This window comes from Aegilops tauschii, chromosome 6 (genome assembly GCF_002575655.3).
Source record: "Aegilops tauschii subsp. strangulata cultivar AL8/78 chromosome 6, Aet v6.0, whole genome shotgun sequence".
Lineage (NCBI taxonomy): Eukaryota > Viridiplantae > Streptophyta > Magnoliopsida > Poales > Poaceae > Aegilops > Aegilops tauschii.
This window is the reverse complement of record NC_053040.3, coordinates 89,069,192-89,140,648: the sequence shown is the minus strand read 5'-3', so window position 1 is coordinate 89,140,648 and position 71,457 is coordinate 89,069,192. Positions and strand designations below refer to the sequence as shown.

Genomic DNA, 71,457 nt, shown 5'->3' with positions numbered 1-71,457 from the left:
TACCTTAATACTTTTGTTGTAGTTGCGGACGCTTGCAATAGAGGTTAATCATAAGTGGGATGTTTGTTCAAGTAAGAACAGCACCCAAGCACCGGTCCACCCACATATCAAATTATCAAAGTACCGAATGCGAATCATATGAACGTGATGAAAACTAGCTTGATGATATTCCCAATGTGTCCTCGGGAGCGCTTTTCCTATTATAAGAGTTTGTCCAGGCTTGTCCTTTGCTACAAAAAGGATTGGGCCACCTTGCTGCACTTTATTTACTTTTGTTACTTGTTGCTCGTTACAAATTATCTTATCACAAAACTATCTGTTACCACTTATTTCAGTACTTGCAGAGAATACCTTGCTGAAAACCGCTTATCATTTCCTTCTGCTCCTCGTTGGGTTCGACACTCTTACTTATCGAAAGGACTATGATAGATCCCCTATACTTGTGGGTCATGACATGCCACATCATCAACAGAGTATATCTTCACAAATTCTTCAAGAAGACTGCTTATGAACTCCTCACTGACAAGAAACCCAATGTGAGTTATTTCAAAGTCTTCAGTACTAAATGTTGGATTAGAGATCCTCATCACAACTCTAAATTTGCACCGAAAGCACATGAAGGTTTTATGCTTGGTTACGGAAAGGACTCGCACACCTACAGAGTCTTCAACAACGTTCTTCACAAAGTTGTTGAAACTATAGATGTGCGGTTCGATGAAACTAATGGCTCGCAAAGAGAGCACCTACCTTCTGTGTTAGATGAACAGTCACCTGAGGAAACTATCGAGTTCAAGGCTACTGAGGATGCCATTCCTACTGAAGAATCTGTTGAAGAAACCATTCCGGAACGTGAAGAACATCATGCTGATGCACCTGAAGAAAATGGTGCTGAAGAAAATGCTGATCAAATTCCTCGACGACAACCCGCTCATCCTCGCGTTGCCAACGAAGTGCATATTGAGAAAATCATCAGCGACATCAACATTCCAGGTCCTCTCACAAGCTCAAAAGCTTCACATTTGTCTAACTTTTGTGGGCACTTTGCTTTCGTCTCTATCACAGAGCCCACTAAGGTAGATGAAGCATTTTTGGAGCCTGAGTGGATTCAAGCTATGCAAGAAGAATTACATCAGTTCGAGCTCAACAACGTCTGGGAACTAGTTAATCGCCCAGATCCTCGCAAGCACAATATCATTGGCACAAAGTGGATCTACCGCAACAAGCAAGATGAAAATGGCCTTGTGGTGAGGAATAAGGCACGGCTTATTGCTAGACTTGAGGCTATTCGCATATTACTTGCTTATGCTAACCATCATGATATCACTCTATATCAAATGGATGTGAAAAGTTCATTCCTCAATGGTAAGCTTGAGGAAGAAGTATATGTTGCTCAACCCCCAGGTTTTGAAGATCCAAAGCATCCTGACAAAGTCTTCAGACTCAATAAGGCCCTGTATGGCCTCAAGCGGGCCCCTCGGGTGTGGTATGATACTTTAAAGGAATTCCTCATGAAGAAAGGCTTCAAACCCGGTTCACTTGACCCAACTCTTTTCACTAAATCTTATGATGGTGAATTGTTTGTGTGCCAAATTTATGTTGATGGTATTATCTTTGGCTGTACTGACCAACGTTACAGTGATGAATTTGTCTATATGATGAGTGAAGAATGTCAAATGTCTATGATGGGAGAATTTAAATTCTTCTTAGGTCTTCAAATTCGTCAACAGCACAATGGCATATTCATATCTCAGGAGAAATACCTCAAGGACGTATTGAGGAAATTCGGCATGCAAGATTGCAAAGGGGTCAAAATTCCAATGCCCACAAATGGCCATCTATGCACTAATGAAAATGGTATTGACTTCGATCAAAAGGTATACCACTCCATGATTGGCTCTTTATTGTATTTATGTGCATCTAGGCCAGATATTATGCTTAGTGTTTTCATGTGTGCCCGATTTCAAGCTACACCGAAGGAATCACACCATAAGGCTGTGAAGCATATTCTTCGATATCTAGCTCACAAACCAACACTTGGATTATGGTACCCCAAGGGCTCGGCTTTTGATCTCATTGGATATTCAGACTCTGACTACGCTGGTGATCGTGTGGACCGCAAGTCAACATCAGGCACATGCCATTTCCTCGGACGATCTTTGGTCTGTTGGTCCTCGAAGAAACAGAACAGCGTATCACTGTCTACTGCTGAAGCTGAGTACATTGCTGCTGGTTCTTGCTGTGCTCAATTGCTTTGGATGAACCAAACTCTCAAGGACTACGGCGTCAACATGAAGAATGTGTCTCTCTACTATGACAATGAGAGTGCAATCAAGATTGCTCACAACCCAGTTCAGCACTCGAAGACTAAGCGCATTCAAATTCGTCATCATTTTCTTCGTGATCATGTGTGGAAGGGCGACATCTCTATTGAGCATGTACGGACTGAAGAATAGCTAGCTGATATCTTCACAAAGCCCTTGGATGAGAAGAGATTTAGCAAGTTGAGGTGTGAGCTAAATATTCTAGAATCTTCGAATGTTCTTTGAAAAGGACACTCATCCTAACACATGCAAAATTGATGACTTAGATGTGCAACATGCGAAGAAACGTTTTTTTTCAATCAATGAAGACTAACACTCTAAGTGTGAAGAAATTAACGAAGAATTTGATTCTCAGAACCCTACGACAATTGTACGCGGTGTCTGAAACATCATTCTTATACGGTGGGTCACGCCACCACCAAAAGTTGAAAATCTTCAATTTGAGTTTTTTCTCAGTTTTTGAAATTCCTCAGTTGTTCATTTTCTTCAACTTTGCATTATCTTCACTGTTTCTGTCGTTTTTCTTCATTGGCCATTTATATATATAGAGTTTATGTCCTCTACAGCATTCACTTATTGCTAATTCTTCAAGTTGTTTTTTCTGCTAAGTGAATGTGATCGGACCCTTCCCCCTCTATGCTAAACTGAACCCAGTCTATTCACAAATTCTTCATGTGCGTTCTATTTGAAACTCATTCAAAATCTTCACTGTGTCCTTGTCAGCTGAAGAATTTGCGAACGGAACTTTAAACTTATCTTATCTAAATTTTCGGCTTTGCCGCTCAAACCGTTCCGCATTCTGTGAAATGTTTATCTATTCACCCACGATCTCTCACGATCGCCACCTCTCAGTACGTGGGTGACACATGTCAAGCGAATGAGAAGGATCAGGGGCACGTTCGTCTAATTTCTTCGGGCGAACAGTTTTTCACTCCGACTATAAATACCCCTCCCCTTCCTCACTTCGTTTTTACTCCGCTTGACCTCTCCCTCGCTCGAGCTTCCCAAAACCTAGCGCCGCCGCCACTTCATCATCGCCGGTGAGGAAGAGCTTCATTGCCTCGACCTCGTCGCCATCGTACTCGCGCCGGCTGTGGATTTCTTCACTCCGCCGCCGCCGTAGCTGTCTTCCTTTGTCGAGTTAGGGCGTGGAAGATCTGAACTGAAGAACTTCACATCTACACTTCCCAGTTCGCCGTGTTCTTCATCAAGGGTAATTAAAAGTTACTTTTACTGCCCTCTTTGATTCGAATGTTTTCTACAAAATCTTCAAAAGGTGGTTATTCTTCAAATCTTCACACACTGAACACCTCACAAAACATCTGTTCTTGATATGTTTCTCTAAGCAACATTTTTTCTTCAAGATTCCTCAATTGTGTGGATTTTCAATCTGTACAACTCTGGAACCTAAGACAAAGAATGCTTAGTGAAATTCTTCAAGACTCACCTGGTCAAATTCCTCAAACTTGTTCGTTTTGCAAAACCTTCTGAGAACGCATATGACCTCTCCAAATTCCTCGCAACTATACTCTGTTCACAGGTACACATGTCCGCTGCTGAATCACTAGGTTCTCATCAACTTAACTCATTTGCAGCGTTCCTCGAAGAAAAGTTGCACACCTCTTTATAAAATTCAGTAGTTCATATTCCTCAGCTGAAGAAAATGGCTGACGGTAAGAAGCCACAGAAAGGAGGAAAAAGGCCAGAGGTCAACACATCGTTTGAGATCCTTGATGACATCTATGCTGGGTACTGCACACCCCCTGAGGAGGATAAAAATCAGCGCAAGGTTCGCATTCAAAAGATTGAGAGGAGATGGGCACGAGAATGGATGGAGTACAGATATGTTACTCTCAAGTACATGAAGAAATTCGCTCTCAACCCTCCATGCTCAAGACCTCCATTGGCACCTGGCCAAGAAGCAGATCCCACCAGCCTCAAGCACGGTGAGGACTATCCTAATGAATGGGCCAAGCGCCAGGCTAAACTGGCCAAACAGGCAAAAGAAGTAGTGAGGAAATTTAATGAAGACTCTGCTGTTGCTGCTGCCACTGCTGAGGCCTCTGCAATCAAGCCAAAGAAGGCCATGGCAAAGAAGCCTGCTCATAAGCCAAGTGCTTCACCCTCAATGCCCTCACGGCCAAGTTCCTCAGCAATGCCCTCACGGCCAACTCCTCAAGCTGCTGCAGCTCCTCCAAAGTCCTCAGCTCCTCCGACAAAATCCTCAGCACCTGTGCATCTTGCCACGTGCCAAAGGACACAAGGCATCTCAATTGCCTCAGGAGCTTCTGCTAGTTCTTCAGCTGCACCAAATTCCTCAACAGGCCCCTCTCTGCTGAAGAAAAAGGCCACTGCTGGACGAGGCTCTCGACCAAGTCCTCACAAGAAGCAGGTCGCTTTTCAAGTACCGTCCGAAGATGACGAAGCTAATGATGAGGAACTTGCCGAAATCATCAGAGATAGGCAGGTCAAGGCCGCTAGAGCCAAAGGCAGCAATGTGCCGATGATACTGGATTCAAAGTTGATCCTAGACTTCATCGACCTATGGCACATGGACCCCAACACACCTTTGCCGGAGATGAATCTCACTCCTGGTCAAAGTCATGTTTTGACTGCCTTCATTGAAGAAGAAAAATGAAAATTTGAACAAGGAAGGAGAGTGAAGAAAGCGCAGTACAAGAAAGAGCGCTTTCTGAAGCAAAACGTTGTGAAGCTTTCACCTGAAGAACTTGTTGCTCTTCAATCTGAGATCAAGCAACTAACTGATGAATTTGATCGCTACTATGCTGACTGGCTTGGAGCCAAGGTCAGATTTGTAAAGATAACTGAGAAGTTCACTTCCAATGTTGCAGCCCCAACGCAACAGGAAAATCCTCAGGCTAAGGCATCTGCTCAGCCTACTGAAGATCATGCCAGCACCGCTGATGAAAATCAGGCTGCTGATGAAACTCAGAGTACCAGGGCTGATGACTGCATTCCAGATGCTGAAGAAATTGCCAGGGCAACCACTAGTATTGCGCCTGAAGAAAATGAAGAAATCAGGGCAACTGCATCAATTGTGCCTGAAGTAATTAAACCAAATTCCTCTGCCCCTCCTACACCTACACCAACTATGATCCTTCCATCTGCATCAGATGTGAAGAAGACCAAGGCTACAGAGCGTGCAGCAGTAAAGAAAAGGAAATCATCAACTTCATCAGATTCTTCAGCTCCGAAGAAGATGAAGCCGCTGACTAGCTCTTTTGACAACCCAATTGATGTTGTTCCTGTATCCTCCATGCCATCGAAGGACCTTGTTCCTTTCGATGAAGAATATGAGATCCCAAGTGGATCTGATGATGACATTCCCTCTGCTGCTTCTTCAGAGCAGTTGGATGAACAAATTGAAGCGGATGTAATCCCTTCAACCCCAATAGTCTCATCGCCCATGCCTCAGTTCGCTGCTGAAGAGGCCGGCGTTGAAGAAAAGAGTGAAGATGAAGATGTGGACATCGGATGTACAACTCCTGTGCTGAATGATGATTTTTGGGAAAGTCAGCACCCCAACTCACCTCTGTTCACACCTCTGCAACAAATTCCTCAGTCCCCTGTGACTACAGTACAAATGGGATCTGAAGAACCTCGTGCAATCCCGTCTGTCCATGAAGAGATTCCAGCCACTAGTGCTGAAGAAAATGTTAATGAAGAATTGAAGACCCAAGCTGTCACTGAAGAAGAACCTGAAATTCCTCAGCATGTGGATCCTGAGATTGCGATTCCTGAGGTGGTGATGCAATTGACCGATACCCCTCACCCCAAGCCAAAGGATCCCTTCTCAAAGAAGCAGAAATTCAAGGCTGATGACTTCTTCGGCGAGCATGTTTTCTTCACTGACTACAACCCATATGACTCTGCTCGTCTTAGAAGCAAGCGGTTCTGGACTGCCAGCCAAGCAAATTTTTATTCTTCACTGCTCTTCAACAAGGACAAAGTCTTCGACCACGAGCATATTCCTCACATCGACATGGAATCAATGCCTTGTTTTACTCCGGTCCTCAGTGTGCTTCATGATGCAGGACTGCTCAACTTTTGCACGGATATTTGTGATTAGAATGAAGAGCTCATTCTTCAATTCTATGCAACCCTGCACATCACAGGCGATGCTGATGATATCAACTCTTGGGTTGGACTGGATGACCGAAAACATTCATTATAAGGCACCGACCTCTGAATTACTTCACGTCCTGCCCATCAGTCCACCCCTTGAAGGAGCTCGCTGCCTCTACCAAGAGCCTGAACTCACTGCTCATTACATGCAAGTGCTAATGAAGCCTCTGAAGCACGGTCAAGCCCCAAGGACCAAATTCCTCGTGAAGGAATTGCTATATGTGCCAAGAATAGTCTATCGCATTCTGACGAAGACTATGAGTCCAATCAAAGGCCAGGACTCATCTGATGAGGAAATTGTTGGCATCATGAAGAATCCGCTATTCAACATCATTCATGGCATTCCTGTCAATTATCACGATTTCTTCATGAGGACTCTGGCAAATGTTGCACTCTCTCCGTTTGAGTTGAAGCCTTATGCCCCTTGGATTATGAGATTCCTCAGAACAAGGTCTTCACTCAACTATAAGGCTGATTTTCAAAATCACCTCAGCTACTTGCCCCTATTGAAGTCCTCAAGCGGACGTTTTCCTCAGCTGATGAAAAGGGCAAGGCCGCTGCTGTTATTGATGAAGGCATTCGTCCATTGGATGGTCAGTTTCGCAAAGCTGCATCTTATTCCACCAATGATGACTCTGCCACTCATGATTCTGCTGCCAATGCATCCAAGCCAAATCCTCAAGCCACAACTCTAAGAGTGATGACTGGCCATGAGCTTCTTCTTTGTCTTCACCAGAAGGTGGATCGAAACCATAAATGGTTTAAGCGTCAGTTTGGTTCTATTCTTCACAACATGACTGCTACACACAATATAGTGAAGAAAAACCATTTCTACCTCCATGAAGTCTTCGGTCGCACCTGGGCTATTCCGTCACATCTATATGGTGAAGAAGATCTGAAGCAAATGGGTCTCAAGGAAGATTTTGACGGGTCTGCTCCTCCACCGAAGATATTCAAGAAGGTCAAGGTTCCTTCCTTGGTGGCCAGCTCATATTCTTCATCACGTGACACCGACGAACATGAAGACTTGGACGACACTGCGGCAGGCCCTACAACAACAAATGACCCCAACAACGCTGGCGCTCCTCCATCAACTTGATATTCTTCAGGGGCGTTAGTCCTCATTTTCGATCCTTTTGGTCATTCGATGACAAAGGGGGAGAAATTTGAGTTAGTCTTCAAGCGGGTCTACATATATGGGAGTTTTTTTGCTAAGTTACAACTCTCGTTCTTTTGATGACTTTATTGGATCGAGTTGTAAACTTAAACCCGATGGTGGTATGATACTTTTGATGTTTTCTTCTGCATGCTTATTCCTCATATATGTTAATGCACGCATGCTGAATTACATCAGTCACCATATTTCATCATGCATTTTAAATCCTTCATACTATATGTCAAATGCGTGTATGAATTACAAGATATAGGGGGAGATTTCCATGATTCTACTCTTCAAGTGTGCATTGCTTCAAAAGCAAATTCCTCACTATGCACATCTTCAGGGGGAGTTCTTCTATATCTTGCAATCAAATTCCTCAGTATCAGTTTTTACACTTCATATGATTATCCCCATTGAAAACTTAACCTATATTGTCATCAATCACCAAAAAGGGGGAGATTGTAAGTGCATCTAGTGCCCCTAAGTGATTTGGTGTATTCAAGACTGATAGGTTAAGGGACTGATGCGTTTGTGAGTGTACACAGGTCTATTAGTCTATGAGGAGTTTGATATTTACAGAGAAAGTAGACCCCTAAAATGAATATCTTCGACTGAAGACTTTGACTTTCTGAAGACTTTGAAAGTGAAGAAATTGGTGTGACCTTGAAGACTTGGCATTCATTCAAGGAACATGAAGCGTGATGACTTTTGTTTTCATAGTTTCATTTTCTCTTTCTTGTGTCATAGGAAACACCGTACTGTTAAAGGGGGTCGAGGAAATACTAAGGAAAAATTTCCATGTGATGCTCAACTCAAAATCCTACACCTACCAATCCCTTCGAGTGAAGCCATTGGAAATCTCATACAATTCAGTCAATTTCTTCAGTGATAGAGACGAAGTTCTTCTGGTTGCTGAGGAATTTGTTCTGACTGAGGAGTTAGGAATTCGCCAATGCGGATTGCCTACATAGTGAGGAACATGATAGCCCTGAGGAAATTGAGCCTCAAATATCCGACCGTTGCTGTGCTACGCGCCAGCTGTCCCAAAATATCTACCCCACTAACGGTCATATCATTGAAGGGCATTTATGTCTTATCATGTCGGGCTGCTCCCTAGGCTATAAATAGCCGCCCCCTACAACCACTAGCTGGTTGGCTGCTCCGAGAGAAACCGACACTTGTCATTTGAGAGCATCCCATCCTCCGAGGACTTTGAGCGAAAATTATCAAGTGAGGAAACCCAAACCCAAACACCTACAAACCCAAAGTGATTGAGCATCACTGAAGAGATTGATCCTGCGTGGATCCAACGCTTGTTACCTTTGAAGACTGTGCATCTTCCAGACAGTTAGACGTCATGGTCTAGAGCATCCAAGAGGAAATTGTGGATCGCCGAGTGACCGAGTTTGTGAAGGTTTGGAAATCACCTGAAGACTTACCACGAGTGATTGGGCGAGGTCTGTGTGACCTTAGCTCAAGGAGAATACGGTGAGGACTGTGTGTCCTCGGGTTTAAATACCTAGCCGCTCCAACCAGACGTACAACTGTCACAACAGTTGGAACTGGTCTACCAAATCATTGTCTTCACCAAGCCTACTGGTTCTATTTCCTCAACTCTTTCATTTCCTCATTACAGTTGTTGTGTGCTTGTTCATATCTGTTTTGAAGACTTTGACTGAAGGCTTTCTCAATTTTCTCAGTTTAATTTCTTCAGTCTGTTTGTCTTCATCCTGTGTTTACGCTTTCTGTACTCCGTGTTTGCTTTCATTTCATCATGATGATAATGTTTATGTCCTAGCATGTATGCATCTGAGTACTTATTCCGCTGCAAGTAGTTCTTCGCTTAGGAATTTCCTCACCCTGAAATTCCTCAGTGAAGAATTCATAAAAATCGCCTATTCACCCCCCTCTAGGCGATATAACACACTTTCACCCTTCGCTTCTTCTCTCACGACAACGTCATCTAGTCCCATCCAGGAGATCCAGATGTTGTAGTGTATCCTCAACCTCAAGGGACACCTCTCCCCTCAGTCCCCCGGAGGAGGAGCTATCCGACGCCATCCCGAAGTTATTCTCCTGCAGATCGCTGAAGAACTCATATGGTGGAAATGATTAGAAACCCTCACGCTGACGGTGATCGCCTTTGAAGTACAAACGAGAGGGTAACTTCGTGGGGATTTTTCCCCTTTGTCCACAAGTTTTTTGTTGTTGAAAAAACCCTTTGTCAACAAGTTCACAACAATATGAAGAGAATCCCCGCGTGGCCCAGAAACCCCAGAAAACCTCGCAGCCCATTTGGTACGCAGGGATTAGACAACCTAGCCTGGCGATCCGCGTGAATCCTTTCCAATCCACGCGACTCACAACCATCGAGGAGGGTGGCTCCTATTTCCCGCGTAGGTCGGGGAATACCCTACAAATGCGCACCCCCTAGCTGCGCAGATATGGGCCGACCCATATTCAGGTTTTCACATGCCTTTCTCTCGGCGTTTTTATCTTTCTATGCGTTTTTCCTTTCATTTTTTCTTCTATTTCCTTTATCATTTAAAATTTGTTTTTTTATATTGGGGAATAATTTTGGAATTCAATTTTTTTTAATTATGTTTTTTTAAATTTTGGGAGAAAATTTATGAATTTTTGGATATACATGAATATATTTTTAATTGACGAATTTTTTTGAGATTTAGGGGAAAATTTGAAATTTGTCAGCATTTTCTAAAATTGGTGAACAGTTTTTGAATTGACAAACATTCTTTGAAATATGGGAACAATGTTTCGAAATTCACGAACATTTTCTCAATTCGTGAATATTTTTTAATCAGAGAACATTTTTTGATATACATGAAACAATTTTTAATTCATGAATATTTTTGAACTGTGAACAATTTTTGAAATTCGGACAATTTTCAATGTTTTTGAAATCCGGGAGCATATTTCAAATTCTTGTACATTTTTTGAAACCTGTTTTTTTCTTAAAAAATTTGTGAAATTTTCCGAAATTTGGAACATTATGTTGAAATATATGACATTTTACCTAAGTTCGTGATTTTTTTTTGCAATCCCGGAATTTTTTTAAAAAGCAAAAAATAAAAGCAGAAAAAAACAAGAAGGAATGAAAAAAAAACAGGGGCACCCCAGCTCGCACATGGGCTTGGCCCAAATCGCGTGCGGGAGGAGCGGGGGGTGCGCGTTTAGGAGGCCCCGTCGAGGAAGGGCTCGGGGAAGCAAGAGACGGAGCAAGAACGCGCCGCCGCCACCCGCCGCCTCCTCGACGCCGGCGTGCTCCTACGGCTGCCTGCCGTTCTCCCCCAGGCGATTCTTCCCCTCCCCTCCCATCCCCTCCTTTCTCCTCCTCTATGCCTATCTCGTCATCCCGGCGGTGGCGTCCCACACAAAGCATGTCCTGCCATGGATCTACCATCATACCGGATCTTTTCTGCCATGGCTTGGAGGCGTATCGAAGCTTTGCCAGCCGCTGCCGTAATGAAGTCTCAACGACGGCCAGATCTTTCTTCTTAACTGGATTTCTTCTTCCATTGTAATCGAGTGGCTGGCCGGCCGACACCAAGTCAAACTTGCTACCCCTGGTTTTTTTCTCTCTATTTTTTGGGTAAGATTGTTCGGATCTCGCTCCCCTCGTTCCTTAACATTTATTCAAGACTAATCACCTCCAAGTTTGATCTCTTTTTTCTCACCCTCAGATTTGATGTCGGTGCCTGCTAGATGTGCTCGTGACCGGCTGTATACACTGTTTCTGATTCAACCTTGTTGTTCATGTGCACTATGTGGTGTAAATTGTGCAGACACGGGTCGATTTGATCTGATAACGAACTGCTTATGTCCGGTGAGTCCAGATATGATTGCAACTTTTTTTGTCACACACACAAAGGTGTTTACATGTTTTTTCACTGTAGCTGTGGTTTCTAAATGTCTGATTAGATCACTACCGTATCCTTTTTCGTCTGAAATGGTATTGGTTCTGAGTCTTATATATACTTGAAGTAAAACGGACGCACCCGAAAATCCCGTTTTTTATTGGGAACGGGACGGGAAGTCTGAAACGAAAGCGCCCTATATCTCTCGCATGTGTTTTCCATCCTCGTATCCGCTCTGGCTCTCTGCATATCAAGTGAGAATTACTTATGCCTGACTGCTCGTCCTTTTTCGTACTTTGTAGATCAATTCAACCCTATCTGCAGCCATGGATCTCATGGTGCAGTTGTCGTTCGAGTCTGATAGACTGCTGGTTGTGTGATGAATTTTCTAGTGGATTGTCTTCGCCTCAATCCCATCCGATTTCTGGCTGCAAGGTAGTCCTCCGTATGATAACAATCGACTCTACATGGACAAAACACATGATAACAAATAATTTTACTCGCAGAGAACGTGCGTCTTAACAGTGTACTACGTGTATGCATATCGAGAAGTTCGGGTTGTGCGGTGACGACGGCGGTGGAGCCCCGTCCTTAGGTTGCCGGATATGCTGCTTGATGTCCTTGATCGCTTCTAGGCCCGCGCAGGCATGGCCTCCTCATGTAATGGTCTTCTACTCTATACCCCATTCCATTATTTCATTTGCTCTTGGTATGATTTGCGTTCTGAACTTCACTTTGTGAGCCTGTTCATACTGCTATGTGGAACAAAATGACACTTTTTTTTAATTCTGGATTCTAGATCTCAATCGACTGAGAAATAACTATTTCTCAATTGAGAAATCACTATAGGAAAGACCTTGTATCTCGAGTATCGGGAATACTTGGCGAAGGCCAAAATGACCTCAACAAAGGCTTTGTCAAGTCGGCAAAGCCTACTCGGCGTACGCCCTACTTTGCCGAGCGTCATCCGTCGGGCACTCGGCAAAGCCTTTCCCGAGTGTCAAGGGGCGCTACTCGGCATAATAGAAGCATCTGACGGTGCCACAAGAGGAGGCGTCGACAGGGTCGTAGGGGAGGTAGCTGCTCGCTGGGAAGGTGCGGCCATGGGATCTCGTCGGTCTCGTTTCCACTCGGTCGCATGGGGGTAGCTGCTCGCCTGGATGTTGCTGAGGAAGGAATGTGAACTGCCATTGTGTGACAAGAAAATGACTATTTGACCTTGTAGCTTACTACTCCCTCCGTCCTATAATGTAAGACGTTTTTTGACACCAAAAAACGTCTTACATTATAGGACGGAGGGAGTAGTTAACTTTATAGCACTGGGTTTAGAAACTTCAAACTGAGCTTTAGCAAATAATACGATACATCAGATCAACATCAGTTTCGTCAGAGCCGTGAGATGTAACATCACAAAACTTCAGCATCTCCTAAACCACATGAAGATGAACTATTGTGCTCCTTGCCCCATCTCTTTCCATGGATACAATACTATCCTTTTCCCTCCTATAAGCCTTGAGTGTAGCCAGCTTGTCATCTGCGGGTTGATGCGCTTTTAGTGATTCCTTCTCCTCTTAATGATATCTGGGGGAAAATTGATTGACATGTCGATCAGATGAGGAGAAACTAGGTCGATGATTGTATGTCAATGCATTCATCTCTAGGCCAGTCTCCGTCGCTCCTTTTGAGGTGTCTGGCTCCATCTCGGACCCATTGTTGCGCGAAGCTCGTTGATGTGTTTGCACAGATCCATTTCGACGTCATCCGGAGTGTGCATGTTACTTGAGATGAATTCCAGCAAAATCATCACACGGTCTATCTTTTGAAATTTCCTTAACCACTAGTTTCATCTCTTTGCTCCACATAACTCTTATGTTGTAATTTTTTATTTCAATGCTTGTAGACAAAGTATGAAGGTGTTATGACCGGCATATTAGGGGTTTAGCCCAGTGGGTTGTGGCCCAAGTTATCTTATCATTATTAGGGGCTTAGCCCAATTATCTTATCGTTTTTAGGATCGTTTGCTTAGGAGTCAAGTAAACCTCTCTATATAAGGAGAGGAGATGTATCAATCTAATCAGGCAAGAAGCAGTCATTATTTGCTCGCCTTCCCTTAGGGAGCCGGGAGACCTAAACCCTAGCCGCCTCCTGCCTTCGCCGCCGTTGCTCTCGTCGCAAGGACGGCGCCACGCCGCCGGCCGCCGCGCACCAGCCCTCGCCCTCCTCCCTCCTTCCCCTACAGACTACGCCCGAGACCAGGTAGAACCCTAGCTCCTACCAATTTGGTATCTAGAGACTCGGGTTCGATCATGTCTTCATGAACACCCACGCCGCCGCAGCCCATTGTCACCACCGTCCCGATGACCACCGCTGGGGCCCCACGCTGCCGGTCACCACTGCAGGTTCCCCAACGCCGCCGGCCCCGGTCACCTCCGCTGCGTCGACACCCGCCGTTTCCACGCCGGAAGAAGTCACCAACATCTTGCGGGATCTCGTGACGGCCGTCCAGGGCATCCATCTGTACCTGGCCGGACCGCACGCACCTCCGCCGACTGCGACTACCGCCGCCTACGGCCACCCCGCGCTGCCGTGGCCGTCCCAGGGCGCGCCTGCAACTGGCGGGCCACCGCTATTGCCGTTCCAGGCGGTGCACCCCAGCGGGCCGCCTCCGCCGCTGCTACACCTGCAGCCGCCCCCAGCCGCGGCCCCCCTCTGGCCGCAGTGGCCATCGACTGCCACCGCGGCTACCGCCGCGCCCGCCCACTCTCCACAGCAGCCGCTGCAGCTCCAGGCGCCACCTCTGCTTAGCTCCGGACTGCCGTCATCCGCACCGGCCGGCCTGCCGATACACCAAGTCCGGTTTCTGCCCTCCCCGTCGCCACTACCAGCTTGGGCGGCCGGGTCTTCGCCACCACCGGTCTACACCACGGCTCCGGAACAGCTGACTCCGTCCCTGCAGTTCGGCGGGCCATCCGGCTCCGCGGGCCCTTACCCGGGGTACTCCGACCAGGCGTCGCCCGCCTCGCTGCTCCGCACCTCCGAGCCAGTCAGACACGGCGCTCCGACCCAGACACCGCCGCGGTTCGCCAAAATTGACTTCGCCACTTATGACGGCACGGAGGACCCCCTCAACTGGCTCAACCAGTGCGACCAGTTCTTTCGCGGGCAGCACACCCTCGCCTCGGAGCGTACCTGGCTCGCCTCTTACCACCTCCGCCGCGCGGCACAGACCTGGTACTACGCCCTCGAGCAGGACGAGGGCAGCATGCCCCCTTGGGAGCGCTTCCGCGAGCTCTGCCTCCTTCGTTTTGGGCCCGCGACCCGCAGGAGCCGCCTAGCAGAGCTAGGCCGCCTTCCCTTCACCTCCACGGTTCAGGACTTCGCCGACCGTTTCCAGGCCTTGGCATGCCACGCATCGGGCGTGACGGCGCAGCAGCGGGCCGACCTTTTTGTCGGTGGACTTCCGGATCACATCCGCGTGGACGTGGAGCTTCGGGAACCCCAGGATCTCCAGACGGCCATGTACTACGCCCGCGCGTTCGAGCGCCGCGCAGTGGCCATCCAGCACGAATCACCGTCCCGGGCCGCTGGGTCGCTACCCTGGCCAGATCCCGCGCAGGGTCGGCCTGCGCAGGCTTCCGCGGCACCCCTCGCCGCGACCGCGGCGCGCCCGTTCCGCCTGCTCACCTCCGCCGAGCTACTCGAGCGTCGCCGCCAAGGGTTGTGCTTCAACTGTGATGAGCCCTACACGCCCGACCACGCCTGCCCGCGACTCTTCTACCTGGAGGTTGCAGACTACATTCCGGAGGACGCCTTCGCCGCCGACCTGGCCGCCCCAGCTGCCGCGAAGGTGTTTGACACTGGTTGATCACCTCGATGAGTTCAGCAAGCGCTTCCCCACCTTACAGCTCGAGGACGTGCTGTTTGTGCAGGCGGGGAGAAGTGTTATGACCGGCATATTAGGGGTTTAGCCCAGTGGGTTGTGGCCCAAGTTATCTTATCATTATTAGGGGCTTAGCCCAATTATCTTATCGTTATTAGGATCGTTTTCTTAGGAGTCAAGTAAACCTCTTTATATAAGGAGAGGAGATGTATCAATCTAATCAGGCAAGAAGCAATCATTATTTGCTCGGCTTCCCTTAGGGAGTCGGGACACCTAAACCCTAGCCGCCTCCTGCCTTCGTCGCCGCTGCTCTCGTCGCAAGGACGGCGCCACGCCGCCAGCCGACGCACCAGCCCTCGCCCTCCTCCCTCCTTCCCCTACAGACTACGCCCGAGACCGGGTAGAACCCTAGCTCCTACCAGAAAGTGAGTTGTGCATAAAGCAAGTTCACCATGTGAACAAGAGGTGAAATTAATCATCGGCGCACATGTAACTAAATAGACAAACTTGCATCTTGAGAGCGGAGATATGCAACCCAAATAACACTATTTGTTTCTACTCAGCCAGGCTTGGGGGGGGGCAAACTCGGTACAAAATAGGTTTATCTACTCAGCCAGGGTTTGCTCCGCTATAGATGCAAGAAGGCCAAAATTCATGTAGGTAACCAAACATTTCCAAAGAGATTGCTCGAAACAATCGGGAATTTGAATTGAACAAGCGAGGATGCATGTTCTACTGTTACAAGCGTCCCTATTTAACGAAGAGTCATGACCCAGTCGTAGGTAGCGCATTGGTTGGACGGCTTGCGAGTCCTCCTTGCGGGGCTATCGTCGGCGACAACTCTTGGTTGGATGTGGTCGATGTTGTCCTGGCCCATGTCCAACTCATCGCAAGGTGTGGTGCTAGACTAGTATTATACATACACTATTGCAGGAATGACCAACATTGGTGGGCGCTAAATCTCCTTCTGTGGTGGGCGAGGCTCTCAGGGGCGTCTGCCACTGCTAACATGTTTGTCGCTTTTGTGGCAGCATTTTAATCATGAGGTTGCATCATTTTGCACTAGATCATGACATTGCCTTACATATATAAAATGTTGTCTCAACATTCAAACGTTCATCCAGATGCATACAACACATTACAATGTCGACACAATAATTAAGAGTAATAGTGAGGAAACATAGTAAGAAGTGTAGGGCAACAAACATGTCTCATTACATAATTAACAGTTTTACAAGTTGTTTTAAATGAGTTTTATCTACCGACCGACTCGGGATGTCTGCAGTCGACGAGAACAAGTCATCACGTCCTTCAAATGTAGTCAGGTTTGTCGTATAGGGGGGTTTGGGGAACGCTATGCTCTTAGCTGTAGGTCTCACAGGTCACACATACATATACATGACAAGAACGAATAATAATTGCACTTTTTAAGCTCGTAAATCTCATAAACCAGCCAGCCATCCGCTCAGGTGTATAGGAGGGCACCCGACTGTAGATGCTCTTAGCTGTAAGTCTCACCGGTCACACATACATATACTCTAAACGAAGAAGTAGTGACTAAACACTCTTATATTTTTTTACGGATGGAGTACATGAATATTTGCACTTGATTTAAGCAGGATCATTCTCAATTCAGAAGTACGATCATGAAAGAAGCACCTATCACTACACAAGTACAAAGATAGCAACCCAAATGCACTCACAACACACTAACCATTACTGTGATAAGTACCAAAATTGGATTACTACATAGTAGTAAGTAGTATCTGTGAGCAGTACACAAGTACCTAGTGACATAGATACACCCTCAGCACACTAATCATTACTGAGATAAGTACAAAGATTAAATTACTACATAAGTAGTATCTGCCATCAATACAAAGTACCCAGATAGTGACATATATAAGTACAAGATTATATCACTAGTAAGGGTATAAGTTGGTACGCGGTTCTGCCCCCAGCTCCTCGTCAGATTTCACTGTAACATTGACGACCTCTCTCGTGCACGACACTCTTATGGGGAATGAGATGCTCCTATTGATGCCCAAAGCCCCACTGCCTCTGGCTATCAACAGGAAATTGCCGTTTGAGCACTTGGCCAGCCAAACTTGTCGGCCACCAGGATCGACTGCTCCATAACCAACAACATCAATTGAATGTGCAATTTTCCTGTCATAAATTTCAGACAGGGAGAAGTTGGGCCCTTCCAAGACACGCACGCCATCCTAACATATGATAATTCAGGCATGTGAGAAAAGAAAATGTACAAACGTGGAATTCTAATCTTTCAGAGAGGAAAATACCTCTACATCTGCATAGAACTCGACATCTGCCCCGATTGTTGCACAGACAGGCTACTGAGCCACCTGCCACTTCAGAACATGTTCTGAAATGCTTGTGTAGTTCGCAGCGTCATCTATCATCAAGCCAGGCGCCTAAATAAAATAACAGAATTCAGGTTAGATCTAGTTGAACAAAAATAAAATCAGAATTGGAATTCAGAGTATTATAGGATTTGGCGTACAGTCAATTTCTTGGGAACACACTGCTTTCCTATGTATGGGTAGTGCTCTGAAAACACAATCCCTCCATTCCTTTTGATGTAGAGCAGGGCCTCATATGCTGTACCACCTTCACATCCACGATTCCGTAGATGGCTGCCATCTATGCTGTTCCGAGAGTTTGAATAGTTGTCCTGTTTCAATGAAGTGGAGGCCTTCCAGTGAAGCAGCAGCTGAAAAGCTGAAACAACTACCTAAGACATTTTCAAAGCATGTCGATTAGAACACTTAAATTAGAATCAGAACTGCAGTGCTAGTGGAATGAATAAAATCATGGTAAACTTGATAGTACAAGGCTGATTGCAGAATGAACAGCCATATGATCATTTTAGAAAATATTAAGAGAAAGTCAAACTTTCTTATAGATGCAATCTGCAATGTAACAGAACCCAACCGGATAACATAACTCTGCAATGTAATAAAACCCAACTAGATAACATATATTCAATTAAATGTAATAAACCCCAATCAGACTGCATACATCATGCACAAAGGATTGTTGAGCTTGCAATTACAAACAGATTTATCTATACAGCAGTTCAGCTTGCAAGGCAAAAAGCCCCATTTTAGAACAAAGGATTGTTGAGCAAGGCAAGAGTCAAGACGGTTGGAACAATCTAAGCAGTATATTATCTGCAAGACCTTCCAAGCTGATATTAGACTAGCAGAGTCAAGATCAAAAGTGCAAATTACCACATTCGCCCTGGTTTTGCAGGGGTGTGACAGCGCCAAATTTCACCCAATCCACATATGTCGGTAGCCCATCAGAACCAATTGGACCGATAGCACCCGTCGGATAGTCCCCCCAATGTTGGGGCCAGTTGCAGCAGGCGATTCCTTCGCTCCAATTTTGGGGTCGACTGGGGCAGACTCATCTCCTGTAATTTCAGGATGATCCCAAGGTCAACCAAACGAGAATTGCCGACGGACTAATGCGTGCAACTAACCTCGAGGGATGCAATTAACAACGAGCAAAGTGGTATACGAATAACCTCACCTGATGAGGACGAAAACGCGACCACGTGCCGAGGAATGCCCTGCGACGGCGTAGATCGGGACAGAGAGATGACCCTGCCAGCCTTAGCGAGCCTCATAAGTAGAGCCATCGTTGCCGAGGGTCACTGGTGACGGCGGCGAGGGTCACTGGTGGTTAGCGAGCCTCATAAGTAGAGCCCTCAACCAAGATCCATGATGATCCACTAGTCTCCAATTCAAATATTTCAAATTGTGCTTGCTGCAAGTTTGGACCATAATTGCCAAATTTGATGAAATTCATTTGTTTTCTCCTCCTAAAAATCTGAGAAAATTCAGGCAGCCTCTGGATGCATTGAGAGGTCACCTCACCAAGTCCCAGCTCCAGAAATTTTTTTCTTCATGCCAAATCATTTCGTCGAACACCTGAAGGACACTGTTACTGTCAAGTTCAAAAGTTCAGAGATACAGTTTCAGTGAGCCGTCACCAGTGACCCTCGCCGCCGTCACCAGTGACCCTCGGCAATGATGGCTCTACTTATGAGGCTCGCTAAGGCTGGTAGGGTCATCTCTCTGTCTCGATCTACGCCGTCGCAGGGCATTCCTCGGCACGTGGTCGCGTTTTCGTCCTCATCAGCTGAGGTTATTCGTATACCACTTTGCTCGTTGTTAATTGCATCCCTCAAGGTTAGTTGCACGCATTAGTCCGTCGGCAATTCTCGTTTGGTTGACCTTGGGATCATCCTGAAATTACAGGAGATGAGTCTGCCCCAGTCGACCCCAAAATTGGAGCGAAGGAATCGCCTGCTGCAACTGGCCCCAACATTGGGGGGGACTATCCGACGGGTGCTATCGGTCCAATTGGTTCTGATGGGCTACCGACATATGTGGATTGGGTGAAATTTGGCGCTGTCACACCCCTGCAAAACCAGGGCGAATGTGGTAATTTGCACTTTTGATCTTGACTCTGCTACTCTAATATCAGCTTGGAAGGTCTTGCAGATAATATACTGCTTAGATTGTTCCAACCGTCTTGACTCTTGCCTTGCTCAACAATCCTTTGTTCTAAAATGGGGCTTTTTGCCTTGCAAGCTGAACTGCTGTATAGATAAATCTGTTTGTAATTGCAAGCTCAACAATCCTTTGTGCATGATGTATGCAGTCTGATTGGGGTTTATTACATTTAATTGAATATATGTTATCTAGTTGGGTTTTATTACATTGCAGAGTTATGTTATCCGGTTGGGTTCTGTTACATTGCAGATTGCATCTATAAGAAAGTTTGACTTTCTCTTAATATTTTCTAAAATGATCATATGGCTGTTCATTCTGCAATCAGCCTTGTACTATCAAGTTTACCATGATTTTATTCATTCCACTAGCACTGCAGTTCTGATTCTAATTTAAGTGTTCTAATCGACATGCTTTGAAAATGTCTTAGGTAGTTGTTTCAGCTTTTCAGCTGCTGCTTCACTGGAAGGCCTCCACTTCATTGAAACAGGACAACTATTCAAACTCTCGGAACAGCATAGATGGCAGCCATCTACGGAATCGTGGATGTGAAGGTGGTACAGCATATGAGGCCCTGCTCTACATCAAAAGGAATGGAGGGATTGTGTTTTCAGAGCACTACCCATACATAGGAAAGCAGTGTGTTCCCAAGAAATTGACTGTACGCCAAATCCTATAATACTCTGAATTCCAATTCTGATTTTATTTTTGTTCAACTAGATCTAACCTGAATTCTGTTATTTTATTTAGGCGCCTGGCTTGATGATAGATGACGCTGCGAACTACACAAGCATTTCAGAACATGTTCTGAAGTGGCAGGTGGCTCAGTAGCCTGTCTGTGCAACAATCGGGGTAGATGTCGAGTTCTATGCAGATGTAGAGGTATTTTCCTCTCTGAAAGATTAGAATTCCACGTTTGTACATTTTCTTTTCTCACATGCCTGAATTATCATATGTTAGTATGGCATGCGTGTCTTGGAAGGGCCCAACTTCTCCCTGTCTGAAATTTATGACAGGAAAATTGCACATTTAATTGCTGTTGTTGGTTATGGAGCAGTCGATCCTTGTGGCCGACAAGTTTGGCTGGCCAAGTGCTCAAACGGCAATTTCCTGTTGATAGCCAGAGGCAGTGGGGCTTTGGGCATCAATAGGAGCATCTCATTCCCCATAAGAGTGTCGTGCACGAGAGAGGTCGTCAATGTTACAGTGAAATCTGACGAGGAGCTGGGGGCAGAACCGCGTACCAACTTATACCCTTACTAGTGATATAATCTTGTACTTATATATGTCACTATCTGGGTACTTTGTATTGATGGCAGATACTACTTATGTAGTAATTTAATCTTTGTACTTATCTCAGTAATGATTAGTGTGCTGAGGGTGTATCTATGTCACTAGGTACTTGTGTACTGCTCACAGATACTACTTACTACTATGTAGTAATCCAATGTTGGTACTTATCACAGTAATGGTTAGTGTGTTGTGAGTGCATTTGGGTTGCTATCTTTGTACTTGTGTAGTGATAGGTGCTTCTTTCATGATCGTACTTCTGAATTGAGAATGATCCTGCTTAAATCAAGTGCAAATATTCATGTACTCCATCCGTAAAAAAATATAAGAGTGTTTAGTCACTACTTCTTCGTTTAGAGTATATGTATGTGTGACCGGTGAGACTTACAGCTAAGAGCATCTACAGTCGGGTGCCCTCCTATACACCTGAGCGGATGGCTGGCTGGTTTATGAGATTTACGAGCTTAAAAAGTGCAATTATTATTCGTTCTTGTCATGTATATGTATGTGTGACCTGTGAGACCTACAGCTAAGAGCATAGCGTTCCCCAAACCCCCCTATACGACAAACCTGACTACATTTGAAGGACGTGATGACTTGTTCTCGTCGACTGTAGACATCCCGAGTCGGTCGGTAGATAAAACTCCTTTAAAACAACTTGTAAAACTGTTAATTATGTAATGAGACATGTTTGTTGCCCTACACTTCTTACTATGTTTCCTCACTATTACTCTTAATTATTGTGTCGACATTGTAATGTGTTGTATGCATCTGGATGAACGTTTGAATGTTGAGACAACATTTTATATATGTAAGGCAATGTCATGATCTAGTGCAAAATGATGCAACTGCATGATTAAAATGCTGCCACAAAAGCGACAAACATGTTAGCAGTGGCAGGCGCCCCTGAGAGCCTCGCCCACCACAGAAGGAGATTTAGCGCCCACCAATGTTGGTCATTCCTGCAATAGTGTATGCATAATACTAGTCTAGCACCACACCTTGCGATGAGTTGGACATGGGCCAGGACAACATCGACCACATCCAACCAAGAGTTGCCGCCGACGATAGCCCCGCAAGGAGGACTTGCAAGCCGTCCAACCAATGCGCTACCTACGACTGGGTCATGACTCTTCGTTAAATAGGGACGCTTGTAACAGTAGAACATGCATCCTCGCTTGTTCAATTCAAATTCCCGATTGTTTCGAGCAATCTCTTTGGAAATGTTTGGTTACCTACATGAATTTTGGCCTTCTTGCATCTATAGCGGAGCAAACCCTGGCTGAGTAGATAAACCTATTTTGTACCGAGTTTGCCCACCCCCCCCAAGCCTGGCTGAGTAGAAACAAATAGTGTTATTTGGGTTGCATATCTCCGCTCTCAAGATGCAAGTTTGTCTATTTAGTTACATGTGCGCCGATGATTAATTTCACCTCTTGTTCACATGGTGAACTTGCTTTATGCACAACTCACTTTCTGGTAGGAGCTAGGGTTCTACCCGGTCTCGGGCGTAGTCTGTAGGGGAAGGAGGGAGGAGGGCGAGGGCTGGTGCGTCGGCTGGCGGCGTGGCGCCGTCCTTGCGACGAGAGCAGCGGCGACGAAGGCAGGAGGCGGCTAGGGTTTAGGTCTCCCGACTCCCTAAGGGAAGCCGAGCAAATAATGATTGCTTCTTGCCTAATTAGATTGATACATCTCCTCTCCTAATATAGAGAGGTTTACTTGACTCCTAAGAAAACGATCCTAATAACGATAAGATAATTGGGCTAAGCCCCTAATAATGATAAGATAACTTGGGCCACAACCCACTGGGCTAAACCCCTAATATGCCGGTCATAACACTTCTCCCCGCCTGCACAAACAACGCGTCCTCGAGCTGTAAGGTGGGGAAGCGCTTGCTGAACTCCTCGAGGTGATCAACCAGTGTCAAACACCTTCGCGGTAGCTGGGGCGGCCAGGTCGGCGGCGACGGCGTCCTCCGAAATGTAGTCTGCAACCTCCAGGTAGAAGAGTCGCGGGCAGGCGTGGCCGGGCGTGTAGGGCTCGTCACAGTTGAAGCACAACCCTTGGCGGCGACGCTCGAGTAGCTCGGCGGAGGTGAGCAGGCGGAACGGGCGCGCCGCGGTCGCGGCGAGGGGTGCCGCGGAAGCCTGCGCAGGCCGACCCTACGCGGGATCCGGCCAGGGTAGCGACCCAGCGGCCCGGGACGGTGATTCCTGCTGGATGGCCATTGCGCGGCGCTCGAACGCGCGGGCGTAGTACATGGCCGTCTGGAGATCCTGGGTTCCCGAAGCTCCACGTCCACGCGGATGTGATCCGGAAGTCCACCGACAAAGAGGTCGGCCCGCTGCTGCGCCGTCACGCCCGACGCGTGGCATGCCAAGGCCTGGAAACGGTCGGCGAAGTCTTGAACCGTGGAGGTGAAGGGAAGGCGGCCTAGCTCTGCTAGGCGGCTCCTGCGGGTCGCGGGCCCAAAACAAAGGAAGCAGAGCTCGCGGAAGCGCTCCCAAGGGGGCATGCTGCCCTCGTCCTGCTCGAGGGCGTAGTACCAGGTCTGTGCCGCGCGGCGGAGGTGGTAAGAGGCGAGCCAGGTACGCTCCGAGGCGAGGGTGTGCTGCCCGCGAAAGAACTGGTCGCACTGGTTGAGCCAGTTGAGGGGGTCCTCCGTGCCGTCATAAGTGGCGAAGTCAATTTTGGCGAACCGCGGCGGTGTCTGGGTCGGAGCGCCGTGTCTGACTGGCTCGGAGGTGCGGAGCAGCGAGGCGGGCGACGCCTGGTCGGAGTACCCCGGGTAAGGGCCCGCGGAGCCGGATGGCCCGCCGAACTGCAGGGACGGAGTCAGCTGTTCCGGAGCCGTGGTGTAGACCGGTGGTGGCGAAGACCCGGCCGCCCAAGCTGGTAGTGGCGACGGGGAGGGCAGAAACCGGACTTGGCGTATCGGCAGGCCAGCCGGTGCGGATGACGGCAGTTCAGAGCTGAGCAGAGGTGGCGCCTGGAGCTGCAGCGGCTGCTGTGGAGAGTGGGCGGGCGCGGCGGTAGCCGCGGTGGCAGTCGATGGCCACTGCGGCCAGAGGGGGGCCGCGGCTGGGGCGGCTGCAGGTGCAGCGGCGGAGGCGGCCCGCTGGGGTGCACCGCCTGGAACGGCAATAGCGGTGGCCCGCCAGTTGCAGGCACGCCCTGAGACGGCCACGGCAGCGCGGGGTGGCCGTAGGCGGCGGTAGTCGCAGTCGGCGGAGGTGCGTGCGGTCCGCCCAGGTATAGATGGATGCCCTGGACGGCCGTCACGAGATCCCGCAAGATGCTGGTGACTTCTTCCAGCGTGAAAACGGCGGGTGTCGGCGCAGCGGAGGTGACCGGGGCCGGCGGCGTTGGGGAACCTGCAGTGGTGACCGGCAGCGTGGGGCCCCGGCGGTGGTCATCGGGGCGGTGGTGATGATGGGCAGGGGCGGCGTGGGTGTTGATGAAGACATGATCGAACCCGAGTCTCTGGATACCAAATTGGTAGGAGCTAGGGTTCTACCTGGTCTCGGGCGTAGTCTGTAGGGGAAGGAGGGAGGAGGGCGAGGGCTGGTGCGCGGCGGCCGGCGGCGTGGCGCCGTCCTTGCGACGAGAGCAGCGGCGGCGAAGGCAGGAGGCGGCTAGGGTTTAGGTCTCCCGGCTCCCTAAGGGAAGGCGAGCAAATAATGACTGCTTCTTGCCTGATTAGATTGATACATCTCCTCTCCTTATATAGAGAGGTTTACTTAACTCCTAAGCAAACGATCCTAATAACGATAAGATAATTGGGCTAAGCCCCTAATAATGATAAGATAACTTGGGCCACAACCCACTGGGCTAAACCCCTAATATGCCGGTCATAACACCTTCATACTTTGTCTACAAGCATTGAAATAAAAAAAATTACAACATAAGAGTTATGTGGAGCAAAGAGATGAAACTAGTGGTTAAGGAAAATTCAAAAGATAGACCGTGTGATGATTTTGCTGGAATTCATCTCAACTAACATGCACACTCCGGATGACGTCGAAATGGATCTGTGCAAACACATCAATGAGCTTCGCGCAACAATGGGTCTCACCTCCCAATTCGGTGGACTCGGAGACATGCCCGAGCCAGACACCTCAAAAGGAGCGACGGAGACTGGCCTAGAGATGAATGCATTGACATACAATCATCGACCTAGTTTCTCCTCATCTGATCGACATGTCAATCAATTTTTCCCCAGATATCATTAAGAGGAGAAGGAATCACTAAAAGCGCATCAACCCGCAGATGACAAGCTGGCTACACTCAAGGCTTATAGGAGGGAAAAGGATAGTATTGTATCCATGGAAAGAGATGGGGCAAGGAGCACAATAGTTCATCTTCATGTGGTTTAGGAGATGCTGAAGTTTTGTGATGTTACATCTCACGACTCTGACGAAAATGATGTTGATCTGATGTATCGTATTATTTGCTAAAGCTCAGTTTGAAGTTTCTAAACCCAGTGCTATAAAGTTAACTACTCCCTCCGTCCCATAATGTAAGACGTTTTTTGGTGTCAAAAAACGTCTTACATTATAGGACGGAGGGAGTAGTAAGCTACAAGGTCAAATAGTCGTTTTCTTGTCACACAATGGCAGTTCACATTTGAAAGGATCGATACGGTCGACTAGAGGGGGGGGGTGAATAGGAGACTACAAATTTTACCCTTTCTTGTCAATTTTAAGGCTTAGCGGATAAAAAGGGTTCACTAGATATGCAACTAGGTGAACACAACCTATATGAAAAGCAAGTTCTAAGCTAAGTATGCTAGGCAACAAACTAATTAGCAAGCCAACAAGCATACAAGGCTAAGTAAAGTGCGGGAAAGGATTAACCACAAATGAGACGAGGACGCGGATTTTATCCCGAAGTTCACTCTTCCTTGGGGAAGAGCTACTCTCCGTTTGGAGCGGTGCCGGAGCCAAAGCTTGCGGAACGCCACCGAAGGCTCACCGTAATCTCCTTCGAGTCACCCCCAACGGATGAGCCTCGAATCACTCGGGGTTGGTCTTGAAGGCGACCACCACACCTTTACAAACTTCTCCGGAGCACACCACAAGCAAGGAAGCTTCCGGAGGAACCTCTAACCGCCTAGGAGCCCAAGCTCCAAGAGTAACAAGTCATGGTGGATGAATGTTGCGGGGAATGCGATTTGGTTTGGTCAAAGTGTAGATCGGGTCTTGCTCTCCCAATCCCCAAAGTTTCAACAAGATTGGGTGGAGGGATTGAGAGTAGTGAGCAAAATGGGGTGTAGCAATGGAGGAGCTCAACAAGACATTAGGGTTAAGGGATGGAGGAGGAAGAAGGGGGCTTTTATAGTGTTCTTGGCCGGGAGAGGATTTCTGCCCGTTGGACCCCGTGCGCACGGGCCAAGTCAGCCCCGTGCGCAGGGGGTGTCCAGTGAGTTTCGAGGTACCCCGTGCGCACGGGCCAAGTCAGCCCCGTGCGCATGGGGTGTCCAGAAATATTCTGACTACCCCGTGCGCACGGGGCTCAGAGACCCCGTGCACACGGGGTGTCCAGAAGATTTCTGATGAAAACATCACAGGACACCACGGCAAAGCACACAACAAGTGAAATATCTGAGGAGGTGTAGGAGGGCTGGTGTATCTGTCTTGGAGGCATTCCCACACGACACTAATTCCACGAAGACCCCTCTTGATAGTGCGGTTTTACCTACGACTCAAATCGAACCAAAACGAAAAACCTTCGAGTCGCCGATAACCACGCCTTTGATCTTTTTGGACTGGGGGGTCGCACACCTCCATCAATGGACACCTTGGAACCAATGTCCTGAGATAAACTTTAGCAACCAACATTAGTTCCACTAACCACATTGTCATCACACCAAAATATAATCTAAGTGATACTTGCACTTTCAATCTCCCCCTTTTTGGTGCATTGATGACAACATGGTTAGGACATGGCATATAGGATACAATTTAAGTAAACAGCCATGCGACAATAGTTGATCAAAGGAGCTCCCCCTATATATGTGCAAGAAAAAAAATGCTTGATTATGCATCAAGCACACACACATATGAGGCTCCCCCTAGATCCACATTGTCAAGGCATGTGATCAACATAATAAAACCCAACACGGTGCCTAGATCACATGCAAGTGTGGTGAGCAGAAAACGTGAGACTAACATATAGAAGCTTGATCATACTCCACAAGATATATCAACATAAGCATAGATAAATTCCATAAAGTAGATAGTCTCTCACATAGACTAGTTAGCTCACGACCACACCACGAAAGAAGTAAATAAGAGTATCTCAAGCCAAATAAACACAACCAAAACAAACGAGAAACGAGGCCTGGAGATCTCACCCAACTGAAACCAACTGCAAACGCCCCTAATAGAACACTTCTCCCCCTTTGTCATCAAGACAACAAAAAGGGAAAAGGCGATGCTAACGAGACTCTAGACAAGAGGAGGTGCGCTCGAAGCATCATCATCATCATCAAAGTGCCATCCCCCCAAGGGAAAAGAACGAGCTGTGGCCACACTGTCGATGTCCTCGGACCCTGGACCAACCTCCTCACCAGCTGCAGCACGCTCAGCCTTCTCCTGACGCCTCACCAGCTTGCCCTTGTTGATCTCCTTGACCTGACGGCGCTGAATGGACTGACACATTTTGAACATGTTGCTCACGGTCTTCAGAAGAGACTTCTTCTCCTCTCTGGTGAAACTGGCATCAGTAGCAACTTGCTTCCCTTTGCTACGCGGAATCCGCACATAGGATGAACATCCCTCAGTGTAGGTAGCACGATCCTCAGGCCTGGGGTTGCGCCCCTTCTTGGGAGGCACATATGGTGGAGGAGCAGCCGGAAGCCAGTTGGAATCACGCTTCGGAAAGGAGGTGCGGTACTTGGCAATGTACCTGGCGGGACAGACGGACTCAATCAAAGCTTGGATGAACGGAGCATAGATGCATGACTTGTTCTCCTGAACACACTGCCTGATCTCAAAGAACATGAAGTCCAGAACATCCACTTTCTTCTTGTTATGAAGGTAGACAAAGATATCCAACATGGAGCTCCTCAGATTGTGAGAGTCCCCGGTCTTAGGATTAAGCGTGTACCTAAGAATGTGACGCATAGTATCATAGGTTGGCTTCAAATGTTTGATAGAACCGGTGGTGAAGGCCTTGTCTGGCTTGTAAGCAAAAGCAATCTCATCCTTGTCTCTACCTGTCTCACGAACACGGCCATACTCAGGATGCTCCTCAGCAAAGAACCGATACGGAATGATGTCAGAGAACTTGGCCATGGAGGCCTCACACTCATATGTGCCAGACATCCAAGTCATAGTGCGAGCCTCATCACTGTGGAAGTATACGGTGGCAAAGAACTGCATCACAAGATCTTCACTGAACGGATGGTGGAAGGCGACGAACGGGATCAAGCCAAGCCTCCCAAGAGCACTATACACACCGGGATAGGTATGATCATTGTCCCGAAGAGCCTCCACATTGATTTGCTTGTGGGGGGCAAACTTGTTTTTCTTGGTCATGATCAGCTCAGAGAACACCCGGTGTTGAAAATTATTCTTGAATCTTGGGTCAACCCCTGCATCAGTGTTTGGCACATAGGGGAAATCCTGCCTGCAAGCCCAAAGCTCTGGTTTGGTCCACTTAGAGAGAGGTAGATTCTTGACATTCCGACCCCCTGGGAGCACATATTCCTCTCCTTCCTCCTCATCAACATCATCAGCAGAATCATCCTCATCTTCTATCTCTGCATCTGCGGGGTTCTCATAGGGAGCATCTTCCTGCGAATCATACTCCTCTTCTGAATCCTCGGAGGCTTCAATCACTGGCTACTTGGAGGCGGTACAGCGAACACGGCCCATCTCAGAGCCCTGACCACTTCCTTCGGACGGCTGACGAGGAGCCAAAGAGAATTCCCTGGAACCTGCCTTGGTGCGCTTGCGACGGAGCTCGGACCTCTTGTCAGCAGAGTCTGAAACACAACAGCAACAAAGCACAACAAACACGAGAGACACACATAAGTACAAGTGCTCGAGAAGCTAGCGAGGAATGGAAGACAGACAAGAAGGAGGACTGGCACCACTGTGTACCCCGTGCACACGGGGGTCTGACCACCGTGGACACGGGGTCCCGTGCGCACGGTACAAGGCCCGTGGACACGGGGGCCCCGTGCGCACGGTACAAGGCCCGTGGACACGGGGTTCGCCCAGCGGCAACCACTTCCAGATCGAAATCCGGGAGTGACTGCGGCAGGGAGAACTGCCACAGTAATGCCCATCCGCCCCTAGTCTACCACACGGGAATGACTGGCCTAGACTAGTAGAGGAGGAAACCTAGACTAAAACGGATCCAAAGGAGGAAAAAGAAGAACAAGGGGAGGGAGATACCAGAGGAGGACCCCATCCCGGAAGATCTCCACGGAGCAGCGAAGTCCCACGGCGCACGGAGGAGCACCGGCGACAAGGAGGCGACGACGGCGGCCTGGAGGCGATCTGGGGCGTGGAGGGGGCGACTGGGTGGGAAAGAACCCAAACCCCCCACGTCCCACCTCTTCAGGGCCAGAAATCGCAGACCCCGTGTGCACGGGCTAAAGGCCCCGTGCGCACGGGGGCCCGTGCGCACGGTACAAGGGCCGTGGGCACGGGGTATCCAGAGGATTTTGACAGGAGGAAGCTTGTTGGGTTATGGCTGAATGCAAATTCTTACCAAGACCCCAAAGAGCATTCCCGCCTCACTTCTGAACACGTCGCAGAGGAAATCCAACACTACTAGAAAGGAGTATGTGTAGCACTTGCACTGGAAGAGACTCAAGAAAACACACACTCACGGAAACACGAACACAAGGACAAGAAGAACCACACAAACAAAAGACAAAAACGATCCAACCTCCAACGGAGGGCGGTGGCCGAAGCCACCATGTTTGAGTTTGTTTGGTATGGCACCGCGAAGATATGAACCTTGGGTCCAAGACCAATACTCATCTTTGAAGCACAAATGCCATCTTCAAATGGCTAATGTGAAAGATTTTGATCAGTTTATGCACTAGTAGGATAAGATAGCTCATTAGTTGAGCTAGCTCCCCCTACTTAGGTGCCTACATCTAAAACAAGATACTAGTAGAGTATGTGTGTGTATGCAAGAACCTCAATCCAAGTTACTTATATCCACGATATTCAGCTCATGCCTTAACTCGCGGAATCTTGCTTCATCAAGTGGCTTGGTAAAAGTGTCGGCAAGTTGCTTCTCGGTGTTGACATGGAATAAATCAATGTCTCCCTTGGCCACATGATCTCGAATGAAGTGATGACGAATCTCGATATGTTTGGTTCGGCTATGTTGCACTGGATTGTCGGCGATCTTGATTGCACTTTCATTGTCACAAAATAGAGGCACTTTGTCACATTTGACACCATAATCCATCAAAGTTTGCCTCATCCATAATAATTGTGCACAACAACTTCCTGCAGCAATGTACTCGGCCTCGGCGGTTGAAAGGGACACACAATTCTGCTTCTTTGAAGACCAACTTACCAATGACCTCCCTAGGAATTGACAAGACCCGGAAATGGACTTGCGGTCTACCTTGTCTCCGGCCCAATCCGAATCCGAATATCCTAATAGCTTGAAAGTTGCTCCTTTGGGGTACCAAAGGCCCAAGTTTGGGGTATGAACCAAATATCGAAGGATTCTTTTCACTGCCAAAAAATGGCTCTCCTTGGGAGCGGATTGAAATCTTGCACACATACACACACTCAACATAATATCCGGCCTAGATGCACAAAGGTAAAGCAAAGAACCGATCATAGAGCGATATACCTTTTGATCCACATCTTTACCATTGGGATCAAGATTAAGTTGGCCATTTGTGGGCATGGGTGTCTTCATGGGCTTGACATCTTGCATTTTGAACCTCTTGAGCATGTCTTGAATATAAAGTGCTTGGTTGATGAAGGTTCCTCCTCTCAATTGCTTCACTTGAAATCCGAGGAAAAACTTCAACTCTCCCATCATGCTCATGGCAAATTCCTTGGTCATAAAATTCTCAAACTCAACGTTAATAGCATGGTTAGTGGAACCAAAAATAATATCATCAACATATATTTGGCACACAAACAATTCTCCTTTTACCCTCTTCGTGAAGAGAGTGGAATCTATTAACCCGATCTGGAACCCCTTCTCGCTTAAGAACGCCGTAAGGTGATCATACCAAGCACGAGGTGCTTGTTTAAGTCCATAGAGCGCCTTATGGAGTTCATAAACGTGAGAGGGGTGATCGGGGTCTTCGAAACCGGGAGGTTGTTTGACATACACCAACTCCTTAAGAGGACCATTAAGAAATGCACTCTTCACATCCATTTGATACAATTTGAAATCATGATGTGAAGCATATGCAAGCAAGATACGAATGGACTCAAGACGGGCAACGGGGGCAAAGGTTTCACCGAAGTCCAAACCTTCAACTTGGGTGAACCCTTGTGCCACTAACCTTGCCTTGTTTCTAGTGACTTGTCCATGCTCATCTTGTTTGTTCTTAAAGATCCACTTTGTTCCAATGACATTATGATGTTCTTTGGGTCTCTTCACAAGAGTCCATACTTTGTTGCGGGTGAAGTTGTTGAGTTCTTCATGCATGGCATTTACCCAATCCGAGTCGTCAAGTGCATCTTCAACCTTAAGGGGCTCAACACAAGAGACAAACGAGTGATGTTCACAAAAGTTTGCCAAACGTCTACGAGTAGTTACCCCTTTGTTGATGCTTCCATAAATGTTGTCGGTGAGATGTTGAAGATGCTTGAACTTGGCGGCCGCTTTTTACACTTTGAGGGTAAGCTCTTCTTCACTTGGTTTTGGACTTGTGGAAGAAGCTTGGCCTTGAGAATGCTTTAGCCTTGGAGACACCCTTCTCTTCACAACCTCTAGTTCTTGATCACTTGGATGTGATGATGTGGAAGACACTTGAGGTTGGGATTGATCTTGATCTTGATCTTGATCAAGAGCTTGACCTTGGGCCTCACGGATTGGTTCTTTGTCATTTGATTGGGCTTGCCCTTGATCTTGCTCGGGAACATGAGGGACTTGATCTTGTTCTTGGATAGGTTCACGATTTTCCATAGCATCTTGACCTTGTGGTGGCGGTGATGACTTCCCTTGTGGAGAATCCACAAGAGGGGCTCTTACTCCTTCTTCTACTTGGACTTGGGGTGTTTCTTGTGGACGAATGTGGCCTATCCCCATAGTCCTTATAGCTTGTGAAGGAGCCTCATCACCTACAACACTAGGAACAATTTGCTCCGCACGGGAACCATTATCTTCATCAAACTCCACATTTACCGTTTCCTCAATACATCCGGTGGATTTGTTGAGAACACGGTAAGCATGCGAGTTTGATGCATATCCAACAAATATGCCCTCATAAGTTTTAGGCGCAAACTTAGCTAAACGGGATTTCTTATTTAGAATGAAACACTTACAACTGAATACTCGAAAGTATTTGACGTTAGGCTTTCTCCCGATTAGGAGTTCGTAGGGAGTCTTGTTCTTGAGCTTACGAAGATAAAGCCGATTTGTAGCATGGCACGCGGTGTTGATGGCTTCGGCCCAAAGCTTGTATGGAGACTTGTACTCGTCAAGCATGGTCCTTGCCATCTCAATGAGAGTCCGGTTCTTCCTTTCCGCAACACCATTTTGTTCGGGAGTGTATGGCGCGGCATATTGATGCTTGATCCCCTCATCGCTCAAGAACTCGTTCATAGTGTAATTTTTGAACTCGGTGCCGTTGTCACTTCGAATTGCCTTGATCTCACAATTATGTTGACGTTGAGCTTCTTTGGCAAAGTTGATGAAGGTGTCTTGAGTTTCATCTTTAGTCTTGAGGAAGAACACCCATGTATATCTTGTATAGTCATCGACAATGACAAGGCAATACCTCCTCCCTCCCAAACTATCATAAGATGGAGGCCCAAAGAGATCCAAGTGAATGAGCTCGAGAGGCCTCAAAGTGGTAATGATAGTTGACACCTTATGAGCTTTTTCATGAAGTTTTCCGGCAATGCACGCACTACAAGGACGATCTTTGGCAAAAGACACATGGGTTAGTCCAAGGATGTGCTCCCCCTTTAAGAGAGCTTGTAAATTTCTCATGCCAACATGCGCTAGCCGGCGATGCCAAAGCCACCCCACGTCGGCCTTGGCCATTAGACATGTTGCAAGATAAGTTTTCTCATTTGAGAAATCAACCACGTAAAGGTTGTCTTCAACATGCCCAACAAAGACCACTTTGAGATTGCTTCTCTTAAAGACGGTCACATGAAATTCACCGAAATGAGAATCATAACCGGCACGAGCCAATTGAATCGTAGAAAGTAAATTGTAGTGAAGAGATTGAACAAGCATGACATTCTTAAGTGATGCATCACTAGAGATTACCACCTTGCCCAAACCCAATACCTTGCCCTTGCTATTGTCACCAAAAGAGATGTTTGAAGTGGCCTTGACCGAATCAATGAACTCCACAAGCATATCCCTCTCTCCGGTCATATGATTGGTGCAACCACTATCGATCACCCATTGTGTTCCACCGGAGGTATAGTCCTACAAGAATCAAGCTTTGATTTTAGGTCCCCATTTTGCAATGGGTCCTAGAGAGTTAGCAATAAGGGTCTTAGGAACCCAAATACTCCAAGCATAATCATCATAGTTAGTGCCAACAAATTTAGCAAAGGTATGACCATCATTTCCTCTCATGAGGACATAAGATGGGTTGTTCTTGCCGGCAAACTCTTTGGGAATGGCCTTGTCCCTAGTGACCTTGCCATCCCCGACATTCCCTTTTTCCTTCTCCTTCTCCTTGTGTCCTTCATGAACAAATGCTATCTTTTGTTGGGGAGGAGAAGTAGGACCGATCTTCTTCTTGTTGCTCTTCTTCTTGGTCTTCTTCTTCTTAGAAGAGGGGTCAAACCCAATTCCCTCCTTGGCAACACACTCCTTTTGGTTGCTCAAGAGGTCATTGAGGTTTTTCTCCCCTTGAATGCACGACACAAGCCCTTTCTCAATTTGGGCTTTTAACTTCTTATTCTCCTCTTGGAGAGAGGTGCAATCATGAGCAAAGTTAGCCGTACAAGATTCATCATTTAAATCAATATGAGGGACGGAAGTAAGAGCCTTAATGGTTGTAGCTTTAAGTTGAGCATACGACTCGGTGAGGGCAATGAGGTCACCTTTGACAACCTTGGAACTAGTCACAAGGAGCTCATGTTCCTCAACAAGTCTCGTGTGATCAATTAGAAGCTTTTCAACCCTTACTTTAAGGGCATCGTTGTTCTCAAGAGCAAGTTGCAACACATCATCGGTTTTAACGAAGTCAATTTTATGAGAAGACAAGGCTTCCTCAAGTGATGCTCTCATGACACTCTCTTCATATAGCTCGTGCTCGAGGAGTTCGACTCTCTCTTTTTCCTCTATGAGGAGGTTTTCGACGTTCTCAATAAAATCATCGCGTCCGGCGAGTGATTTAAGGAGATCACTAAAACGAGCACGAGCTTCACCATGAAGAGTGTTCATGAAAGCCATCAAGGATTCCTCATCATTATCCACACCATCATCACACTCATCCTCCACTATCTCACATGAAACATTGGGAGTGTGGATGAAGGGTTTTTGAGAGTTGGACTTTGTTTTTACCTCTTTGGCCATGAGGCAATGATGAGTGAACGGCTTGTCCTCGTTGGGAGAGTCGAAGAGGCCGGTGGTGGAGGAGGAGGTAGTGGCATGCATGGCAATGGCGGCCGTGCCCACATAATCATCATCACCGTCATCTTCATCTCCGGACATGTACTCCTCATGAACAAGAGCCTTGTCATCTTTCCTCTTGGAAAACTTGGTGAACTTCTTGTTCTTGAGCACAAGCTTCTCGGACTTGTCTTCACGTCTCTCATAAGGACAATCATGCACAAAATGTCTTGGGCTATCACAATTGTAGCATTTTCTTCGTCCAAACGATCTTCCTTGCAGATTCTTCCCTTTGTTTGCCATGGTCCCAGAAAATTTCTTGACCAAGAGAGCCAAGTCTTCCGCAAAGTCATTTGCCGGGCATGAGGTGTCAACATCTTCCTCACAAGTCTCTTCAACAACTTCTTCATCCCTTGAGGGTTGGGCAACTACTTTCTTGGCCTTTAATGCAAGATTTGAGTTCTTGGTGGCTTGAGCTATGGCAAAGGTCTTCTTGGACTTGGTCTCCAAAAGAACATGAGTTGAGAAGGTGGATACAACTTGTGTCGCGGTCAACTTTTGATAGTCCGGGCGTTGATGTATCATCATCACCATGGTATGTTCCGTGAGAACCATAGCATCAATGAACTTGTCCTTAATGAAATCGTCATTCGCCCAAGTGACTTCAACCTTCGATATACCTCTTCCGCGGACTCACCCTCATTTCTCACAAATAGGTTGACTTCTTGCTTGAGCAAAGCCAACCGAGATCTTCGAATTGCTTCATCACCTTCGAGGGCCTCCTCAAGGCAATCCCAAATTTCCTTGGCGGTCTTGAGGAGAGCAATGGAGTCACTATAGTCATCGGTCACCGCGGTGCGCAACATGTGGTGGGCGGTAGCATTGAGTTGATCATCAACTGCTTCTCTTGGAGTGAGATTCATGGGATCCTTGGGGTTGAAACCATTGACCACAATCCACCATAGTTGTGTAGATGCACTGCGAATATGAGACTCCATATCTAGCTTCCACTTAGCAAACGCGTTAGCTTTCAAAGGGGGCGGAGGCCCCACAGGATTAATGCGAGGGTGCTGCAAGGGTTGTGGTGAGTAAAATGGTTCCACAACATTGTACTTGGGAACTTGAGTGCGAGCCGGGGATGCAAGAGGTTCTCTCGAATCATCCGCATCATGAACCACATTTGGATCAAATGAGTTTGAGGCGGATGTCGAGGGCTTTAAGCGAGCATCAATTTCCTCCTTGACCGAGGAGTGAACTTCTTTCAACATAGAAGTTTTGAGGTCCGCAAACATTGAAAGAATATCGGCCGCAGTCAACGGGGCACCTGGGTTAATGGGGGCGACGGGAGCAACGGCCGGAGCAACAAGTGCGTCGGCCGCGGCGGGGGGTAGGTTTTGACCATCCTCCGCAAGTGGTGCGACACCTCCCTCATTCCCTAGATCGGCCATATCCTCTAAGGTTGTAAAACCTTATATTAGAGCACGAGGCTCTGATACCAATTGAAAGGATCGATACGGTCGACTAGGGGGGGTGAATAGGAGACTACAAATTTTACTCTTTCTTGTCAATTTTAAGGCTTAGCGGATAAAAAGGGTTCACTAGATATGCAACTAGGTGAACACAACCTATATGACAAGCAAGTTCTAAGCTAAGTATGCTAGGCAACAAACTAATTAGCAAGCCAACAAGCATACAAGGCTAAGTAAAGTGCGGGAAAGGATTAACCACAAATGAGACGAGGACGCGGATTTTATCCCGAAGTTCACTCTTCCTTGGGGAAGAGCTACTCTCCGTTTGGAGCGGTGCCGGAGCCAAAGCTTGCGGAACGCCACCGAAGGCTCACCGTAATCTCCTTCGAGTCACCCCCAACGGATGAGCCTCGAATCACTCGGGGTTGGTCTTGAAGGCGACCACCACACCTTTACAAACTTCTCCGGAGCACACCACAAGCAAGGAAGCTTCCGGAGGAACCTCTAACCGCCTAGGAGCCCAAGCTCCAAGAGTAACAAGTCATGGTGGATGAATGTTGCGGGGAATGCGATTTGGTTTGGTCAAAGTGTAGATCGGGTCTTGCTCTCCCAATCCCCAAAGTTTCAACAAGATTGGGTGGAGGGATTGAGAGTAGTGAGCAAAATGGGGTGTAGCAATGGAGGAGCTCAACAAGACATTAGGGTTAAGGGATGGAGGAGGAAGAAGGGGACTTTTATAGTGTTCTTGGCCGGGAGGGGATTTCTGCCCGTTGGACCCCGTGCGCACGGGCCAAGTCAGCCCCGTGCGCACGGGGTGTCCAGTGAGTTTCGAGGTACCCCGTGCGCACGGGCCAAGTCAGCCCCGTGCGCACGGGGTGTCCAGAAATATTCTGACTACCCCGTGCGCACGGGGGTCAGAGACCCCGTGCACACGGGGTGTCCAGAAGATTTCTGATGAAAACATCACAGGACACCACGGCAAAGCACACAACAAGTGAAATATCTGAGGAGGTGTAGGAGGGCTGGTGTATCTGTCTTGGAGGCATTCCCACACGACACTAATTCCACGAAGACCCCTCTTGATAGTGCGGTTTTACCTACGACTCAAATCGAACCAAAACGAAAAACCTTCGAGTCGCCGGTAACCACGCCTTTGATCTTTTTGGACTGGGGGGTCGCACACCTCCATCAATGGACACCTTGGAACCAATGTCCTGAGATAAACTTTAGCAACCAACATTAGTTCCACTAACCACATTGTCATCACACCAAAATATAATCTAAGTGATACTTGCACTTTCAACATTCCTTCCTCAGCAACATCCAGGCGAGCAGCTACCCCCATGCGACCGAGTGGAAACGAGACCGACGAGATCCCATGGCCGCACCTTCCCAGCGAGCAGCTACCTCCCCTACGACCCTGTCGACGCCTCCTCTTGTGGCACCGTCAGATGCTTCTATTACGCTGAGTTGCGCCCCTTGACACTCGGGAAAGGCTTTGCCGAGTGCCCGACGGATGACGCTCGGCAAAGTAGGGCGTACGCCGAGTAGGCTTTGCCGACTTGACAAAGCCTTTGTTGAGGTCATTTTGGCCTTCGCCAAGTATTCCCGATACTCGAGATACAAGGTCTTTCCTATAGTGATTTCTCAATTGAGAAATAGTTATTTCTCAGTCGATTGAGATCTAGAATCCAGAATTAAAAAAAAGTGTCATTTTGTTCCACATAGCAGTATGAACAGGCTCACAAAGTGAAGTTCAGAACGCAAATCATACCAAGAGCAAATGAAATAATGGAAGGGGGTATAGAGTAGAAGACCATTACATGAGGAGGCCATGCCTGCGCGGGCCTAGAAGCGATCAAGGACATCAAGCAGCATATCCGGCAACCTAAGGACGGGGCTCCACCGCCGTCGTCGCCGCACAACCCGAACTTCTCGATATGCATACACGTAGTACACTGTTAAGACGCACGTTCTCTGCGAGTAAAATTATTTGTTATCATGTGTTTCGTCCATGTAGAGTCGATTGTTATCATACGGAGGACTACCTTGCAGCCAGAAATCGGATGGGATTGAGGCGAAGACAATCCACTAGAAAATTCATCACACAACCAGCAGTCTATCAGACTCGAACGACAACTGCACCGTGAGATCCATGGCTGCAGATAGGGTTGAATTGATCTACAAAGTACGAAAAAGGACGAGCAGTCAGGCATAAGTAATTCTCACTTGATATGCAGAGAGCCAGAGCGGATACGAGGATGGAAAACACATGCGAGAGATACAGGGCGCTTTCGTTTCAGACTTCCCGTCCCGTTCCCAATAAAAAACGGGATTTTCGGGTGCGTCCGTTTTACTTCAAGTATATATAAGACTCAGAACCAATACCGTTTCAGACGAAAAAGGATACGGTAGTGATCTAATCAGACATTTAGAAACCACAGCTACAGTGAAAAAACATGTAAACACCTTTGTGTGTGTGACAAAAAAAGTTGCAATCATATCTGGACTCACCGGACATAAGCAGTTCGTTATCAGATCAAATCGACCCGTGTCTGCACAATTTACACCACATAGTGCACATGAACAACAAGGTTGAATCAGAAACAGTGTATACAGCCGGTCACGAGCACATCCAGCAGGCACCGACATCAAATCTGAGGGTGAGAAAAAAGAGATCAAACTTGGAGGTGATTAGTCTTGAATAAATGTTAAGGAACGAGGGGAGCGAGATCCGAACAATCTTACCCAAAAAATAGAGAGAAAAAAACCAGGGGTAGCAAGTTTGACTTGGTGTCGGCCGGCCAGCCACTCGATTACAATGGAAGAAGAAATCCAGTTAAGAAGAAAGATCTGGCCGTCGTTGAGACTTCATTACGGCAGCGGCTGGCAAAGCTTCGATACGCCTCCAAGCCATGGCAGAAAAGATCCGGTATGATGGTAGATCCATGGCAGGACATGCTTTGTGTGGGACGCCACCGCCGGGATGACGAGATAGGCATAGAGGAGGAGAAAGGAGGGGATGGGAGGGGAGGGGAAGAACCGACGAGCTCCTGGGCTCCTCCCAAGTTCTATCCTCCCGACCTCAGCTTCTACCCCTGCTCCTCCTCCCTTCGTCGCTGCATCTAGGCTGCCGCTGCAATCTTTCTTTTTGATACTAACGTCCTGCAAGAAAAACTACTCCTAGGCAGCCAATCTTTCTTTTTGATGGTTTCTTCAACTGCAAGTTCATTGAATTTACAATGTGATACACTGGTGGCTGTCAATGTGTAGGTTTTGCAGTTGTGCTGATTTTAAAATTGTGTGCTCACATGAATCCAGTGGTCAGTCCTTTGACTTGTGTTGAACCTCATTACTTCATTAAAAGTTTAGTCTGTTTCGACATTGAATTTTGTGCTCAGTCCTCTGTACACTGAACTGTCCATGGTAGATAACCTAGCGATCGATATGCAGCAACTGTCTATTATTGATAGAAGGTACCATGTTCTAATATTAACCTGTGGTGCAAATAAGAGTTGCTGTTCTGTTCCATCTTTATGTGCCATAATTGAATTAGTTCTAGATATTGGAGGATAGGGTACTTTGTTCAATTTTTTTGTCCTTCAAAAGCTAAATATGTATGGTACACTCGTACCAGTGTCTCTTTAGAAAGATTGTTTGCTGTTGTTGACACTACAGTTATTTTATTTAAGAAGCTTTCAATTTATTGACTGTTCTGTCAAATATCAGGCAGATTCAATTATATTCCCGCTCAAACAACTTTGAACATGTTGTTAATATGCCTAGAACGAAACTAACACTCACTACTTTCAGTTCATGCTAAAGATGTGCTATTTTTTCACTAATGACTTTGTTTTAGTTGCTACTACTAGTTCTGTTGCAGAGAGCATGCAACAGCAGCCTAAACTCATTCTCTCTCAGTTTCTATGGTATAGAAGTTAAGAGGTTGATGGGTTGTGCATCAAACAGGCTGTGCCCTTTGACGGCCCTGAAGTGTGCCTCTTTTGCCTGTACTAATGTGCTCTCAAGGAAGTAGCTAACTAGAATTTGTTTCTTGTTTCTGTTAAAAAAACATCAATGTCTAGTCTGTTTGATATATCTTAGTAGCAGTAGTGCATGCCAAGGTAAAGTATATACTACCACATGTCCTTTGTTGAGGTGAAGTTTATATCCTGGCCAGCTTTCCTTTGTAGCCTCTGTTCTTGTATTATCTTGGTTACAAAGCTGTTACTTGTAATAATGGATGGTATAAATAAAAGTTTGCAAATGTTGATGGTAGTTGCATAGAAAACGTATTTTTACCTTGTGTGTACAGTTGGAGGGAGTACTCAAAAGAAGCAAGCATTTTACATTGATTCATGCCCAAGCTTAATTTTGGTGAAAGAAACTTTTCTGCTTTGGAGTTTGGGATGTGTTACCATCTCTTCCAAGTTTTGTATATTAAATGTCTAATTCTCAGATTGATATTAAACATCTTGTTCATTAAACTGCACCGAGCATGTTGAATAGTGGCAGCTTAAGGCATGGTACACGAAACTGAAAGAACCATGTTAACTCGTCCTCACCTCGGAACTCTCTAGCATAGTATCTGCTGTGACATAACTGCATATTTTTGCTGTATCTTTACCTTCTTTCATGTTTTCAGATTGCTACCAGAGTAAAATCTAGTGTCATGTTTTACTTTGTCGAACTTCTGAGGATTGGGAGTGTGCTTTTTGTTCTGTGCGAATGGAAGTCTTAGATGGATATATTTTCTTTCTCTTTGGTAAGCCTAAAAGGCCCGGATGGCCAGGTAGATTTGGGCATGTTCAGGTGCTACATTCAGGGAAGAGAAGTTCAGGTCATCCCTTCCCTGAACCATGCAGAGCGGCTTGCAGATTCTGAATCTCTTGTGCCCTGCAGAATCTAAGTTTCTGCACTTGAGATTTTCTTTGGCGCTGCAGAATCTATGCAAAATTGTCTTGATGGAGTACTATCTTGTTAGCAAATTGGTTTAGATAACCAGTCCCATTTCTTCAGGCTTGCTCGCCTCGCAGAACCCTGACAAAACCCTAGCCGGTCTCTGCCGGGTGCCGCCACGTCCACCATGGCCGCTGCCGCACGTGGAGGAGGAGGAGGAGGAGGAGAATTTATGAACTACGCCGACATCGAGGAGCAGTTCAACAACATGGCACTGGAGGGTCCGTCTGCGCAGGACGGCATGGACTGCATCGTCTCCCTGATCATCTCCTGCCTCCCCCCACCCTTGGTCCCCGCACCCGAGGCCGACGACTCCTCCGACTCCGATGATGACCACTTCTCCCTCACCGCCTCCGACTCGGAGGATGCCGACGCCGACGGGCCCGCGCAGGATGGTGACGGCCAGGACCACTTCAGCCGCCTCCCGCGCAACCTGCTCTCCAACATCATGTCCCGCCTCCCCACCAAGGAAGCCGCACGCACCATGGTCCTCTCCACCCGCTGGCGCTGCGTGTGGGCGGCAACCCCGCTCCTTGTCGACGACGCCCACTTCAGGGCCGTCGAAGGGCACAGCGTCTTCGATGCCGTGCGCGGCATCTCGCTCTGTGTGGCCGCTCACCCTGGCCCCATCTGAGCCGTGCGTGTCACCCGCACCTCCTTCTACGAGCAGGAGTACGCGCTCCAGCGCCTGGTCGCCAGCCTCGCCGCCAAGAAGATCCAGGACCTCATCCTCTTCAATCGCCCATGGCCGATCAACATGCCGCTCCCCAAAGACATCCTCAGATGTGCCTCCCTCACCCGCCTCTACATAGGCGTCTGGAACTTCCCGGACATTCCCACCGCTCACCGGCCCGCCTTCCCAAACCTCCACGAGCTCGGCCTTTTCCACTCCATGGTCGAAGACAAGAAGTTCAACGCCTTGCTCGCACACTGCCCTGAATTGAAGATCCTCTCCTTTGCCCTCTCGTACAACTACCCTTCATGCCTCCGCATCAAGTCCCGCAGCCTCCGTGTGGTATTGGAATGGGTATGCACCTTTGATAAAATCATTGTTGACGATGCCCCCTGCCTGGAGCGCCTGCTCTTCGAAAGCTTTTCCGAGCAGAGGAGGCCCGTCAAGATTGTCCATGCGTCCAGGCTGGAGGTGCTCGGGTTCTTGGACTTCCAGCTCCACACGCTCGAGATTGGCGGCACCGTCATCAGGGTAACTGCGTCTTGCAACTTTCGTGATCTGCACCTAAATCCGTTACGTGATTGTGCAACCAAATCATTTTCTGATGTTTAATTTGCCTCAATGGCAGGCTGGGATGACTATGAAAGATGGCGCCTTGCTGCCAAGTTTGAAGATACTGGCTGTCAAGGTGCGGTTTTCGCATGACAAGGAGGTCAAGATGCTGCACACTCTGCTCAGATGCTTTCCTTGCCTCGAGACGCTCCACATCATGGTAGTATCCGCGTCATACCTGTTCATCTATTGTGGTTCAAGATAATAATATGGATGTCAGCTTATTCGAGTACTTGCTGTTTATTGCTATACATTCCAGATTGATAATATAGGTATCTGTTCTAGCATTTTTAATTGTACTTGGCTGCATATAGAGGATTGATATGCTAGACACTGATATTATTATTACTCAATTCCAGTCCATTCCATCCTGGTCTGCTGATAGGGGTGATTGTGCCGAGACCTGGAATTCCATGGGCTCTTCCAACTGCCTCTCTCATCTGAAGACATTCGTCCTCCACGGGTTCCGAGGCCTGGACCGTGAGCAGTTGTTCGACAGTTACATACTGGAGAAGGGGATAAAGACGCTGGGCATTGTCTGTGGTGACAGTGATGGTGTGCTACTGAAGGGCAATGCACCATCAGGTGGAAGCAGTGGTAGTGGTATTTCTGTTTGCCCCGCCTCCAGTTGCTGGAGCTTTCAGCACGCCATCGACTTGTCAGTGGAGGACCCGTTCTGCGTGTTGAGGCGTGACAAGGCCCGCATCGCTTCTTTTGCTGAGGCAATGAGACTTTGCGCTAGTTTGGGTTGTTGATGATGGCACTTATGCTGCCGTGTTTTCACACCGACAGGCTTACTTTACTGTGCCAAGGATGTCTTAGCTACCTGTTCATAATTTTGCGATGAAGTGAGAAGGTGAAGGTCTGGGAAGCTACTTCATAATGTTGCACTCTTGAGTTCTCTATGGGGGTGACTATTAGGTTTCTGAGAGTGGGAGTACCTTGGTTGTATGTTGTTTTGGGCCTCTTCGGCTGGTAAAAGTACCTATTGGCATGCACATTATATCTCTTGCTGATATCCTGATGTTATTTCACGTTTGTTCTTTTGCTGATATCCTGATGTTACTGGAATGCAATCTGCTTCACTGATCCTTGTCCACGGGGCAGTATTGTTCGGCTGGGTGGCAAACACAAATTTAGCCCCATGCACAACCTAGCCGTCTTTCGGTTTGTAGACACTGCTAACCCTTTTGCAGCTAATTTTCCTCTTAAGGCAAGAAGGGTTATGGTTGATTCTTTTCTGAAGAAACTTGTGGTATCCTTGTGTAGTGCAATGGCTGATCTTGCTGTCTGATAACAAGTCAGGTTTGAGGTACCGAAACTACATAGTTTGTACTTCAGTTCAATCCAAATCAAGTGACGGAACACTCACGGACTCACCGGCAATGGAGGGGGACGTTGGCTGCCTGGAGCGACCACTGCGACCGATAATTAATCAGTTCAGCCTGATTGGAGCCTTGGATCATGTTATGTGATGTGATGTTATTATGACAAAAAATGTTACGTTTGTATAAGTTGTGATGCACGCACACCATATCATTTTGATCCTTGGAGAGCAGACAGACTCATCAACCTCCTAACTTCCACTCTGTATGAATGAACTGTGCTTCAGCTTCTGCCCGTGAGGCTTAATAGGAGGCGGGAATGGGAGCGGGCGGCGGTTTATAGGGTGTAGGGGAGGCGGGAAGCATGTGGGAATGCACAGCGGCGCACGAGGAGGGCGCGGGGCGACTTGTTTCGTCGAGTAAATAGCATAAAACTACTGGTTACAGGCTAGGGTTCCAAAAAACTACTAAATTTTAATTTTTCTCACAAAGCTACCAGTCGCGCGGTCGGCTGTTTCAAAAAAACCCAAACCCGCGGTGACTAGCGTTTGAACCGTTTTCCTGACCGCGGACCCACATGTCAGGCCACCTGGCCACGCGCGCTCACGGCGCGGCCGTTAGGCAGGCCGGTCCGGTCGGAACGAAAGGAGCCGGTCGGGCGGCACTCTCTCAGTCTCCCCCTCCTCTCCCCCGCAGTGACCTAGGTGGGCGATGGCGGCGGCGCAGCCAAATGCCGTCGGCGGCGAGCTATTGAGCCAAGGCGTCACCGGCGAGGAGGGCGGTGGACATCTAGAGGTGGACCCAGGGCTAGGCAGCTCGAGCTTCCCGGCGCAGCGGTTGCAGCAGCCATCACCGCCCGCGGCTGTGGTCGATCCGGCGTGCTCAGATCCGGCAGTCCGCGCGGCTAGGGCAGTGGCGAAGTCCATCCAGGTGGATCCAGATGGCGGCCACACTTGGGCTTCGTCCTTTGGTGGAGTGAGGTAAGAAAATTCTGGGCCCTTCATACTTTTAGTTCAAATTACAAATTTCTGGGTCTTTTAGTTCAATTTAGAACTACGGTTAGTAATAGTTTGTTCTTGGCATGGTACTTTATTTTATTGGTTAAGTGACTGTAGAAGAAAGTGCATTTGGTTAGTTCATTTGGTCAGTGCATTCACTGTAATTAGAAGAAAGTTTAGTTTCTTCAGATATTAGTTATTGTTTTCAGTTATAGTGACTTAAAAATTGATTGTTTGTCAATTTAATCATACAGCTTAGATGATGAGATTTGGGTCATGAGCCTACATTTTCAAGGAACAGATAACATGGAGAGAAAGTATTCAGTTTCTTCAGATATTAGTTATCTCACCATATTAGCATTGGCTGAGTTGGAGGGTTATGGAATGGATGCTTGTCTGACTTAAAGGAAGAGGGAAAGGGCTTGGAGGGGGTGGAGGTCCTGGATAGTGAGGAGGCATTAGAGGAAATGCTTGACTTGTTTGTTGATAAGAAGATCCTGAACATCACTGTCAGAAAGCCTACTGATCCAAGCCCAGCAGATGTTAACATGGATCACATCATGCTTGAGGAACAGATCCCCATTGATCATGTTGGTGAACCTGTTGTTTATAGTGTCTCCCAACAAGGTGTCCTGTATCCACTGGAGAATGCAACTTTGGCACCAGCAATCCCTGAGGAGCCCTATCTTAACACACAACATAGTTGTAATTTCAACAAGGGGAAAAATGTTGTGGAAGAAGAAGATCTAGAAGCAGAGCATGATGAAGATGAAGATGAAGATGAAGATGAGATGGACAAATCCTCTTCAGATTTTGAGTTTTTTAGGGGTGATTACAAAGGGCAGAATATATCATACAAGGCTTGGTGTAGGGGTGAAGATGAGGCTGGCACAGGGACAAGCCATAAGACTAGGGGAGAGGAAGAACCCGCAGACCACTATTGTGGAGCAAACTCAGAACCATCTGAGTTTTGGGAGGAAGACCAAATCATTTCTGAACATGATGAACCCTCAGTTGTACCAGTGAAAGGAGCAAAGAAGCTTAATCATGTCAGAAAACCAGGCCCAACTATCAACTCACACAGTGCCCCTGAACACATGAAGTTTGAAGATTTTGTGCATGAACTTGATGAATACTGCTTTCCAGGTGATTTTGGTCTTAGTGATGAAGAAGAAGTTCCAAGGTTGCCTTCTGGTAGGAAGAGAAGGTTGAAGAAGAGGAATGAGAGGAGGTGGTATGATCCATCAGTCCTTGATGCACATGAGCAGTTTACATTGCATTTGTGCTTCCTAAATGTTGTGGAGTTCAGAGAAGCACTAAGAAATTTCCATGTCAGGACACTTAGGAATTTTGAGTATCACAGAAATGAACCAACTAGGGTTATTGCTTGGTGCTATGATAGAAAGCAAGGTTGTCAGTTTTACATAGTGGCCTCTAGAATAGCTAATGAGTCTACTTTCAGCATCAAGAAGATGAATTTGGATCACACTTGTGGAGCAAGTGGAGAGAGCACCAAGGTTACAGTTAACTGGGTTGCCAAGGTTTGTGAGGAGACCATTAGATCAAACCCTGGAGCTGGTGTTGAGACAATTATGTCATACTACAAGAAAACATTTGGTGTTCATGTGCCTAAAAGCTTGGCATATAGGGCAAGGAAGCAAGCAGTTGAAGTTGTGCAAGGAGATCACAGACTCCAATATCACAGACTAAGGGACTATTTACAGTGTGTGCTAGATACTAATCCAGGCAGTAGATGCATAGTGACAACCAAAGAGGACCTAGAAAATCCAGCTCCTACCCCCAGGTTCCACTACATGTTCTACTGCCTTTTTGCATGCAAAGAGGGCTTTCTCAATGGATGCAGGCCATTTATAGGTACATGATCTTTACACATATATCTAAGATGGTTGCATTCATGTTATTTACAAGTAATGTGATCATATTTTCAGGTTTAGATGGTTGCTTCATCAAGCTCAGCACTGGACAACATGTTGGGAAACGCAGCAGAAAACAAAAAATTTCCGACCTACGCACCAGCCCAGGACCACTATGGAGACTGCATACAAGGTTTGATCATTTTCGTTACCGACTCGTAGCGCAGCGGGAAGTAGAGTCGATGACGATCGGCGGTGCAGATCCCCGCAGCTAGGATTTACAACCTCCCAACCACGAGGATGTATACCCTCATCTGCTCCTCAGACAGCCCTCTGGGAGGCGGTCGAACAGCCCCCCGGACGGTGTCGCGGACAGCCCTTCGGGAGGACCTCCGAAACACGAACGGTCACTCGGACAGCCCTTCGGGAGGACCTTCGAAACTCGGACGGTCACACGGACAGCCCTTCGGGAGGCACTCACGAACTAAGACCGAAACTACGATCTCTCTACAGAGTTGCACACATACGGTGTCATCTATCCGGCAGGGCTTCGCCGTCCAGAACTAGTTCCTGCCGGAACCCAGACAGCCTTTCGGCTCTACGAAACTATTTCGCTAGGAGGGAGAGAGAAGCCGGATCATGCATGGCACTTGTATGTGAGAAAGAGTGAGTGTGGAGGGCTGCCCCTCCACCTCTATTTATAGGAAATCCCAAGGGGTAGGGTAGTTTAACACAAAAACCCAAAATGCACATGAATGAAGTCCTTCCTCAAGGGCATAAGAGTGAAACCAAGGAACAAGAGGGGCTCCAAGGTGGAGCCCCAAGTGTGGCCGGCCACACCCCTTGGGGGCCCCCATGAGGGCCTCCCAATCCATCCATGTCATCCCTAGATCTTTTGAGTAAAGCCCCAAAAGGTGGCTTTCCATAAAATATCCCAAAAAGCACTTTCACTATTCACGACGACATTTTTCAGCGTCCGTTCAAATTGAAAATATTTATGTGGGCTTAGAACATTTCCAGTACCCACCAAAATGATTTTCAACGCGTTCCGAAACAATTCCGTTTTAGTGATTTTCATCTGCGAAAAGCATCTGAAGTGGTTCCGGCAGCTCCGGAGCATATCCGGTTATTATCCCGGAAAATTCCAGAAAGCTTCCAGAATGATTCTGGCATCCTCCAAGAATTATCAGGCATGTGCCGAAACCAATTTGACTTACTGGTATATCCCGAAACAACTTTTCGGTATCATCAAAACTTATCCGATGACCTCTCTCTGCGGTACGATTCCGCTGTCCGAAACTTTTCGGTGTTCGAAACTTTTTCGGTGATTTTCTCTCAGACTCCCTGTCTAGTATTCAGCAGATAGATGACCCTTAAGCGTGTGACCCTATAGGTTCGGTGAAGTATAGATATGACCCGGAACCCCTTCCGATCAATGATCAACATCGGAGCCATGGACACCCATATTGACCCCTATACCCACACGAATGAATATTCGAGTGAACCTCCAGTTGCCGTGTGCTATTCCTGTTGCTTCGCGATATGTTACAAATACCCGAGGTGAGACATGTTGGCATTCCCGTGGATCAACAACTTGTCCACTATGCTAGTTACCTCGTTACCGGTATTGTTCTCTTTTCTCGTTATCGTGTTCCGGCATCCCCATGATCAAATCACAAAGTGCCTGGCCAGACGATGATGGATACCGTAACACCGAGAGGGCCCAGAGATATCTCTCCATCGTCGGAGGAGCAAATCCCAATCTTGAGCTATTAAGTTACTTGACATACTTTTCCATGAACCCGTAAGCCGCCGTAATAGCCACCCAATTACGGATGACGTTTAACAAACCCCAAAGTTCATGAAGCAAGCATGAAGAAACTCGATACTCTCATGGTCTAAGGAATCATGCAAACGTTAACCATCTATGTGTTATTTACCATTAACTTGTGACGAATGTATCTCATAGCATAACATCAAAACGGGTCGATTCAACACAAATGTTCTCTTAACATTGTGCCCTCAAATTTGCTGGCATAGACATGCCCATGATCAGGAAAACGGAACCATCATGCAACACTTGAGCTAGTCTTAGAGGCCAAACTAGGAATACTTCTTACCGTTTATTATTCCACACGTGCATATGAGTCTTCCTCCGAGCCTCGTGGATATTGCAGACTCGAGAATTATTGCAGTTATAGCATGGAACATAAACATAATTATGAACTCGGAGATAAATAATATCATTTATTATTGCCTCTAGGGCATATCTCCTACACAACAAATATTGGCAGCTACTGCCAGGGATGGGAACAACAACATCTTCTGCATTGCATTTGGTGTTGTTGACAAGGAAGACACAGACAGCTGGACATGGTTTCTCACACAGCTGAGAACTGTTATTGGAAGTGGGAACAAGTTTGGCAAGTACACAATTATGTCTGACAGGCAAAAGGTATGTGCTCCAGTACTCAACACCACCACACTTTGAACTTACCATCATCTTTATACATCATTCTAAGCCATCATAAATTCATAATTAACAGGGATTGTTGAATGCAATCAATGATGTATTCCCTGACTCTCCACAGAGGTTCTGTCTTAGACATATATATGCCAACTTTCAATCTGCTGGTTTTAGAGGGGAGGAACTCAAGAAACACTTAGATCAGGCTGCATATTCCTTCACTAAGAGTGGTCATGAAAAAGGAATGGAAAATTTGAAGAAAGAAAGTTTTGAAGCTTGGCAGTGGTTGTCACAGATACCAGACCATACATGGGCAAGATATAAAATGGATACTGTTTGCAAAACTGACCTGGTTGTTAACAACCTCAGTGAAGTTTTCAACAGGATGATATTGGATGTTAGGAACAAGCCAATCAGGACTATGCTGGAGGGCATAAGAACAAAGTTGATGATCAAGTTTCAGAAAACCAGAGAGAAAACAGAGTCATGTAGATGGGAGATCACACCAACCTATTTAGAAATTTTAGAAGAAGGCAAGAAGTGGGCTAAGAATTGTGATGCATACATGGCAGGGCCAGGTATCTGGCAGGTGACTAGTAGCTCTGAGAACACATATTGTGTTAACTTGAACAACCATACATGTGACTGTAGGAGGTGGGACATGACTGCTGTGCCTTGCAGTCATTCCATGGTTTGTAATAACTACTATGGTTGGATTACTATGGTTTGTAGGAGGTGATCAAGTTTATGTCAGTGAACAAATATGGATGGATTTGGGTCTACTATGGTTTGTAATGACTATACTTTATGTTGTTTCAGAGATATTCAGTCAGTTGAACTACCATGGTTTGTAATAACTACTATTCAGTCAGTTCAGTCAGTGTTGATTATGTCAGTTAGTTCAGTCAGTGTTGATCATGTCAGTTAGTTCAGTCACTGTTGATTCTGACAGTGTTGATTTTGTCAGTGTTGATTCTGACAGTGTTGATTTTGTCAGTGTTGATTCTGACAGTGTTGATTTTGTCAGTTAGTTCAGTCACAGTTGATTCTGACAGTGTTAATACAATCGTTCAGAAGGGTAGCATATACACATAGATACATTCATACAATCATTCAAAAGGGTAGCATCAAACACTAGTTATTATTACATAGAACACCAAGATAGTACCACAACTCTCTCTCAGATAGACTTACAGACAGAAAGATATATAGCAAGGTAGATACATAGATTCATCAGTCATAACGCTCGAAGAAACGAACCCACTTGGCCCTAGTAGCTGGATGGGGAGCCATGACTGCCCTCACCCTTGCCCAACTAATGATCTGCATGAATGTCCTTCCCCTGCCACTAGTGAAAACCAGCTCCAGTTCTTCATCATTGCATTTCTCCAGTACCTTGTCGGAGAGTGGGCGGTTGAACTCCTCTTGCTACTCAACCTGGGCCGCCTCTAGTGCCCTCTGCCTGCGCCTCCTCCTCCTCCTCCTCCTCCTCTGTGCTGCTGTTGCACTAACCTCCACAGCCTCCCCCTCCTCCTCTGTGACATTTCCCATGTCAGGATCCATCTCTAGGGTTTCTTTTGGGTGGCGGCTGGTGGAGTCATTGGGAAAGTGTGGGGGTGGGGAGGGGTTTATATTGACAGATGGATGGGGTTGGGTTTTAGTAGGCCTAGGGTTGCATTTGGTCAGCCACTAGTGGGCCACTAAGCCCAATTACCCACACAAATAATATATGTTGGCTAACAAATAACATATAAAAGATAGAAGATCAATTTGAAAACTTAAGAGCATAGAAGATCCATTTCCACTACTTAGTAGCATAAGAGATCCATTTCCACTACTTAATAGCATAGGAGATCCATTATAGCACTTGATAGCATAGGTGATCCATTACAACTTACTTAACAACATAGGAAAAGGTTCTTACATAAGAAACTACAGTTCAAATGCATGGCCAAACACTAGGTTAAACTTCACTTTCCCCCAAAATGTACACCCATAATCACTTTAGACTGTTAGGCCACATCCTTATATAAAGGCCTTGGATGTACTTACTTCACCAACATATCACAGCAACTTCAAGACTCAAGGATGGCCTTGATTTGCTCTAACTTCTCCTTGTTGCCATAGCCATCTTTCAGCAACTCAGCAACAACAAGCTCAAGCTTGTCCTTCTCCTTCTTAAGAACATCTCTGTCAACTTGAACATCCTCCATAGCCTTCCTGGTGTTCTTGATGATATCAGCTTGGCTATGCAAAATGCACCTCTGCTCTTTTGCAAGTTTGAGCTTTTCCATCTGCACCTCCAACATAGCTTTCTCCTCTAGCTCCTTCTTCTTCTTCTCAAGTTCTTCCTCCTCCACTTGTTTCTTGTCCACCCTACCATCCTGCCAATCAAACATCTTGGATACATCATCAACAAGCTTGGTGTACTCAATGCAAAGCTTGTCATTTTCAGTCCTAAGCTTGGCCAACTCCCTTTCATGTTCACTCTTCAGCTTGGCCAACTCATTCTCAAACTTCTCCTTGTCAAGTACCCTTCCACAGTTCTGCTCATGGAACATTTCCCACAGCCTGCTCAAACATCTCTGAAGAACAGTAGGCCAAGGCCCATCAACCCACTCTACAACACCACAATTCACACCATTTGCCTACATTTGTAAATGTGATAAGTTAGTGCAAGTGGAGTACTAGCTAATTTCAGTGCCATGAAGATATGCTAAGTTATTACAATGCCATGATTAAGTTTGCTAAGTAACAAAAAAACATAAGTGACTTTCATATCAGTAATAAACTGCTGCATCATGTGAGGCCAGTGAACATCAATATCTAACCTGGACCGGGCAGCCATAGAAACGCCTTCCTGTTACATTGCCTTCAAAAGCAACACGCTTAACAGGCCTCATTTGGTGCAGAATGCACCTGGGTTCAGCAAGCTCAAGTTGGCCACAGAAAAGGGGCTCCACAATGGTCTCTGGTTCCTCCTGCAACCAAAAATACAATGGTTTCAATCACCACTCAATACCACAATCAACTAGCACTGTTCATTAACCCTAAACAGTGAAAAAATCCCCAAATCAGCATGAGCCCTAACACTGTACAGAGATGAACCCTACCGTACCTCAATCCCCACCCTCACTAATCAAGATCCATATCACAGAGACAACAACAACACTAACTAAGCAAGATCCAGTGCCTAGGCCTACTAGCATTTAACCATAACCCTAGGTGGCAAAGAAAAACTTACCATAAGTCCCATGTCCATGCTGACGACCTCGCACTCCTCCTTCGAGCTCGTTTCTTCGTCGTTCCAGGAAGGCATTGCCGCAAGGAGGTCGACGGCGACCGGCCTCGAAGACGGCGGGCCGCGGCGAGCTCCTACTGGAGCAGGGGAGTGAGAGCAGGGGAGTGAGCGAGTAGGGAGAGAGTGAGCGAGCAGGTGCGTCGGACCGACCGAGGGGGTTTATTTACCCCAGTTCCGACCGGGCCGGTCGGCTAACGGCCGTCAGCGGCCGCGCCGTTAGCGCACGTGGCCAGGTGGCCTGACAGGTGGGTCCACGCGGTCAGGAAAACAGTTCAACCGCTAGTCACCGCGGGTTTGGGGTTTTTGAAACAGCCGACCGCGCAACTGGTAGCTTTCTGAGAAAAAGTAAAATCTGGTAGTTTTTTGGAACCCTAGCCCGTAAACCAGTAGTTTTATGCTATTTACTCTGTTTCGTCACTCGATTTGAACCGAACAGTTTCAGTATGTCAAACCTGACTCTTTATCAGACAGCAAGATCAGCCATTGCACTGCACAAGGGATACCCAAACTTTCTTCAGAGAAGAATCAGTCATAACCGTTATTACCTTAAGATGAAAATTAGCCAGGCAGGATTATGCACATCCTTTTTGTTTCATGTGCCGGACAAACCCTCCTTGGTTATGAATGATCAGAACCAAGTAAAACTTCCTGGTTCCACCAGTTTTCACTCATCAGGTTGTCTGGCTGCATAGGCCCAGGGGTGAAACTACAGAAAACACAATAAACAGAGATTTAGATTGTTCTAAAAAAGGACCTTGAGCAGCTAGCCAGCTGAATGTTCAACATGCTTATCGATTGACGAGTATAGCTTTTCTCAACATTCTCAGCATCAATGACTTTTGTTACAACATTTTACAGCAAAAGTAACTTTTGGTGATGTTTCACACGTTTTCCATTTTTACTGGTATACACAAATACTGCACTTGGCATCAGAGAAAAAAAAAGTGAAAGGAATATTCTGAAAGAACATACATATTGCATCTATGTAGAACATTTCTTAATGATAATGTATGAAATAGAGTTTTAGCATTTCAGCGACATTTTCCCAGGACAAGTACATGAATGAAGGAACAAGATGACACACCAGTTACAAATAAATTTATGATGTATCTGAGACGAAGTCTTGTATCACAGTCCGTACTGCAATTGGAATTCTCACTGAGTGGGCACTTCCATCGGACCATGTGATGCTCCCAAAACTATACCCGCCCTGAACTCTCTGCTTCGCCGTGAGTGTCACCCTAAATGTTGCGCGTGTACTACCACCTCGGGTGAAACTAATAATAGATGGCTCCATCAACACGGCTACCCCTGCGGGAGCCTCAACAACTACTCGGTAAGTCGCTTCCACCGGCCCGACATTGGTGACAGTGCGCGAAACTGTGGCATTGTCCTTTAGGGTTGGCACGACGATTGATGGAAGGTTAAGATTGAGTTGGTAGGACTCGCAGCCGTCTAACAATCCAAGGGTGCAATTGAAGAATTTGTTGTACTCCTTTGCATCCACATCATAAACCAAGCCAGGATCGATGGCCCTGTTTGGGTCCATGTGGCCACCCCCAAAATCAAAAGGGTCAGCTAGTTTTCTTGGCACCCCCTCAGCTTGGATCAGCATACCGAAACTATCGATCACTGAAGCTGCAAGAAGTTTAAGTAATGATGAAGTCTGTCTTATGCATATTGTGACGAGGTACTTAGAATACTTTCTCCGGTCCTTTTTAGTTCGCATATAAGATTTTAGCTGAAGTCAAACCTCGTAAACTTTGACCAAGTTTATTGAAAAAAATACCAACATTCAGAATGTGAAATCAACAACATTAGATGCGTCATGACTTTAGTTTTCACATTGTATAAATTTAGCATTGTAGATGTTAATATTTTTTCATATAAATATGGTCAAACTTTACGAAGTTTGACTTCAGACAATTCTTATATGCAGAGTAAAAATGATCGGAGGGAGTATTAATTTTACTATATTGCCATGTTTCTACCTGTAGTGATAATGGCAGATTTGATCATGGCTGGTGACCAGCCAGGGTGAACCGACTTGAGCAGCGCAGTGACTGCTGAGACATGAGGACATGCCATGGACGTCCCGGACAACAACACATAGGTGCCGCGCACTGCTGCCAATATGTTGACTCCCGGTGCAGCTATATCAGGCTATTCGAACATGTACATGATACAAGTCTTAAGTATTCAAACAACTAGAGAGCCTAGGTACATAGCAAAGTGCAACCTATTTTTCTTTAAATAAGAAGAAATACATACCTTGAGTATGGTTGAAAACGCTAGGCTAGGGCCTCTCGACGAGAACGAGGCGACCCTCGGTGACAACACCTCATTTCCAACAGCGCTCATGGTAGGTGACACCTTCACCACCGGACTCCTAACATGGCACATGACCGACATGAGTTCATTATTGTACAAGAAAACCGACATGTGTTCACTTCGCCTATCAACCTGACGACATATGCTCACCGTGTGATATCCCAATATGAAGCAATTCTATGTGCTATCTCAAAATCCACGAGAACACATGGCATAATGTTGTTGCACGCAGCCACATTGTTGACATTATTGATAGCGTACTGTGCGAAAATGAGGCCCTTAGCACCGGCCTCCAAGGTACGGTTGATGGCATTGCGAAGTGCCACCCGAGGCGAGATGAGAAAGGCCTCCTCCGGTGCATAGCACAATACGATTTTGCCTGTGACATTGCTCGATGCTAGTGTCTCCATGTCACAACTGGATACATGTACCAAATTCGGTATCATTCAGAATCAATGAATTGTTATGTTATCATACAAAATGTGGAACTACAAATCAAATGTGCCAAGTGGCTTCTTTATTTCATATCACCTCCTCGCATGAACGAGGGCCTTAAAGTCGTTGCTGATCACGGATGCGTTGTAGTGAAGAGATTGCCCCTGCATTCAAAATAAAAACACAAAAAAGTTCACCTTTGTCTTTAGACAAGTAGGATTGACCAGGTAGTTATTTTTAAGAGTAGGTGATTAATTAAAACAAGATTATGGTTTCCAATGTAATTTTGTTTACATTGTAAGGTTTTATTGGACTTTGTAGGATGTTTTGATGTCTTGAGATAATTATGGAAAATAACTGCCAAAAGTATGCACATAAAAAATAAAACTATCGCATGGTATAACTAATTCTTGATTAAAAATCAGCCTGAGTGTAAGCATCTCAAATAGTTAAACTGAATTTTAAATTGACTGAACTTTCAAACCTTGGCATGTGCATGCAAACCATCTCTTCCAATTATTGATTAATTAATTGTATACGAAAAAAAATATTGCTAGGTGCATGTAGAAAAAAAACCCAGAACTGCCAAGGGTACACAGGAAAATAAAAGATGATATTACCATATTAAAACTCGTTGTAGGAAAAAAAACTTATGCAGTTCAAACTGTCTACCAGATTTCAATCTTTTTCACCGCCATATTCCGTGCAATAAATGCATATAGTAAATGAGTAAGCACCAGATTGGTTATTAAGCAAGTAATGCCTATTTCGACAAATGCGTGCCTGAATTTGTTACCCAATTTTGGAGTCTAAATCTTCAGTCCGGTTCAAAATTATTTTCATGGGTGAATATGTACCGACTATTCATGGTTTAGATGGTCATACCTAAAGTATATTATGGCTCCTTTGGTTTGCACTAAAAACTTAGGATGAGGAAAAATACAGGAATATGATAGGAGTGCATGTGCAAAAATAATGCATTCCTAGGAAATCTGCCAACTTGGGTGTTTGTTTGACAGGAACTGAAAAAAATACAGGTTTCCTAATAAACTTGGTCAGAGATGCACGTCTATGTTGTCAATGTTAGGGTCTCATCACACACATGTGCAAAAGCATGTGGGATGTGATACACATCAGAAAGGGGTGCATCAAATGAATGGTGTGTGATGGCATTTTCCGATATGAGAAATCTCGATGCTTCCGAAGGAAGATTCATTGTTGTTGATTGAAAGATTTTCTCTGGTGCCACCGATCTCTATTTTAGTCCATACCATCTCTGTTAGCTCTGGTACATTTGAGTAACTCTTTTAGGCACTTCCGAGCACCTCTCGATTTGTTTTAGCCCAGTGTCTCAGAATAGGACCAGTATTCACGAGAAAAATTCTATCACATACCTCCGAGTTCAGACTTAGTTGTTTTTGCACCGATTCAATTCTGAGATTTGCTCTGTTGACCCTGGTACCTCAGAGAATCATTATATCGGTCTGAGTAAGTTCTCTTACTAGCAGAAATGAACTCCCTTTGTGTCGGTGTCTATGTGTAATTGGATCTTTGAGAGGCTTACTTTGTCTTCCCAACTGAACATTCAAATTTTGAACAAGTCTTGAAGTACCAAAAAACCATCCATGACTTCTAGGATAGTTGCTTTTAATCGTGCATCAGTTGAATCTGCTTTCACCATACCCCCCCCCCCCATTTGTTAGATAGCACATCTTGAGATCCTTGGTGATAGTGAGTATCTTAGAGAGCCAAAACTTTGAGAGTTCGATGGACAAACTCCTCCGTTTCTTGTGCTACATCCCACTTTGCTTCAAGTTTATCTATCCGTGTGTGTGTGTGTGTGTGTGAGAGAGAGAGAGAGAGAGAGAGAGAGATCCTTCAGGGAGTCGATCGGACATCTCTTGGAGACTTCCTCAAAGTGACTTTGTTACTTGTTATCCTTGGAGGGTGTGAACCTCCTAAACTGTTAGGAGTACATGAGAACCTTCAAGGTGTAAAGCAATCCAGAGTTTGTACATGCCCCATAATTGCCTTCTTTGTATAGGATCAACCCAGAGTGAGGGTTTGTCCCTGGTGGTATCAAGCCACTGTGGCATAGGTGGGAAAGTGTTTGGTTGGCTCTTTGTGGGCGACCTTACCGAGACATTTGTGGTCTTAGGACTTTGTGCCTAGACCCCAACGAATGAGGAGTAGGTAGCACTGACTATCTGAACATCAGAAAACATCATATTTTTCAATCGTATTTGGCTACCACAACTTTCTTAAGATCCCACATCAAGATGATAACTGGAACATTGCTTCATGTCCAGGGTAAAAACTCATGTTCTAGCCTTTATTGATCGGGCACTGTAGCGACAATCTTGCGTTGTTACCTTCTTCAAGGCATTGTCTTCTTACTGATCTGATGACCTGTAGTGGTTGGTTGTGATAACAAGGGTAAATTTCTGTCTTGGTCGTTTCCGGCCAAACGTAGTGACGGCGTGACGCCAGTGTGAGGGTGTTTATCCTTCTCAAAGGCGTTGCGTCAGAAGAAGTTGACTTAGTCAAAGTGGTTATATTCATATCTTGTAATGGTTCTGGGGTAGCTATCTATGTTCTGTACTCCATTTGTCGATAACTTCGTCCTCATTGTGTTGAATCAAGCTTAATAAAGCTGATTGTATGCATGCTGATTGTATGCATCACAATGATGTAGATGCCACAGGTTTCAACCTTATCTTAGAAAAACTAAAATTTGGAGTAGTAATTTTTGATAGGATTATTCACCCCCTCTAGTCCATAACCTCGGCCCTACAACCTCACATCAAGTACGTGCATATTTTGTCTACAACATCTTATATGTGCTAACAAAAAAAATCTTATATGTGTCTGGCTGGGCGATCATGTACAATGATCAGATTCACAATTTGGACCAAGCCATAGCATTGAGGATATTAAAAGGGCTGTTCTATAGTACTCCCTTCGTTCCAAAATAAATGTCAACTAAAATCACGACACTTACTTTAGAACGGAGGGAATAAATATGATTCAATTTTATTCTATGGAACAAACTATGGGGGGGGGGGGGGGGGGGGGGGGCAAGAGGTACTGTCCTTTTAACTGATATTGTAGATGTTGGCATTTTTTAATATAAATTTGGTCAAACATTACTAAGTTTGAATTAAGACAAACCTAATATGCAAAGTAAGAAGATACAGAGGAAGTACAAGGCACGCCACGGGGAGTAAATTCTTATTTTTGCATGATGAAGGTCAAACTCAGCTCCAGGTCAAATTGTAAAACCCTATAAGGAACCATTCCTTCTGTACTCTATCTCTCCGTTTCTAAATATAAGACCTTTTAAAGATTTCACTATGTACTATATACAGATGTATATAAACGCATTTTAGAGTGTAGATTCATTCATTTTGCTCCGTATGTAGTTTGTATTAAAATATTTAAAAGGTCTTATATTTAGAAATGGAGGGAGTAGAAATTATGGAAAGCTTCAGGGTGGCGCTAAATATACCTGTTGTTGGTTCGATCCACGGATGGATTGTTAGTTTCCATCATGCATGGGTGCTGACCCATAGCAGCAAGGGTGCAGTCACAGGGTAAGGAAGAAATGATAGTCTACATACTCATCTGGAATTTTAAGAGATTAGTTTTGAGTTGAATAGAAAAATACCAGAGGCTTCACAAGGAAAAGATCCCCACAACCTCTCCTCTCGCGACCCCCACGTCGCCTCCCCCGGCAGCGGCGGGGCAACCTTAGCCGCGCCGCCGCGGCCCCCTCCCACCTTGCCCCACCTTCTCGCCGCCGCCTGAGGCAGCCGCCGGGCAAGCCCGGGGCGCCAAGGATTGTGGCGGCGGGGTCTCGGCTACCCTGCCTTGGTGTGGGGAGTCCCGGATCTGGAGCGGCGGCTCCTTTGGCGAGACACGGCAGGCTCCGGCGAGCAGCCGGGCGGGCGGTGGATCTGGCGTCCTGGCCGCGCGGGCGGCGGGATCCCAGTGGTCGTTGGCGGATGGTGTGGGCTTCTGCGGCGGTCGGTGCGCGCGATCTGGCGCCTCCCCTCCTCCCCTGTTCGGCGTGCGGGCCAGCCTGGTCGGGCCGCGCTTCCCTTGGTCGCCGGTTCTATACAGGAGGCGCTGGTGGTGGCGGGGATCTAGTTCGGGCGAAATCCCTGGCCGGCCGCGCTTACGGCGACGCCTATGGCGCCGTTCCCCTCCTTGGAGGCGTCGGTATGGACTGATCTCCTCACTTCCCCTTCCCCTAGGTCTCCCAGGTGAAAGCCCTAACTTTGTTGGGCGGCGGCGGCGCTCACGGCGTCATTCCCTTCTTGAAGGCGCCACTTTGGGAACCTTGGGGTTGGGTGGCGCTTGTGGGTGGTGGACGACGGTGATAGTGCGGACCTATCCTAGCATGGATCTGGGTCCGTTGCTCGGAGAAGGGCTCACATATGTGGAGGTCATCATTTGGCGTCGTGGTGGCGTCCATGGCGGAGGACCTGCCAAGGCTCGCGTAGGTGGAGGTCGTCGTTTGGCGTTGTGGTGGCGTCGATGGTGGAGGACCTGCCAAGGTTGACACCTTAATCTGCTCTGAAGATGGACCAGTAGAAGATGACGGCGATGACACATGTGAGTGCAACCAGCCGATTTGTGCCCCGAACCCGGTAGATGGCTCGGTCGGGGCCTCCGGCTTTAGATGTTAGGCTTAGGTGAGAGGTCGGGTATGTGGCCCGGCTTGCACCCCTTCATCATATGGATATGAGTAGCGGCAGATGTTGGCGGATTCAGACATATTATTGTTCTACTTTGTAAGGTCCTCGAAAATAATCAATAAAATGACCGCATGCATCTCCCAGATGCAGAGGCCGGGGGTTATCCTCCTTTTAATAAAAACTCATCTGAAATTCTGATTATGTTTTGGTTAGTCATTGGCTACTCTCCCAATATTAGATTAACTTGTGTGTAGAAAGTAATTAGAAGCGAGAAGGCGTCGAGGGTATACATAAAAAACTAATTAGAAATTTTTCGATTGTTCACCTGTGGTTGTGTAGAGATGAAGAAGAAGAAAGCCTGGTTAAGGTCTAAATAAATCATCCTTTGATAGTGGTGATCGTAGAACCAACTCTAAATTAATAGACAATAGTTTTCATTCATATTTTCGAACAACTGGCATATTTAGACTATCTAGACACTATGATATTTACTATGCTATGTGAATATGCCTTCTATGGTATGATGGCCATCTCCATTATCCGGCTCCGTCCCGAGAGGGCACCATCTGAACCCAGGGCATATGCATCCACTTTTCATAAAATGCATTTTAAGCACGTTTTAAAATGCCAAAAAAATGAAAAGAAAATATCACGCATACAAGTTCGCAAATGTGTGTACACGGCACAAAGTTTTATGAAAAAATGTCTTTTTGTTTTGCCTCCGTAAAAAAGACAAATTTCAGTGCTTCTAAATAGTGTTGCGCGACATAATTTTTTGTCTTTTTTGCACAGACCATAAAAAAGTTATTTTTCCGTAAAACTTTATGCACGCACATAAAACATGGAGACGTACCGGTGCAAATTTTTTTCAGAATTTAAAATTTTGTTTTTTAAAGTGGGTTCATATGTACCCAGGTTCATCCATATACTTCTCGCTCCGCCCCTAGCTCCATTTTCCTTTTTGCATGCATCTCGGAAGAGTCAAGTTGTTTTGTTGAGGAAAGAGTCACGTTCATGTGGCAAAACAATGCATGTAACTTCGTGAACACTGGAGGGCAACACCAATTTGATCTATCATATTAATGCAGGTGTTTTTCTACAATTTGGTAATTGCATTTTTGTTAGCAACTCGGTTGCTCGAGATTTTTGAAATTGTAAACTTTGAAGATGATTTACTACACTATTCAAATCTGCACAACCTGAAATATTAGTTCAACTTTTGTCTGTACGTCATACATGCGCGTGATACTTTGAAACTTGGATTCTTGGATGTTGAACCAAATGCTTATAAATGTGATTAATATTCCTTTTTAGACAAAATCAAATGACAAAAAATACCATATCGAATAACATGAGAATTACTCGAAGATTTAAGATTTGTTTGTACGTACCACCAACTTTTCATTGTTCCCGAGCGTCACTTGGGTTGGGAATGACCTGTCTATTGTGCTAGCAGCCACCGTCATGACCCATGGCACGGCATTCAACACCGTTTGTGGCACGGGGCCTTCATTCCCGCCTGCAAACACAACGGAGATGCCTTGCAATACAGCATGCAATGTCTCAAAGATCTCCTCGCCAGGACTGCCTCCTAGTGAGAGCGACAGGACGTCCACGCCATCCTTTATGGCATCATCGATGGCCGCAAGGATCGCTGCCTCGGGGCAACTCCCATCGACCCAACATACCTTGTATATAGCCAATCGAGACCGTGGTGCTCCACCGCGAGCCATACCGACACCAAGGCCACCCCCTCTGTGGCTCACATTCCACACCTGGCTACCGGCAATCGTTGAGGCTACATGTGTGCCATGGCCAGTGAGGTCCCTAGGGGAATTGTAGTCCATCTTAAGCACGTCAGCGCTGATGCCACCACTATACCATCGGGCGCCGATGATCTTCCTGTTGCAACTCGTGGCATTCCACGCATGTCCAATCTGGCACACGCCGTTCCACCGTGCCGGCACAGGGCTATATCCGGTGTCATCAAAGCTTCGTGATTCAGGCCATATGCCTGTTCCATAAGCATGTGATCAATTGACGATGTACTCCATCTCCTACTTTGGGTTTCCAAGTTTTGGATGTGTGGATGGTGATTTAACTTATAAATGTAATTGCAAACCTGAATCAATCACCCCGATGATGATGTTTTCTCCGTACTTTGCTCTTTGCAGAAGGCCTTCCTGTTGTTGTGGTTGTTGTTGTTGTGGTCCATCGTAGTCAAGGCCGAGGAAGTCCCAACTCTGAGTTGTGTGCGGTTTGTGGTAAGTGTTAAGCTTCACGCGGACAACTTCAGGGAATTCTACACTTGGGACATGATTAGTTTCAGTCGATCATGCATGTTTCAAAGAGGCTCAGATCCTAAAAAAGATCATGTGATCCTGAGTGCCAAAAAACCTCACCCAAACCTATCCTTTTCAACGGATTCGGCTAAACTTATCATAAGAAGAGCAATACTCAATCAATCTTGATCAAAGGACCACTAAAATTGAAAATCCCTCTTACTTTACAAGAGGTTAATGAAAACGTCTTGAAAGAGTTCTTAAAGAAGACATGCTAATGCCATATCTTGGAAACGAATATTACCTGCAAGTGTTTGAGCTTGCGTTTCATTGAGTGTCGCCGCGAATCCAGAGAATCCATGCTTGTAATTGTAAACTATCGACTTCCTGGCTTCATCCTTGCTTTTGCCAGTAAAAGTAAAGAAATGTGAGTCACCAACTACAACGAAAAGATGAGCAAGTCACATGATGTATATTAAAAGATGTAATCAGGAACAACTATAGCTAGCTAGTACCTCCCAAAAACAGAGGTTAGCATGTCATGGTGCGACGCGGTGACCGTAGACGGATCATCATGTTTCTTCTCCCCCAAATACACGATGTATATCTGTAAATTTGAGGCAGAATGTTCTCATAACAAGACGGTCAGCTCGCATTCGCTGAAAGAAGCAAATTAAGCGAAGTCTTGTGAGAGAGGAGCGCGATCTTACTTTGCTAGACGCTTTCGTCGAAAGGGGCATCATCGTCACCAGCAGCAGGGCACAGGAGAAAGTTCTCATATCCATGCCTATTTCGAGAGGAGGGTCGTGTATGCGTATGTTTATATTTATGTGTATATATAGCAGGCATGCGCAACCATGGGGTGCAAGGTGCAAGAACGGTTCAGAAGAGTTCGGTCAGAGACACGCGAGGAAGACTATATGTCTAGATCATGTCTTACAGCAAGCACCGAACTGGATACAGACATGCATACAGTATCCAGGTCTCTGATGTAATGACATTGATCGACGTCCATTCACAACAAAGCTGAGGAACGTGGAGGGGATTTTATAAAGTTTGGCAGACTTTTGGCACTTTGAAACATATCATTCCGCAAGCAAATTTAGAAATACTCCCATTGCGTCACACTATGCCGTGGACAACCTTCCAAGCGCGTCTTCTGAAGATGAAATGTCACTTGAACCATTGAACTACACCGGTTCTTCGATGGCTATAATTTGCACGTGTCTCGGTGTCGAATCCGATGGCCTATCTTGTAAATCTGCCAGTATTAAAATACCCAGTAGGCAAGTTGGCCCTCCAGGATCTTGTAAAGTTCCGACCTATGCCTGACCACACGAAGAGCTTCACCCTGCCTCTGCACCTCCACGCCGGTGAAAACGGCGAGGACGTCCTCTACCTGATACTGATAGGACTGGGCTAGTAGACTCTTCAGAGACATGCGAGGTGACAGCCTCGAGGAACCTGGCGATGCAGAACTTGGAGGAGCCGAGGTGCACAACGTGCGTCCCCAGCGCGTGCCCTTCCATGGGCGGCGTGATGTCCTCCCACGAGCCATGCAGCGGAGGCGGCGTCAGACCGGAGGCGGCCCTGAGGTCGGCGGCGCCGAACGTGTTCTCGCCGTCGTCCGAGGAGCAGATGCCGAACCAGAGCCCGTGCTCGCGGACGTGCTCGGCGAGGCCGCTGAATGGCAGCGCCCAGCTCCCGAGCTTGGTCCAGCCGCGTTTCTTAATGTCGTAGGAGTACGTGCCCATGCGTCTGGTGGATATGCAGAGGCTCTCGCCGTCGCCGGCCACCGCGTAGGAGTCGATTTGGCCGGGGGCGCCGTGGCTGCTGGGCTCGTGCACGAAGGGGGGCGGGGGCAGAGCGCGCCACGACCAGTCCTCGTGCTCGCCGCGGGGCCGGCGGAAGGTGAGCGCCTCGCAGCACCGCTTCTTGTGGAGCTGGGGGATCCGGTCGAACACGTAGAGGGCGCCGCCGGCGGTGAGGGAGACGGGGATGTACTTGCGCTCCGGCAGCCTGGGCAGCGCGCGGACGGCCAGCGAGTCGGGGTCGTAGATGAGGGCGCGGCCCGTGTGGTCCGTGGCGACCACCATGTTAAGGTCAAGCTCTCCCTCCTCCGCTTCGTGTCTATGGTTGGTCTTGAGGAGGAAGAAGTCCATCACGCCTTTGAGGGGCCGGCCCGAGCCCGACGGAGCTTCAAAGCGCGACGTGGGGTCGGGCAGGCAGCCGTGTTCCAGCGCCGGGCCTTCTTCTCCTGCTCCGGCGATGTGGCCGACGAGCGGTGGTGGGCGGAAGAAGCGCGACATGTCGATGCGGCGCAGAGTGTAGGTGCTGCGAGCGTCGTTCGTCACCAGATGCACAAACCGCCGGAAACCCATCGGGCGTCGGCCGCCCAGATCGTTGATCAACCAACCTCGATCGGCAGTGTGCTGCATGCAATTGCAACGTCGGCCGCGGTGCGCTGGGACCTCCGTCACAAGCCTCTGCTACGAGCGTACTGACTGCAGAAGCTGATTACGTAATTATTAGGTTTGTGGGAGATGGCGGCGGCGGCTTTGAGAAGAACGGATGGGGAAGGAGTACAGTTTCTTGTAGGAAAAAGTTCAAAATAAACCTTGAACTTGTAGACAAAAGCTATATCAAACCCTGAACTCACATCAAATTCTCCGATCCCGGTCTATTTTGAACTTTGAGAGGATTTAACCGGTATTCGTTGAATTGGGCCGACCCATTAACGTAGTTGCTCGCGCTGCTTTGGTTTTTCTTTTTTTTTATTCATTTTTGTTTTTGTTTATTTTTTTGGTTTTTCTTCGGTTTTCTTCTGTTTTTGTCTTCATTATACTTTGTTTTTTCTCTGATTTTTCTTTATTCGTCATAATTTTCTTTTTTGATTTTCTTCATATTGTTTGTTTTTTTGCTTTTATTTTTCACATTGTGGGTCCCGGCCTAACCAGCGGACGTTCGCTCGGGAGCATGGTAAATGCGAATGTTTTCATGATGGTTTGTGTTGGCCGAGGATGGCAAATTTAGTTAGCAACATATCAAATTCGCTTCATTTCAGGGGTTTTTTTTTGCAACGATTTGCCGTTATTGTTTAAATAAATTGTCATCCCCGCAATGACGTAAATTGACATAAGAATGTACACTTTGTCATGCCCTCCAAGGGAATGTCGGCATAATAAAGTTTTAGTTTCTTGTAACTATGTCGTAACTGACCTTTTTTTAGAGAATTCGGATTTATTATAAAGATTCATTAGAAATACAAAACATTCTAAATATAATAAGAATTACATTGAGGTTTCTGGACGACCGAACAATGATCAATGTCATTGTCAGAATGAGCCGCCGACACGTCACTGTTGTGGCTCCCTTGTTGGAGCCGACTTAACCTTATCGATAACAGCAGGGAAGTCTTAGTGCTTGTCCCCATAAAGACCATCACCCCGGAGCCACGATCGTCATCGTCGTTGGGCCCTTGAATCGACCCAAAGAACTTGACACCAAATCTCACCGTACCATACACATGAGAAGAAACCCTAGCCTTGCCGCCCCGAGGGGCTGCCAGAAATCAACACCGAAGCTCCCTCTAATCCATCCCCAAGGACGGACTCGAGGAGGATCGGAGATCAGAAGAGCGACTCAAAGATGAAGCGTCACCATCCGCCCAAGCACCGCCCCATGCGAGGACTAAAACCCTAACCTATCTATTAGCCGGTGCCTCGAGCGAAAGCACTAGAATTCCACTCCCTGCAACCAGGCACTGGAGCGTCTGTCAGAGAGGAGACGAATCTACGGGCTCATCGCACTAGTAGAAAAAGGGTCAAATTCAGCTCATTAGTCCCGGTTTGAATTTGAGCCGGCACTAATGGTGTGACCATTAGTGTCGGTTTCAACGGCTAGGCGGGACGCTCTCATTAGTACCGGTTCGTGCCAAACTTTTAGCACCGGTTCGTGCCACGAGCCGGTACTAAAGAGAATGGTGGTAGGATGCTGTCAGTCTGGGGCCCCTCCAGCACCTTTAGTACCGGTTCGTGCCTCGAACCGGTACTAAAGGTCGTCCTATATAAACCCTTCGTCCACCCGCGCTCTGTTCTTCCTCCTTTCCCCTCTCCTCTCTGTTCTTCCCTTCTTCCTCTCGAGCTCATCACAAATTTTGCCCAAATTTTGTCAAGATTTGAAGGCCCCCATCCATTCAAATGATCACAAAGGTTAGCAACTTTGTCCTTTCATCTCATTGCTAGATTAGCTCTTGCAATGGTTTATATAGTGATTAATTTGTGGGTTTTAGTAATTTGGGAGGAATTATATATATGTGGTAGTATTTGATTTATATGCAATTTGAGGTCAAAATAACACTTAGTTTGCATATGTAGGTGTGGTTTACTTAGTGCCTTCTAAATCTCCGTCGTAACCACCGTCGATCGCCCGCACCGTCTCGTCGTCGGCACCACCTTGTGGTGAGCCTCTTGTTCTTATCTTTTTTATATAAAAAATTCATGTTTGTGTGATTTGGATATATAGTTACTCGTATAATTATCTTACCTGTACGTTGTTTGTTATACATAGTGCCATGGTTTTGATATCCGTCCCCATCGGCCCTCATCCGTGTTATGATTCGGATGTGGTATATTCTCTTTTAAAACTATTTGTTGCATTTCGTGTTTATGACAAATTATGCCCATCAAGTTGACATAGATATTTTTATCTAGGAGGTATGTGAACCGGAAATTCCTACCGACCCTATTGTCGAGAGGTTAAATTTAGTTGAAAGAGAAAGCGAGTATTTGAAAGAAAAATTGAAAAGAATTGACGGGGAGAAGATGGAATTGGAGTTGCATGTTGCCGATGTCGTCGATGATCACAAGATCAAGATGAAGAAAATGCGCTTGAAGATTAGAAAGATTAGAAAATATGCCATTGATAGTGAGGCTTGGTATCATTATGTTGTTGGATCAATTGTTACCTTAGTTGCAATCTTGATCGAATTTGTTGTTGCATTTAAATGCTTTAGCTAGAGAGTTATTTTTTTGTTGCATTTAAGTGTTGTATGAACTTGTATTAATTTGGTCTTTTCGGTGTTATGTAATGAAGATGAGCCGACAATGGATGTACGATGACCGATGCTCTCCCGAGTTCATTAATGGCGTGCATACTTTTCTGCTTGCGGCTGAGACAAACAAGCGGGCGGATGGTTTTATGCCTTCTCCATGTGCTGGCTGTAAGAATGATCATAATTACTCTAACTCAATAACCATTCACATATCCACTTGTTTGAGTCCGGTTTCATGCCCCACTATAATGTTTGGACCAAGCATGGAAAAAGTGTTGGAAATATGCCCTAGAGGCAATAATAAATTGGTTATTATTATATTTCCTTGTTCGTGATAATCGTTTATTATCCATGCTAGAATTGTATTGATAGGAAACTCAGATACATGTGTGGATACATAGACAACACCATGTCCCTAGTAAGCCTCTAGTTGACTAGCTCGTTGATCAATAGATGGTTACGGTTTCCTGACCATGGACGTTGGATGTCGTTGATAACGGGATCACATCATTAGGAGAATGATGTGATGGACAAGACCCAATCCTAAGCCTAGCACAAGATCGTGTAGTTCGTTTGCTAAGAGCTTTTCTAATGTCAAGTATCATTTCCTTAGACCATGAGATTGTGCAACTCCCGGATACCGTAGGAATGCTTTGGGTGTACCAAACGTCACAACGTAACTGGGTGGCTATAAAGGTGCACTACAGGTATCTCCGAAAGTGTCTGTTGGGTTGGCACGAATCGAGACTGGGATTTGTCACTCCGTGTAAACGGAGAGGTATCTCTGGGCCCACTCGATAGGACATCATCATAATGTGCACAATGTGACCAAGGAGTTGATCACGGGATGATGTGAGTTACGGAACGAGTAAAGAGACTTGCCGGTAACGAGATTGAACAAGGTATCGGGATACCGACGATCGAATCTCGGGCAAGTAACATACCGATAGACAAAGGGAATTGAATACGGGATTGATTGAATCCCCGACATCGTGGTTCTTCCGATGAGATCATCGTGGAACATGTGGGAGCCAACATGGGTATCCAGATCCCGCTGTTGGTTATTGACCGGAGAACGTCTCGGTCATGTCTGCATGGTTCCCGAACCCGTAAGGTCTACACACTTAAGTTTCGATGACGCTAGGGTTATAGGGAATAGATATACGTGGTTACCGAATGTTGTTCGGAGTCCCGGATGAGATCCCGGACGTCACGAGGAGTTCCAGAATGGTCCGGAGGTAAAGATTTATATATGGGAAGTCCTGTTTTGGTCACCGGAAAAGTTTCGGGTGCTATCGGTAATGTACCGGGACCACCGGGAGGGTCCCAGGGGTCCACCAGGTGGGGCCACCAGCCCCAGAGGGCTGTGTGGGCCAAGTGTGGGAAGGGACCAGCCCCTAGGTGGGCTGGTGCACCTCCCACAAGAGGCCCAGGGCGCAGGAAGGGGGGGAAGGGGGAAACCCTAGGCTCAGATGGGCCTAAGGCCCATCTAGTGGGGCGCCCCCCTCTCTTCCCCCCTTGGCCGCCCCCCAAGTCCCATCTAGGGCTGGCCGCACCCCTTGGGGGGGAACCCTAGATGGGGGCGCAGCCCCTCCCCCTCCCCTATATATACTTGAGGTTTTGGGGCTGCCATACACACGAGAACACCTCTCTTTTGGCGCAGCCCTACCCCTCTCCCTCCTCCTCTCCCGCGGTGCTTGGCGAAGCCCTGCAGGATTGCCACGCTCCTCCATCAACACCACGCCGTCGTGCTGCTGCTGGACGGAGTCTTCCCCAACCTCTCCCTCTCCCCTTGCTGGATCAAGGCGTGGGAGACGTCACCGGGCTGCACGTGTGTTGAACGCGGAGGCACCGTTCTTCGGTGCTTAGATCGGAATCAACCGCGATCTGAATCGCTACGAGTATGACTCCTTCATCCGCGTTCTTGCAACGCTTCCGCATTGCGATCTACAAGGGTATGTAGATGCACTCCCCTTCCCCTCGTTGCTAGATTACTCCATAGATTGATCTTGGTGATGCGTAGAAAATTTTGAACCTGCTACGTTCCCCAACAGTGGCATCATGAGCTAGGTCTATGCGTAGTTTCTATGCACGAGTAGAACACAAAGTAGTTGTGGGCGTCGATGTTGTCAATTTACTTGCCGTTACTAGTCTTATCTTGATTCGGCGGCATCGTGGGATGAAGCGGCCCGGACCGACCTTACACGTACTCTTACGTGAGACAGGTTCCACTGACTGACATGCACTAGTTGCATAAGGTGGCTAGCGGGTGTCTGTCTCTCCCACTTTAGTCGGATCGGATTCGATGAAAAGGGTCCTTATGAATGGTAAATAGAAATTGGCATATCATGTTGTGGCTTTTGCGTAGGTAAGAAACGTTCTTGCTAGAATCCCATAGCAGCCATGTAAAACATGCAACAACAATTAGAGGACGTCTAACTTGTTTTTGCAGGGTATGCTATGTGATGTGATATGGCCAAAAGGATGTGATGAATGATATATGTGATGTATGAGATTGATCATGTTCTTGTAATAGGAATCACGACTTGCATGTCGATGAGTATGACAACCGGCAGGAGCCATAGGAGTTGTCTTAATTTATTGTATGACCTGCGTGTCAATGAATCACGCCATGTAATTACTTTACTTTATTGCTAACCGTTAGCCATAGTAGTAGAAGTAATAGTTGGCGAGACAACTTCATGAAGACACGATGATGGAGATCATGATGATGGAGATCATGGTGTCATGCCGGTGACGAAGGTGATCATGCCGCGCCTCAAAGATGGAGATCAAAGGCGCAAGATGATATTGGCCATATCACGTCACTTTATGATTTGCATGTGATGTTTGTCATGTTTACATCTTATTTTCTTAGAACGACGGTAGCATAAATAAGATGATCCCTCACTAAAATTTCAAGAGACGTGTCCCCCCTAACTGTGCACCGTTGCGAAGGTTCGTTGTTTCGAAGCACCACGTGATGATCGGGTGTGATAGATTCTAACGTTCGAATACAACGGGTGTTGACGAGCCTAGCATGTATAGACATGGCCTCGGAACACATGCGAAACACTTAGGTTGACTTGACGAGCCTAGCATGTACAGACATGGCCTCGGAACACAAGAGATCGAAAGGTCGAACATGAGTCGTATGGTAGATACGATCAACATGGAGATGTTCACCGATGATGACTAGTCCATCTCACGTGATGATCGGACATGACCTAGTTTGACTCGGATCATGTATCACTTAGATGACTAGAGGGATGTCTATCTGAGTGGGAGTTCATTAAATAATCAGATGAACTTCATTATCATGAACATAGTCAAAAGGTCTTTGCAAATTATGTCATACGCTTTAGTTCTACTGTTTAAGATATGTTCCTAGAGAAAATTTAGATGAAAGTTGGTAGTAGCAATTATGCGGACTAGGTCCGTAAACTGAGGATTGTCCTCATTGCTGCACAGAAGGCTTATGTCCTTAATGCACCGCTCGGTGTGCTGAACCTCAGCGTCGTCTGTAGATGTTGTGAAACATCTGACATACACGTTTTGATGACTACGTGATAGTTCAGTGCGTAATGCTAACGGTTTAGAATTGTGGCACCAAAGACGTTTTTGAAACATCGCAGAACATAAGAGATGTTCCGAAGACTGAAATTGGGATTTCAGACTAGTGCCCACGTCAAGAGGTATGAGACCTCTGACAAGTTTCTTAAGCCTGCAGACTAAGGGAGAAAAGCTCAATCGTTGAGCATGTGCTCAGATTGTCTGAGTGCCACAATCGCTTGAATCGAGTGGGAGTTAATCTTCCAGATGAGATAGTGATGGTTCTCCATAGTCATTGCCACCAAGCTATTAGAGCTTCGTGATGAACTATAACATATCAAGGATAGATGATGATCCTTGAGCAACTCGTGACACCGTGAAAGTAGAAATCAAGAAGGAGCATCAATTGTTGATGGTTAGTAAAACCACTAGTTTCTAGAAGGGTAAGGGCAAAAGGGATACTTC

At 46.7% G+C, this 71,457-nt stretch overlaps 2 protein-coding genes, 3 long non-coding RNA genes and 1 pseudogene across 6 annotated transcripts; 2 read left to right on the top strand and 4 right to left on the bottom strand.

Moving 5' to 3' along the window:
- Positions 1 to 17,097: 17,097 nt before the first annotated feature.
- LOC109734163 (uncharacterized) lies at positions 17,098 to 19,092 on the bottom strand. Its single transcript, XR_012186812.1, has 5 exons — positions 18,940 to 19,092; positions 18,636 to 18,820; positions 17,928 to 18,136; positions 17,685 to 17,816; positions 17,098 to 17,606 (listed from the first exon to the last, which is right to left on the bottom strand). It is a non-coding gene; the product is annotated as an uncharacterized lncRNA (long non-coding RNA).
- Positions 19,093 to 19,667: 575 nt separating this feature from the next.
- On the top strand, positions 19,668 to 20,682 carry LOC141025327 (uncharacterized). Its single transcript, XR_012186811.1, has 2 exons — positions 19,668 to 19,856; positions 20,356 to 20,682. It is a non-coding gene; the product is annotated as an uncharacterized lncRNA (long non-coding RNA).
- A 17,519-nt stretch (positions 20,683 to 38,201) lies between these two features.
- On the bottom strand, positions 38,202 to 39,466 carry LOC109734175 (uncharacterized). Of its 2 annotated transcripts, XR_002225822.4 has the most exons (4): positions 39,179 to 39,466; positions 38,945 to 39,087; positions 38,479 to 38,611; positions 38,202 to 38,407 (listed from the first exon to the last, which is right to left on the bottom strand). It is a non-coding gene; the product is annotated as an uncharacterized lncRNA (long non-coding RNA). The 2 variants fall into 2 exon arrangements; XR_005759423.3 differs by having other exon boundaries at positions 38,945 to 39,466.
- Positions 39,467 to 39,477: 11 nt separating this feature from the next.
- On the top strand, positions 39,478 to 44,089 carry LOC109734174 (putative F-box protein At1g67390; annotated as a pseudogene).
- A 9,649-nt stretch (positions 44,090 to 53,738) lies between these two features.
- Positions 53,739 to 56,236, bottom strand: LOC109734164 (subtilisin-like protease SBT3.8). The gene is made up of 4 exons (XM_073500631.1): positions 55,121 to 56,236; positions 54,911 to 55,028; positions 54,631 to 54,802; positions 53,739 to 54,277 (listed from the first exon to the last, which is right to left on the bottom strand). The coding sequence occupies exons 1-4, from the start codon at positions 55,414 to 55,416 to the stop codon at positions 53,739 to 53,741; spliced, it is 1,125 nt and encodes a 374-aa protein (XP_073356732.1). The 5' UTR covers positions 55,417 to 56,236.
- Positions 56,237 to 59,705: 3,469 nt separating this feature from the next.
- On the bottom strand, positions 59,706 to 64,980 carry LOC141025326 (uncharacterized). The gene is made up of 6 exons (XM_073500630.1): positions 63,787 to 64,980; positions 62,692 to 62,826; positions 62,228 to 62,407; positions 61,497 to 62,119; positions 60,431 to 60,517; positions 59,706 to 59,978 (listed from the first exon to the last, which is right to left on the bottom strand). Exons 1-6 carry the CDS (start codon positions 64,823 to 64,825, stop codon positions 59,706 to 59,708), a joined length of 2,337 nt encoding a protein of 778 aa, XP_073356731.1. The 5' UTR covers positions 64,826 to 64,980.
- Positions 64,981 to 71,457: the final 6,477 nt, after the last annotated feature.

What these genes read in the sequence shown, in the direction of transcription:
- LOC109734164 (XM_073500631.1), bottom strand. Translation starts at nt 55,416, where the DNA reads ATGATACCGAATTTGGTACATGTATCCAGTTGTGACATGGAGACACTA. An exon ending in TCATATTGGGATATCACACG is followed by an intron (nt 55,029 to 55,120) that starts GTGAGCATATGT and finishes GTGCCATGTTAG; the next exon opens with GAGTCCGGTGGTGAAGGTGT. An exon ending in ATCTGCCATTATCACTACAG is followed by an intron (nt 54,278 to 54,630) that starts GTAGAAACATGG and finishes AACTTCTTGCAG; the next exon opens with CTTCAGTGATCGATAGTTTC.
- LOC141025326 (XM_073500630.1), bottom strand. Translation starts at nt 64,825, where the DNA reads ATGCAGCACACTGCCGATCGAGGTTGGTTGATCAACGATCTGGGCGGC. An exon ending in GGAACAATGAAAAGTTGGTG is followed by an intron (nt 60,518 to 61,496) that starts GTACGTACAAAC and finishes CTATTAATTTAG; the next exon opens with AGTTGGTTCTACGATCACCA. An exon ending in TCATCTCTACACAACCACAG is followed by an intron (nt 59,979 to 60,430) that starts GTGAACAATCGA and finishes TCTTCAGAGCAG; the next exon opens with ATTAAGGTGTCAACCTTGGC.